General features: G+C 39.8%; 2 protein-coding genes and 2 non-coding genes across 5 annotated transcripts; 1 reads left to right on the top strand and 3 right to left on the bottom strand.

Moving 5' to 3' along the window:
• Positions 1-19,651: 19,651 nt before the first annotated feature.
• trnac-gca (transfer RNA cysteine (anticodon GCA)) lies at positions 19,652-19,723 on the bottom strand. Its single transcript has one exon. It is a non-coding gene; the product is annotated as a tRNA-Cys (tRNA).
• Positions 19,724-22,114: 2,391 nt separating this feature from the next.
• On the bottom strand, positions 22,115-22,186 carry trnac-gca (transfer RNA cysteine (anticodon GCA)). The gene has a single exon. It is a non-coding gene; the product is annotated as a tRNA-Cys (tRNA).
• Positions 22,187-37,310: 15,124 nt separating this feature from the next.
• gjc1 (gap junction protein gamma 1) lies at positions 37,311-38,771 on the top strand. 2 transcript variants are annotated; one of them, XM_008303791.1, is made up of 3 exons: positions 37,311-38,157; positions 38,263-38,570; positions 38,652-38,771. In XM_008303791.1, exons 1-3 carry the CDS (start codon positions 37,311-37,313, stop codon positions 38,769-38,771), a joined length of 1,275 nt encoding a protein of 424 aa, XP_008302013.1. The 2 variants fall into 2 exon arrangements, with proteins under 2 accessions (XP_008302013.1, XP_008302012.1); XM_008303790.1 differs by having other exon boundaries at positions 37,311-38,771.
• A 6,840-nt stretch (positions 38,772-45,611) lies between these two features.
• On the bottom strand, positions 45,612-61,112 carry LOC103373795 (alpha-2,8-sialyltransferase 8F-like). The gene is made up of 7 exons (XM_008303789.1): positions 60,784-61,112; positions 58,038-58,112; positions 57,848-57,922; positions 56,098-56,242; positions 52,494-52,606; positions 51,140-51,232; positions 45,612-47,317 (listed from the first exon to the last, which is right to left on the bottom strand). The coding sequence occupies exons 1-7, from the start codon at positions 60,882-60,884 to the stop codon at positions 46,840-46,842; spliced, it is 1,080 nt and encodes a 359-aa protein (XP_008302011.1). The 5' UTR covers positions 60,885-61,112; the 3' UTR covers positions 45,612-46,839.
• Positions 61,113-64,816: the final 3,704 nt, after the last annotated feature.

The raw sequence follows: 64,816 nt of genomic DNA, 5'->3' as shown, positions 1-64,816 counted from the left end.
ACTAACTCATCCTTTGTAATGTTTGGCTGTAAAATTATACTGAGAGCGACAAACTCTACATTCAGAGTCAGGATGGACGGTTGGTGAAATATTCCAGGTCAGCGACCGGGGTTAAGGTTTGGCACCAAAACTATGTGGCTAGGTTTTAGAAAATGTCATAGTTTGGATTAAAATAACAACCTTTTTACAACATATCTGAAACTTTCCCTCCATTTTCTTGGTTACCATGGTGACAAGTCTAATAGATGATTGGTCGACTGAAAAGGAGCGACAGTGAAGCAGCAAAATACATGGCGAAGATGAGCTGATTAGAGCTGTTATAAGCAAACATAATCTGGCAGAATATACGTTTCTCTCAAAGCGTATTTGAGAATGCAGTTCAGTTGTAAAGGGACAGAATGTTGTGGAGGCTCGGTTGCAGACCAGGTGAGCTCGATCGCAGAGAACAAAAGCACAACACCTACAGACACCATGGCAGCCGTTGTGACGTTTGTTTGATTTTGGGATCATGGGAAATTCTTTTATAAAACTATAAAGAATTTTGAGGCCAAAAAAGACCAAAAGGATGGAGGAAGTCAGGAGCTGCCCTGCTAGGAGCCTCCAGGCCTATAATAACAGCAGAAGTGCACAAACTAACCCAACAAACAAAAACCACAAAGATTAGACGGCCACAGATCCTCAAAGGAAACAAAAAAGAAAAAGAAAGAAAAAGCAACAGAAAACCGTCAGGCTGCAGAAGAGCTGCTTCATCTGAGAGGATTCCTCCTTCAGCCTCCATTAAACAGACTTAAACCTCCAGTTGCTGCCAACAGAAGCACCTGAGAGCTCAGAGGGAGAGAAGAGCAGCATGTAGCAGTGTTTTTGAATGTGAACAGGTCACACAGGGTTGTGCTTTATGCAGGTTTTTATGGTGCACTAAATATTAAATCATTAGAATTTTATGTCTCTTCTTAAAGAGATAATGATGCACTTATAGACAGGTGACACATTTAAGGAAAGACCAGCATGAAGTAGGTAAAGTCTTAGTACGGGTCAGTGCTCCTTTGGCTCTATTATAACTGATATTCACTGATGTTTCCTCATTTGTTGCTTAGATGATGGTGGATGATGGGAGCTCTGTCATCAGGATGAAAATGTTTCATCGTATTTATCTTTTTAAAACAAATTTCTAGTTATGACAGCTTCTAATGATGAACTGTATTGAGCTGTTGAAGTTTTTCCTCCACAATCAGAATTATATTTAACTACCAGCCTGAACTGTCTGAAATTGTCCAAGTATGTAAAGATAGAGGAGAGGTCTTGAAATCCTGAACTCAGATGAAGAAAAATGATTTGATTTCTAAGTTATCTCAACTTAAATTTAGCTTGAAATCAACTAATGCAGAAATTTGGGTTTAAATGATGCAAACTATTAAGTTGATGCAACATTATTATGTCAACCCAGCTGGTCAGAAATAATGTTTGTAGCTTAAAAGCTTTATCTAAAACAGTTTTTTTTTTGTTTCATCTTGCACTCATGCATCAAAGTAAGTGGTGAAAATGGGTCCCTTGGCCTACTTCTTAGAGTGTTGGATAAACGTGATCTCTCAGAACAAGTTTGTGCTGATTTGCAGGGGTTCCATTTTTTTTTTTTTATTTGACTATCTTCAGTTGAATCATTTTGTCCCTTAAACACAAAATAACTTCTTTCGAGGCTCACAAATTTCTCCACGGATGCACATTTTGCTCTAACAAAGAATCAGTTTGTGTTGATATCAGTGATTCAGCCAACACAAAATTCCATTCTTATAATTGGAGGACTCTGTATTCTGTGCTAAGTGCTAACGTGCTGATGTGTCGCAGCTTAATGGCTACCATTTGTTAGATTAGAGCATTAGAATGCTAACAACTGTTAATTAGCACTAAACACAAAGTGCCCCTGATGGGATTGTCATTAGTTTTGCGCCTATGTAGTAATAAACCAAAGTATTATACAGATTGGAATTTTAACCAGATAATGGTGGGAGGTACAAAGTGATCAACAAAGTTATTATAATTCCTCCTGAGGGGGGGGATAAATAGCTGCAGGAAATTTAGAGCTAGAAAGTTGTAGAGATATTTCAGACCGGGTCCATAGGTGTAGATATCAGTATTATCAGTATATAATCTATTTAAATCTGCTACAAAATATCTAATTATTTTACATTTATTTGATGTTACAGTACATGACATGTCCCAGAAATATTTAGAATTTTTATGAACATGAGAGAAACAGAGAACTTTTATTTAAAAAGGAAAAGCCTATAATATTACTTATAGATGCAACAATGCATCGAGCTCTGGTCTTTTCTCTTCATCACTGCTAAAGGGAAGAGGAGGTCTAATATTTGGACTTTTTTTTCTTCAAAAGTCTCAAAAACAAGTAACTTGCAATTTCGACTGCCGTACCTTGTGTGTAGATTTAAACTTTGCAGCATATTTAGTTCTTCCAGAGGCTTTTTGATGAATATTTGAATCAATTATGACCCTACTGTGCTTCATCCTTTAGCTTCAGTGACATAAAAATCATCCTGAGCATGTTTTGAATCTGCAGAAAGGTTCAAACATGACCAGAAATGTGTTGCTGAAACACATCTTAGCTGTTAAAGTCTGGGGGTTTATATATGAATTGATGTGAAAATATGCCACATGCATGTTTAAAAAGGCAATTTCCCACCAAAAAAAAAAAGATGCAAAAAAAGTTAAATATGTGTGTTGACTCAGCAGGGATGATATTTATGCAAAGTTGATGTACAGGATTCATCTGGTGCCTGAATTTAGTGCTAATCTTGACATAAATAGACATTTCTACCATAAAGTGATGCTTAAAAGTGCATAAACATTCACCAGAATGCAAGAAATGGACTGTCTAATGGTAAAATGATTTCCTTTAATGTCTCTCTCATGTTCATATAAAAACTCTCGCCCCAAACTTACACCGGCAGCGTGACTAAAATGACTTCCGCCCACCGTTGCTCATTTACCTCTTGACTCTCACCTATTAATCTGCTCTTTATAGCGCCCGACTTTCACTGTGCAGCGACTCTCTGCAAAGCATTTTCATGAATTAAAATTGAACTCTGTTTCAACTCTGTCTCCGGGTATTGTCGCCTGATAAACCTTGGCCCCTCCCGCGGTCGGGGATCCGTCCCTCAGCTCCTCCGTGCAGCTATCGTGTCCGTCACATGGAAGTGGATGATGGATGCTGTGCACGAACGCGGACGTATTATATGAAACTGTAATAGCCTGGGAGATCCTTGTCCTCTGCCACTCATGTTCCAGCCGTGGCAACATATAAACATGAATGATGTCCTCTGCGGGATTGTCAGAAGAAACCAGGGTCAGGGTCGGCGTCCGAGAACACATTTGTATGTTTTGCGGCGTTCCACACCCGGAGGGATCCTTGAGCAAGAAGTTTAACCCTGAACAGAGTGAATTCACACCCTCAAGGCAACGAACAGACTGCACTGAGAAAAATAAAGGTTGCTAACTGGAACCAAAATGCGTCTTTGCAGTGATGCTACAGAAAAAACTTTTTTAGTTTCACAAAAAACCTTGTAGCACGAGGTTAAGGTCTTCAAACAGTTCTTTAAAGGACGTCCAAAAAGACCTCAAGAACCTTAAGAAATGGTTCCTTAAAGCTAGTGATGCATGATATTAAAATTTCTGGCCGATACCAATATTCGATATTAAGATTTTTGATATCGCCGATTACCGATATTACATCATCGGACCGATACCGATATATCGAAAAAAACACTAATATCGGCTGATACTGATCTGGTCGCTGATATATCGGGCGTCCCTTCTTAAAGTCATATAAATGGTTCTTAAAGGAGCTATTTACACGATAGTTCTTTGTGGACCCACCTGGTTCTGTTTCAATAACAGTACTTGATAGATGTTTAAGTATTTTTTAATCTTTAAAAGAAAATGTTTGCAGCATTTTGGGGTCTTGAATTATGATGCATTTAATATTTTGCGCTCTTCAGACAGAACAACATGTTACAAGATGCAAACTTGGGATTTGGGAACCTGTGATGGACATTTCTTACTGTTTTCTGATGTTTTATCGATAATGAAAATAAACATTAGCTGCAATTTGATGCTACCACCTGCCACCAAACCGCATAACTCTGACAAAACTGAAGACTCTTTATTACTTTAAAGAACCTCATAAAGTAGGTGAAGAATTATCACCAGATAAAAAGGAAGTTCTTCAGTTGGTGCCGTCGCTTTGAAGAACCAAACCTTCGGAAGAATCTTTTTGTTTCTCTCTGAGAGTATTGCTTAAAAGAGAGAAAAAGGGAAAAGTCAAAGTTTCAAGGCTACAAAAGTAGTTCTTCACAGATTTGACTACAGTGAAAGGCTTCAGAATGCATCATTTTAGCATAGAGTAGGAAAGGTTCCAATCGGTTCACACTTTAAAATAGTAAAAAGTCCATTTTCAGCTTCTTTTAAATAATCTTACATGTTCTATGCAGATGCACTTATCTACAAATCCATTAATAATTCTCTACTAATTGAGTTATTCATGTCATCTGATAATTATTACTATTATTTTTTTTAAATTTTCGTAAGAATTGCAGAAAAGCAAAGTCTTGTGCAGCCTCACTTCACACTCTGAAATATTATGTTTGGGCTCAACATAACGTATGAACACAACAGTTTGTATCAGTAATGAAATTATGTCCAACCAACAAACTACATGGAGTTAGAGAAATTAGCAGTTCCTCTGCAAGCTGACAAAAATGAAGTCGTTCCAATGAGTTTTTCTGCGTTGTTGTTTGTGTGGTCGTACTGAATTTCCATAATTACGAAGAACGTTTTGTCGGTTGGCAAAATTAGAAAAGTTGAGTTGCTCCAGTGTTACACAGGAAGAAGACGGGACTAGTCAGTTTCATTAAGTTAGCTCAACTTAAATTTTAGTTTTAAATTACCTCAAGCAGAAATTTGAATTTAAAAAAAAAAAAATTATCTCAATGCAACCCATCCTAACAATGTTTTCAACTGTAAATCAGCAAAATAAAATATTTAATTTCACAGTCATGCATTTAATTAAGCGATGAGAACAGGTCCTTTGAATTCATTACATAGTTAAAGAGGTAACACATGAGAATTATGTGAAAGACGGAGGTTCAGTCTGCAGATCAGACATCACAGGTGGGCAAAGAAATCAGCGTTAATGTTAACAAGCAGTTCATGTCATCAGCTTAACCCGAATAAAACCGTGAGGAGAATATTAAGTGTTTATCTGAGCATCGCATGTGTGCATGTGTCTACGTGCACGCTCGCTGATGCCAACAGGAGTCCTGAACGCTCAGACATCCCTCCTCCTCCTCCTCCTCCTCCTCCTCCTCCACACAGACTCAGCCAAAACCTTCCTCTCAGCGTTCAGTCACTGCGATGGCAAGGATGTCTCTACTTATCTGGGGTAAACAAATTCAACAGCGGCTGGCAGTGGCATTTGGCCTCCGTGTGCTCTTCTTCCTGGCAGCCTTGTTGTGTGTGTGCAAAAGCTGCTACAAACCGGAGGATCCTGAAGTTGACGGTCGCTCCTCTAAAATGTCTGACTTTAAACAGCCTGGTGCCGCAGGGCCCCAAAGCCACATTTCATTACACAATGCTAATTAATTTCTGCAGCGAGTCATGCGCGCTCCTAACTGATTGACTCATTGTCACACCCTAAATAGATGTCCACGACTCGTGACGCTCTAAGTGCCAATTTCACGCCAGCTACAGGGGTGGAAGTAAAGCTATTAGCTAGTTTAAAGCAGAATGTCAGGTGTTAAGAAGGAAACAGCTGTTAATCAGTCACTCATTAGTGTTGTTGCTTTGTATTACATCCTGCGGGACCTGTTTGTGATTTATGTTCTATTAATATTGAAATTCTGACTTGCAGGAGGGGAGGGATGAAAGCAGTTGGCAGGTGTTGGGTCGGCTTTGGCCCCAAACAATGAGCTTCAATCCGGGCTTCGGCACAAGAGCAGCCTAATGCTCTTATGTCCTCCTTCATCTCTGTCCCGCTTTACCTCCCGTTTGTCTTTGGCATCCCCCAGCGAGCATCTCTCCTCAAATGTCGGCGTAGCCTCAGCCGTAAATCAGCGCTCTAATCAGCTCCCGTACACCTCAGCTGCCAGGAGAAGCGCAAGAAATCAATCTCATCAATAAGTGAAGAAACTGCGAGGGGCTTCTTTGTCTTGCAACTGACCCTCGCGCCGGAGTCAGTAAATCTTTTTCGCTCTGTGGAGGGTTTACGTCTGCCTCCCACTGCTTGTTAGAGGCTTGTTTCACATCAGTTGCTGCAGCTCTGAGATGGTGCTTCTGCCTGCACTCCATCCTCGCAAACAGAGAGCATGTGAAGGTTTTAAAGTCACAGCTAATTGGCATTAAACTGCATCATTTCGGCCTCATTAGACAACCGTGATTAGTTCCAGAAAAACCTAAAGCCAGATTGTCTGCGGCGAGAACTTAACACTAAACACACATTAATTACTGCTCCTTTTATACTTTTTTTTTTTTCTGAGCTCGGCTAAAGGCTCTGTTAACCCTTCTTTTTGGAGCTGTCCTCGGTTTGCAGTGCCAGAGCCAGTGGCAAAAATATAATCCTTTTCAGACGTGGGATATGTAACACTGCAGCTTCATCAGTCTCATTCAGACTTAGGTCACTTTAAATATCCCTCATAGCTTCATTCAGATGTACGCAAGACTGATTTGTCAGACACCTGGGCAGCACATTAGGTGATATATAATGCATAATAATACACGTAGAAACCAAAAACCAAATTACTACCAGTCTGGTTTATTGATCATTTCATAACAACTCTGTCCTTTAAGCGATAATAATCTAGCTACTGCTTTACCGACAGTGAAAAAGACCAAAACATCCTGGTAACAATACTATCCTGTAGCTAAACTGCATTCTCAATTGTGTTTTGTGGGGAATTTTTATTTATCCATTTATTTATTCAACCTTTATTTACACCTAGGAGTACAAAGCAGTATGAAGGCCTCATTTAAAACGTAGCCGAGTGGAACAAAATAACACATTTAGGCATATAAATAATAAACTTAGGTAGCGATAAAATAACAAAATACATGATTAAGTGTCTAACGTTGTAACTTTTATAGAAAAGTGAGCAGGGTGTTCTTCAGTTGTTGTTTAATAGGAGACATATTTTGCTTCATGGCCCTCTGCTTTTTAAATTTTTTTTTATTTGTAAGGTGTTCGATTGTATTTAATGACAGCACTGAAAAACTTTGTTTAGAGACGGAGGACTCACTGCATTAGGAGAAACCACTACATTTCCTGTTAGTACACAGTCAGAAATTGAGGGTTAAAGCGTAAAACTGAAAAAAAATGGACACATTTCTACTCTTGTTCTAGGCCTGTTACAGTAACACAGTTTACCTGCACAAAACCAGCTGAATTAAACGACAACAAATGTCACTCTTTCCACCTTTGTGTTTATCTCTAAATATTCGACTGACTGCATTTTATTTACCATTAACTCCACGGATTTACCTGCAAAGTCAAACAGCACCAGCCTTGGCCCATTTTGGGTTTATGAAAGGAAAAGGAGAGCCCAATAACTTGTAGGAGACAATTTGCAGCAAAAAGTTGATGGTCAAAGGTGGTGATACCATCAATCTTAAAGTAAGCTGAACAGAAAAAGATGATTGGTTGTATGACCGTTAATCATATCCTACACTAGAACTTCTTTCATTTTGTCTTTTAGAGAAGTTACGGGGTATTTTTTTATGTCTGAGATGTCACAAAAAGAGAAAATGGGCAACAGCATGCAGCAAATGTTCCTAAACAGAATTTAAGATGTTGTGTTAGCATGTCGAACCCATAAGCCACCAGGCCACCTTCACTTCAGCTTTAAGATAATAAAGTTAGATCTCCAGTTAAACACTCTGAGCCCTGCAGTTTTTGTCAAGCATCAATCTCTGGGGCTGGAATAAAATTAACGCAGAGCTGCCAAAAAGTGCAGTTCCACAAATGTCCACTTGAGGTTGCCTCCAAAAGTGGGTCAATCCCCACAGACCTCCGTGTTAAGATGTCTTAACTTTACAGCAGAATTAAACGTGTTTACAGCCTGGTATAAACATGGTTTTAGTCTCTACGGCTACTTTCCCAGTTTTTATATAATCCACCTGTTTAAATTGTACTAAGGCTGAAATTTAGTAAAAAATATAAAGGCAGGACATCAGCTCCACTTCTGCTCCACCTCTTTCCCCATTTTCATTACAGTCAACGCTCTTTGTTTGGCAGCCGTTGTCGCCTCTGTGTTTGCTTCCAAATGGCTGCCATGGACACTCATAACACAGCTATGCACGTAAACACCGGCGCGAAGCTCAACCTTCCAGTCGGACACAACGTAGAAGTGGCTCTTGACTTATGTGTATACAGTTTCAGGGGGCATCTGGAGTTGAAACTGGAAGGTGTTGAGCTGCTGAAGGCTTTTCTCTACACTACATTTAAATCTGTCTGAAGCCAGTGTTTGAAATTTGGCTTCAGCAGAGTGAAAAAAGAAATGTGCAGCTGTAGTGAAGCAGGTGGCAGAAGTGAAGAGGGGACTTCTGGATCTGCTAAAGCTCTAAACTACACCATCTTCCACACTGATGTATTCACGTTTTATTAAACAATCCTTAATCCTGAGCAAATTATTTACCCACTAGCAAAGACAACATCATTTATACAATGTGAGGGTGTTCTCTAGTAGCCATACATACAGAAGAAGCAACAGAGACTAGAGGAAGATTTCTATACACCAATGCAGGTATTCGCTAAAATCGAAATTAATTCAAGGTGTGGTCTTCTTCCTGAATTTAAATATTTCACATATCAGTAACAAGGTGGGTTGTAAGTTTGCCCCTGAGGCTGGTGTGTCTGCCCCGAGCATGAATCTTTTTAACTCCCAGCCAAAAGCCACGTTTCAAGCTAAGTCTCAAGTGATTTTGAAGCAAGCTTTATAAATATGCATGTAGATATATAAAGCAAATCAGACTTGTTTCCATTAAGTGCTTTGAAGCAAAGACACTGGGCTCCATAGTGTCGTCAGAATGTAGCGTTATACATAAAAAACCTTAAAGAAGAAGAAGACATAAGCAAAGCTTTGGCCATCTACGATGCAAAAATGGAGGGAAGTCTTGAGGAATTGTTTTCAACCAAGCAAGTTGTAAATATTTTATGATTTCAGCTGGTATTGACCATGTTTAACGCTGTCTGGAGTCTCTAGCGGCAGATACAACAGATCAGTCATGTGCGGTAAATGTCTGCAAANCAAGTGGTCACAAGATAAACCCGAGGACATGACTGACTGATTAACTTTCTGTATTTTCTTCTGCGTTTCTCCCGGACTTCTAGAAATGTTTGCCGCAGTCAAAATATACTTACATGAAACATGGACAGAAATAAAATCCCTCTTTGCTTGACCTGGTTCTGACCCGGATCACTGTTTCCCAACCTCGGAGGTCCTCCTAGAGATAAATCTGAGGCGACGCGACTGGACATATCTCTGCTGCACAAACTTATGTTTCTCTTCTTGTTCTTGATGTTTCCGCGATTTTCTGTGACAGTCAAATCCCCCCGCAAGTTTGAAAAAAAACTGAACAATCTGAGACATAAAATGACCTAAAGTAGTTTTATTTTAAGGAGTCGCAAATGAAAAAGAACAAGAACCACAGGCTTATTAGAGTCTGAGCCACTGAGTCATTCACAAAAGGTCGTAAGGTTTTTATTTTGAATAAGCAATGCAGTTCTAAATGTTTTTTTTAAACACTCCTTTCATTACAGACTGCGAATAGTTCCCTGTCAATATTTATTTAAGTTGCAGATTAAATGTTTTTTTAATGTTTTCCAGGTTGAGCTGTTTACTGGAAAAGCATTCCTAATGAGTTGAAGAGTTCACAAAAAGTTTTTACAGCACAGAAACCCCATAACTGTTCTTATTACATGCTTATTAAGTGTTAATAAGTGATGTATTAACCATTAATAAAGTATGAATTACAAATTAAACCTTAAATACAAGAAAATGGCACCGTCGTTTCTCAGCTTTCTGGTAGCTTTGTGCTAGTGGACCAAAAAGGTACTGAATCTTTTTCTTTCTGTTATTTCGAGAGTATCAGTTGTGCAAAAAAAATAAAAAATAGAAAAAGCAGCTTCTCTGGGTGTTGTGTGATTGTACACTGAATAGAATGGGACTGTTGGTAAGAGAAAACAAGCAAACTAGAAGACATTACTTTGAGTTTTAGGACATTGTGACAGACGTGTTTTTGCCATTTTTGGTCAATCAACAAAATATCTAATGGGTTTTAGACTGACAGAGAAAATAATTCTTATTTCCATTTTTTTCTTTCTACTATTTGCTCCAAACATCCATTTTCTAGCCTCTCAGTTGTGAAAAATGAATTGCTAACTGATTGCAATAGCCATTTTTCACTGTTTTCTGAGATTTAACACATGATTAATTGACAAAGTAACTCACAGATTACAGATTGATCGCAAAAAATAATCATTATTTGCAGCCAGAAAATACACAATGTGAGCAAGATCAAATCTGGAGTCTGATATTAAAACAGCTATTGCTGCCAGGAGGTTTGGTTGGGTTGTGTAGGCGGCTACACGCCTACTGGCATCATGTTGTGTACTGTGTACGTGACCTCCAACCCTTCATGGAATCAGCCTTCATGCACATCCGCTGGTATTCAGTGTATGTGATGTGTAAAGAGTCGGTCCCTATGGTTCCCGATGGACGACGACGACGAGGAGCAGAAAGTGGAGGTTTTGGAGGACGGGGGAGGGGATGGTGAGGTTAGTGGAAGGGTGAGGCTGTGCTGGGATTTGTGGGGGCGGGTAGCGATGGGCCCACGGGGGAGTTAGGTGGGGGGATGGTGAGGAACGACGAGGGGTGGGGGGGGGACAGTGGTGAGTTACAGTTTTTTTTATAATACCTCCGTGGTGCCAGCTCCATTTTCTGCCCTCGGTGCCATGCAGGATGTGAATGGGATATGTTGCATGAGAAGCTTTGTCTCTGCTGAAACAGGCCACTCCATTCATGCACTCTCTGATTTTTGCCTGATTAAGCCATGTGAGGCTGCCTTTGTTTGCTTCTGCGCACATGCATGGCTGTTTTGCTTCTATAGTGTGAGAATTGATTGCTTCGCTTGCAGGGTTTTCCTCTGTAACATATGTGTGCAGGTCAGCATCTGTAAACCTTTTTTTTTTCTTTTTTCTAAATACATACATATATTCTTTGCTGCAGTTTTCTTTGCAAATTTCATTAAAGAATTTCTCGCCCTCTGGTCAGGAATTCTCGGTTTGTGTTACCCTCCAAAAAAAAAAAATCAGTGCAATCCTTATCCTAAAACTAATGACCCGGAAGCATCATTTTTGTGTGTGTGCATTTTCTGTTGAATCGCAGCATCAGCGGTATCCTCTGAGTCATGTCTCATCACCATTCTCCTCTTTGTATCTATCAGTCTTTCAGACAGCAGAATGGCCCCTACAGTGTAGACTGAGGCTGAAAGCTGCAGCTGCTGCACACACTGAGCAGAGGCAGGGGACAGCACTCCCCCCTGCGCCTCACCCACTCATATATATATACACAGAGATACAGAGAGAGAGAGAGGGGGGGGAGATAGAGCTGCTCCTCCCTGTTTGTCTGATGTTTTGCTTTGCTTTAATAGCAAGACTGATGCCATTTAAATCTTTCGCTTCGATTCACTCGATGCAAATCCAGCTGCATAAGTGGGTTAAGTCCTGTTACTGACACATAGGCGAGGACAGTGGGCCCATACAGCCGAGCTCAGCCTCATTTGTACCGATGTCAGATTCTCCAACGTTAACCGAATGTGAGAGAGCTGCCGAAAAACGCAGCTAGGCGAAGATTTTGCTGGAATTTGCATTTTATTTCTTTTTTAAATAATAATTTGAAATTAGCATTTCAAAAATGCACCCATTTCTTTTTTTTTTTGCGCTTGCAGAATTTCAATGAACGCTTCTGAATACCGGCTGGCTTGTGTGCAGTTATTGATAGTGAATATTATGTTGTGCATGCAGTGACTCTGTTGTAGTTTTTAAATCCTCAAAAAAAAATTATAATCACTTGATGCCTTGTCAGAGATTCAACAGCACATGAAGAGTCAAGACGTTTTCATGACTGTGCTCCAAGATCCAAGATGGTGACTGTATGTCTGACAGGAACTCAAGCTGATGAGTGTCATTTGTGTTAGTTTGACTTTATCATAGAAGTAATCCACTTATTTATTACTTATTTGAAATATCAGCGTTGACCAATGTTGCAAATCCTGTTAAAACTACACCTCTGGCTTTAAAAAAGCTTTTGTTCTATAGTGGAGCATGTGTTGGTTCATTTCTATATTTCTTTATTCCTGAACTTCATTTTCTTCTTTAGTGCATCATATTTTGTCAGAGTTGCATTTCAGTTGCAGCCCACTAGGTGTTGGTATTCATGTCTGTTGTTTGTTTGTTTTCTTACCTTTTTTTAATTACGGCCATGTCGCTCCTCTGACATCAATCAAATCAGATCAAGTTTATTTATGTAGCACATTATAAAAACAACCCGAGTTGACCAAAGTGCTGCACAGGTTCCAAAAGAGGCAACAATGAAGATAAGAGCAAGACAGAAAACTGAATAAAATTAATTTCTAATTTCTGAAACAGCCACAATATGGAAAACCTAAAAATTAAGTTAACTTAGTTCACTTTTGACGAGATATACGACACTAAAATGCCCAAATGCTAACATATAAATGCTACACTGGATCATTCTGCGTTGTATTTTATGTGCTTTTTAGTTATTTGTGAGAAACTGTGCACAGAAACATAAATGTAAAGAAAAAAGAAGAGATGCATCGTGCTAAGTTCAGCTACGAGCTAATTTCCACCCTCAGCCCTCATTTATATGTTTACAATGGAACATGTGTACTTGCAAATTATTATTTTTTTGCCATGCCAATGCCACATTAAAGTCTCTAAAATATATATTTGTATTTGAATATGTGCAACTAACCTCAATAATGATGCATACACATTCCAAATTTTCATTTATAGTCAATTTGTATTTGACAAAATAGGTTTCTTCTGGTTGGAAATGACATAAAAAAGCAACAAAAGACAGTAAGATATTGTCTCAATAATGTAAATACTTAAAAATAATGTAGAAATAACTAAAAATGTTCATTGACCTCTGCTGATCACATCATTTCCATCCAGAAGAAACCTATTTTTCAAACAAAGATTCACTTTAAATCAGAATTTGGTATCCTTATGCATCATTTTGGGATTGACTGCATAAATCAGTAACACCATAGCATACTTATGTTTTGTTATTTGACTATTTGTCTTCTCTGATTATCACATTTTGTGTCATGTGAAACCACACACACATGCTACTGTTTCCCATATGCACACCCACAGGGGCAAAAGCATGCTGAATCCAACTTCAGTTCCCATTTCACAGCCTTAACAGATAGTTGAGAATAATTCTGGCTCCAGCTGCGGTATTTATAACGCATTTGGAACGTTATTAAAGGAAGCCTTCCTTTCCGTCATCCCCTCTGCCCAGCTTTTCAGCTCCTGCGGTATTAAAGATCCGCTGAAGTCATCCCTAATCCTGCTGTATGGCCCCTCTGTCGAAGACTCATCAAGGTGAAAGTGCTGCGTGATTTGTTGGATATTATTAGCATGCTAATAGGCTCTTAGAGGAGGGAGGGGGGGCTGTGTATGTGTGTTCATCCAGGTGTGTGATATTTAGCAGCAGCGGTCGCTTTAGGAACAGATCTGTCAGACGAGTGAACACACACTGTAATGAAAGACCGGCCACTTCCCCGGAGAATAATAAGAATAACACACATGTACAGTAGCCTGCAAGAGCACACACACACACACACACACAATCAGTAGCAGAAGCACAAACACACACACACACACACACACACACACACACTTCTGCCCTCCAAACCTGTCACCAATGGCAAAGGTGCACACACAAACACACACACACACAATGCCTGAAGACACAACAAGAAACATCTAATTCTGAGTCACTCTCAGTCTGACTCACACACAGGCACATGCACACACACATGCAAATATACACAAATATACACTGCAGCTTGTTCCCCCAGGAGCACGTTTTGCTTCACCGCTGCCCTTTAACTTGGTTACTGGGACACACTTTTAACTCCAATTCATCATATAGTGCATGTTTTCACTAATTCAACGCACAACACACACAAACATCCCTCATTCAGACCAGCAGACTCCTCCTCCTCCTCCATCCCTTTTTTTTTTTTTAATGAGTCTTTGCAGGTGAGCTGAAGCCCGAGGGGGCGTTAGCCGCGCGCTTCCACGTGCACGTGCGTCCGGGCGTGTATGATTTTGAATGATACGAGTCCGTTCACCTCAGGTTGACTCGTCTCCTCCACGCTAATTACAGATGGGAATCTCATCTGAGGGCTGATGAGTTAAATGAAACATTTTATTGCAAAGTGTGATATAAAAGTGTGACTCAGTGCTGCTGACGTACATGCGATATGAGATACGCGGATCCCAAAGCATATGTGCAGATTTCTACTGATGCCAATTATCTGCGAGTCAAACCTGAACGGTTCCATATCGTTCTGCTTTTCAGCAAATTAATGACGCGTGGATGTGTGGTTCGATTTTTCAGCTTAAAAAAAAGCAGAGATGGTTAATTTAATCTATTTTAGTCCTGCTCTAAATGGGTGGCTTCAGGGTGTGTAGCTTTAAATGCAGCTGAGCAGTTGCGGACCCCCTTCAGGAAGAAGACTCTCTGCATCTGTGATTTACAGCACAGAGCAAAATAGTTCAGCAGGACTCGCGATCGATTTTAACTTTCTCCCTGAGCAATTATTTGATCTCTGAAATCAAAACATAGCTGTTTAAAATTAATGTGTTTGGTGAGTTTGCAGATAGAAAAGTAGTCGTTTAATTGTGCAGAACATTAGCTTGGAATTGATGTTCTATGCTTTCAGTGACTATTTCCTCCTGATTTTGTCAGTAGCAGGCCGTGCATTTTACTCCTAGGCCTTCAGTGGCGTCTTCCCTGAATCAAACCACCTCTTAACGCCGTCATTATGATGCCACGGCTATAGAAACCATCAGTATTATGCAGAATGGCAGCATAACAGGACGTTACATTGCAGACAAGTATCTCATCTAGTGAGAATGAATGCCATCATTCTGACAACGATTAAGCCAGCAGAGGAGACCTTACTGGCCCTGACGGCACATCGCTGGATTTTGTTGTCCGACAACATAAACAGAAAAATATGAAAATAAAAACAGCACTATTGGGAATGCAGTTTATGTGAGCACAGAGCAGGAGGGAAGCTAACAGATGTAAACAGCAGCTCAATTTATGTTGCAATAACGCACAACAGGCAACATGAAAACACAGAAACCCACTCGGTCCTTGTTTATTGGTTTAAATTAAAGCTCCCCCTAGTTCTGAATGTCCGTCAGTGTTACAGTTTTCACAGAGCTCTGACATATGGCCAAAGCCAATGTTAGCTGCACAACATGCTAACCCTAAGGATCTTTCTAGTATTGTGGTGATGTTGCCATCCAAAAATAATAGTAATCTACTGGGTTTGTAGTTCATCAGATGCTTGAAATGCATGAAGACTCTTGTGTTCACTCTTGCAGCGGAACAATTCAATTCAATTCAATTCAGTTATATTTGTATGCGCATATTTACAACAACAAGTCATCTCATAGCATTAAATAGAACATTAAACATAACCTGGTGGACTTAGAGGCATCTGCTCATTCTGACAGAAGTAAATATTTTCATATCTTAACCGCTTACATTTCTCACCTACAAGTTCACAGCAACCACAAAACACAATAGAAATAGATTTTCACCATATGGAACCTTTAATTCATACACTTTTCTTTCGGTTTTGCTGATAAAAAATGTATTTAAGAGAAGATAAACACAAGTGGCAGGATAAGTAATAAGTTGCAGCTATGGCTGTACTATATATAATGTCAAAAAAGGGACACAGAGAGTTTGAAATGGGATTTCTTTGTTTGCAGCCGCTGAGCTATAACCACACGACAGGAACAATCCAAGATAATAAAAAAAATCAGTCTATTGTAAGGTGTGGGGATGCAGGGCTTTCATGATTGCGTTTTGTCGAACCTATAGAGAGCAATTTAAAATGTGAACAGCCTGTAGCAAAGATCAGAAGAGAAACAGCAAGATGAGGATCTATAGAGCACGTGTATTAGAGATCTGTGGTTTAAATTTCCTCTAAAGCCTTTCCACAGAGCTGTAAGCTTCTCTATTGTCTGCTGCCATGTTGGCTTTGACATGCAGCAAAGCCACATGCACAGAATACTGTTTATATAGAGAGGGGGCACACAGAGTGGAGCCGGGGATCTGTACATCTGCAGTTAACTATTCTGCCATTTAGCTACACTCCTGCATATTTGGTACAAACTCTATTTGTCATTCCAGCCCGGTTTGACAATGAGTTCTTCCCACAAAGCCAAACAGACAGCCCGAGTCAAGGAGGCAACCTCCCTCTGAATTGCAAATACTTGAAAATCCCAAATGTGTTTGTTCACTCATGAGGCTCCGAATGTCTTAGCCACATGTTTGTGTACGATAATGAACATGTGCTTGAAGCCTCCATTCGCCCTCTGTTAATTAATTTGCTCCATGCTGCAAGTAAAAATCAACAAGGGTTCACGGTTTTCCAGACTTCTTCCTGCATGAGATACACAAAACTTGCACTGAGCTCACGTGCAAACTGTGTAAAAACAATTCCTCATGAAAAACAAAAAGTAAAGATGTAAACTGATAAACATGATGTCTTTTATGAAATGTCAGTGTTACTGTATATTTAAGCTTGATAAAGACAACGTAAGCAAACTTATTAAAATTGTTTACTAGAAGGCACCAGTGAGCAGATAAGATAGTAAATTGTGGAGGATATGGTTGGTTGGTTGGTTGGTTGGGTTGTTCGTTCATTAGTGTGTTACACGATTTAGAGTGTGCATTCGTTTATGGTACGCTTTCCTTACCTTGATATTAATTTATCCATCCATCCATCCATCCATCCATCCATCCATCCATCCATCCATCCATCCATCCATCCATCCATCCATCCATCCATCATGAGCAAAGACATGCACATAATTATTTGCTGTACTGTGTGCAGGAACAAAGTCACCTCTGTGAGTTACAGTGATGGGAGTATAGCTCAGTGGTAGAGCATGAGACTGCACATCAAGACGTCCCTTGTTTTAATCTGGATGCCACTTGTGTGAACTCTATAGGTCACTGAGTTGTTTATTTGAGAGTGTATCTATAAAGTATGAAGGAAAAATTCTAGATAAAAAAACAAAACAAAATACGTAAAAACTTTTAAATGAAAAACAACAGAAAAATCTTTAAAATATAAAGGAAAAATTCAAGATTCGTTTATTCCCCATAACCATATGGGTTGCACTGATTAAAGAAAGAAAAATGTTACATTTCCATTTATATTTTATAGATTTTTCTGTATTTTATATGCATAAAAATATAAACAAAATGACAAAAAAAAAACTTACTTTGAATTTACGTCTGATGTAAAATAATTATTAATGTAAAGGGACAACTTTCTATTTGTAAAATTGCAGGGGGTTTTAAATGAGAATATTATACATAGTTTTTGCCTGATTTTTCACATTTGACATGTAAATGAGTACTGTTTCTGGGGTTTTACTGGTTATATCAGTCATATTACAAAACAGGGAAAATCTGTAACCATTTTCACTTCTTAATAAACTATTTTTTTCCAGCAGATACCATTTTTTGTTGATTTAAATACAGTAAATCTATGCAGTTTCATAGTCAAACATGATAAAAGAACAAATTAACGTTTATTAAGATAAAGATTTTTTGATTTGGACAATATTTACAGTTTTGATCTGTTTTGTTTTTTATAGATAAGTTGTAAAAAAGACTTATTTTTCTGTTATTTTACTAGTCTACTTTCTGTAATATAACAAAACAGGAAAAACAACAGTAAACTGATCCAATAAAAAAAAGAGAGAAAAAAAACACATAATTTTTTCCCCCCATCCAGCCTGTTAAGTGCATCCTGTTCCAGTTTTCTAGATGGCTATTTGTAGACAGGCTGGAAGTGCCTTGACTGAAACAAGCAGGGCTGATTCCTGACACTGAGATTGAGAATCGCTGGCAGACGACTCAGGACGTTGTGTAACTTTGCAGCCACAGGTGTCAAACTGTGTACGAGTGACTTGTGAAGGTCTGCAGGTTTCCGTTTCCAGCCAGACGACACACAACAACCTCTCCCTTTGCTCTCCTGCTGCTGCACGTATCAGCGCTTTCATGAATATATATTGTCATAAAATTAACAGAAACATGCAGTTTAACCTGCTGTGAGTGTAAACACTCTAGTTAAACAGAATGATCTGCCTTTAATGACATGTTGAACCCTCTCACACTAATATTGTCCCTCTAGTAGTCCAGCTGAGCTTTTCTTTCTCTTGTACTCACACGTTTATTCAGCTTCCATGTTCAGCTCAGGCCTGGGCGATAATGTCATGCTAATGGGGGATCTTTTGACCTGCAGTCAAAGCCTCTTGTTCTTCTTCTAATTGTTCACTTTTGTCCATGAATAATACAAAACTATAAATCCCTTCTGCTGCTGCCTCTGAAGAACTTTATAATGTGTTTATAGTGGAAGCTGCTCGTTTCCGACACGTAAAGAAGAGAAGTCTTCCTATAATTAAAGGCCTGTTCAGCGGAGCGTGAAATGATTTGTGACTACAAAGGCGACTATAGATCCGCTGGTGATAAAAGAGCCTTAAAGGAACATTTCAAGCTTTTTCACCTCCCAGAATGATTGTTATTCTAAGAATATGAAACTGCCAATTAACTCTTGACTTACAGCCTCTGATCACTGAACTGTCGCACACCATCGAATACATTTATTGTGCTCTATAAGTAAACATGTTTAAAGTCAAATGTTTTAAAGCATAATATATAGATAGAGTCACTGAAGACTAATCATTTTATTAAATGTTTAATTTTCCACCTAAAGCTCAAATCGATGATTTTATTTTATTTTTCTTTTCATTTTATTTTCAAATTTTGAGCTTCTCAAGTGCATTTAGTAACTAACCTAACATTGTTTTTATTGTAGATGAATCTGTTGATTATTTTCTAAATTAATCAGTGCATTACTTGGTCAGAAAATGTTGATCAGTGTTTTCCAAAAGCCACGATAACAGATGTCTTAGTTTGTTTTGCTCAAAGATATTCAGTTTGCTGTCATAGAGAAAGAGTTCAACCATGTTTAATAAGCTGAAATGACAAAATTTTGGCTTTTTTTTTTCCTTCTAAAAAATGGCTCACATTGATAAATCAATTATCCAAATAGCTTGCGATTGATTTGATAGTTGACAGCTCATTGATTACTTGTTGAAGCTAAAGTATTTACAAGGACACACACTAACAGCATCAACATGCCAACGTGTGAACCCTCTGTGATGAGTATATATTTGTGGCTGGGATATAAGGTCACATGAAAGTACGTGTTTTGACATAAACATTTCCTCAGGGGGCACCCAGATTTGAACTGGGGACCTCTTGATCTGCAGTCAAATGCTCTACCACTGAGCTATACCCCCCTTGTTCTGTGTTGAGGCATCATTTGACCAGATCACAAAGGCACCTACAACCTGACGTATGACAGCTGAAAAAGGACAAAAGTAGGTCCACCTATAAACTTATTATAATAATATAACTACATTTTTTTCTGCCTGTTGCCACTTTAACACTTGCTGCATCACACGGTTTGCAGTCGCAGCTTCTCCTCTGCTCTGTGACTCTGTTTATAAGGTGCACAGACAGAGTCAAGAGGTTCAGTTACTGTTTGACTGAACTCTAACTGGTGTTTTCACTCATGTGACGCATTTGAAGCAGAAACAAAACGCCGAGATGCGACAGAATCCTGAGGGAGTCAACTCGACAGCAGGGAACTGGAGTTTGGAAAAAAATAAAAAAACTGAGCTCGTTTCTTTGGTTGGATCCAGAAAAGTTTTCCAAATTCAGCTTTTCTTGTTGTAAACTTGTAAATTCCAGCCCTCACATGTTGACGGGGATCAGTCCAAAACATTGCACTGTCATCTTAAAGGATGCACTTCTCCCCATAAAGTCCTCATTTAACGACGTGTCGGGCTTAACGCACATTATTAGCCACTCGTCAGTCTGAGAGAGATTTCTGGAAATGGCCTGAGTGCAGGCATGTTGTGAAAATAATGACAAGAAGCCAACTGACAAATCTGTCACTCAGGCCCCGACTTAAAGTGCTTTGATGTTTACATGGACCATACACTGTAAAATGAGCCAAATTAGTTGGGTTTATGCAGGCGGACTGAAGGATTATGGGAGTTAAGCAGCTCCAATCTCCTCAATCTATCGCTGCTACGACGTGCTCCTATATACACATTTTCCGAAGGCTGCTTGTGTGCGCTCAGAATTAAGTATTTACTGGAACCTCGGTGTTGATGAGTTGCAATGAAACTGTTGCTTCTTCGCGATGTTGTCTGAGAAATGAAAGGCTTTGGTTTCGTCGCAGCATAATGTGACATGATCCTCACATCGCCGAGCTGCACGTGCTGCTACACACAGAGGAATTTGTGTGTGTGACACACATCTCTACGCACTTTTTATCATGTTAATACTGTTGTGTGCAGAGCTGCTGTTTTGCATAATGAGCAGCACAGATGGAGGTACAGATTTATGCACTAAAGCCTGACAAAGTTGTTTGCGGAGAAGGTCAGGGAACGTTGTTATTATGAGGAGAGATGATACAGCATAGCTAGGTTGTGCTGTATAGCAGCAAGAATATGATGGTAGTAAATAGCAGTGTACAGAATACTAACTCACAGTTTAGCAGTGAGCACACGATGAAAGTAGCAAAAACAAACCATCACCACTGCCCAGACTTTATTTAGTCGTTTTCTCCATCTTCTCCGTTTACTTTGTACATTGCATCCACACTGTAAAAACACAAATCAGGTTTTAAAAAAGTAAAAATCTGGCAGCAAAGGTGTAAGAAAACACATTTAAAAAAATGTGGAGTAGTGCGATGTTCAAAAACTGTAAAAATGGTGAAAATAACAGCAAATATCTGCAAAATAATGATATTTTAGTTGCTTTAAATACAGTAAAACTGTGTGATCTGATGGTTACACGCTGTAAAAGAAATGACTGTTTGCAAAAATGCTGATTTTTGATTTATTATGTGCAGTTTCAGCCTTTTTTTTTTTTTAGAAAAATATGTACATTTATTTTTTTACACTGATTTCACTATTTATAGAATACAATTTAACAAAAAAAGGCAAAACATTAAATTTAAAACAGTTTAAAGAACTATTTAGCATGTCTTGTTCCTTAATATACACGTTTTTTTTTTCCAAAACAGATAACAGCACATAGCTGTAAAATTCTGATATTTATTACTGATTTAAATACAACAATAATAGTGTAGTTACAATTCCAATTTGTAAAAATACAAATAAAATGCTTGATGTGGGCATTGTTTAAAGAAACTTGTAAAATACCAGTAGATTGCTTTAAATAAATCACAGTTATAAACCCTTAACAATGTCCATTTTTTATAGTGCAGAAACCATTTTTTCTATCGTTGTAGTTGAAGCTGTTGTAAATAATACTCTTCTGGTTCCCATTAGCGCCTTTTTTCCTGAAAGCAGCACCAGAGAATCTACCTATAAACATATGGTGTTAGGTACTTTTACTTTATGTAGTCACCTGTATAGATTTAGTATTAAATGTGGATTCAGGAGAAAAGTGTGACCTGCAGAGAGCATCAGCTGCTTTAGTGTGAAGTTGGGCAGCATTCAGGAGCATCTGCTGCTAAAAACTGTCAACAATAAGATGCTTTAATGAGTTCACAGAAAAGAATTTGTAGTGAAGCAGCCACCAAACCGGTCAAAGTGCTGATGTGACACAGTTTGTAAAAGCAGCTCTGTGTTTTCACCGTGAGGCTTCATTCAAGGGGGCACCCAGATTTGGACTGGGGACCTCTTGATCTGCAGTCAAATGCTCTACCACTGAGCTATACTCCCTTATGTGGCTTCCATAGCCAGGAGGTATTCCAGTTTGTCTCAGGAGAACATGACCAGTCATTAATTCTACCTCCTCGCTGCACAATGTCGAACACGACATGAAGACACAAACACAGATAGTGTCACACATGATGATTTATTGTGTTTTATTAAGTGCAACACCCACGAGTCAACACACTCGCATCTGATGACTTGGTTTGACAGGCACGTTATCTTTAACAAAATCCAAATGTTACAGCATTTATCAGAGCAGAAGGATGATAAAGGATGATAAAAAAAATGAAAAAATGTTCGAACCCTTTAAATCCCAAAACCTGCTGGTAGGTGTACAAGTGGGCTTTAAAGAAAAAGTCAAAATGGCACCATTTATCTGAGTCAGAAACAATAAAAAACAAAAAGAATGAGAAGAATATTAACTTTCCAACAGTCCTTAAACACATCATCAGGATAAACAACCTAATCTAAGCCTGAAATTGTGACATCACAATCACTTCATTTCACATGTATTTAAAAAATAACTAAAAATAAACAGTTTGCGCTAACAAGATTTTGTAAAAATAAAAAAATTTTGCACTTCTTTCTGCAACTAAAATCCCAGGACTGACTTGGCTGCAACCAACAGTCACATGACAAGAAATCAGAGAAGCTTTCAGGTGAACTGCAGGCAGTGTTTCTACAAAGCAGAGAGGAGACGACAGGAGAGACTTTGAGAAAAAATAAAATAAAACATATTTAATCCTGAACATAAATGCAGCAGTGTCTCACAAACAGAATACAGTGGAGCCAGTTGATGTGCAGAGTAGAGAGACAAAGTTTGTAGAGGCTGTAAAAGTGAAAAGATCTACTTTTTAGGCGTTATAACTGTCTTACTGCACGTTTTCTCTACTTGTAGTCATGGTTGTGTCGTTTCCATAGATGTGCCGGATTGAAAAATGAGCACATACTAAGTAAAAAGAAACATACAGCAACTGCTCGGGTTCAAAAGGTCCATCAGATCTTAAAAACAAACTCCATAAAACTGCTCACATCAAAGGAAATGCAGATGACAAATTATTCAAGGTTATTATAAGAAAAAAAAGAAAATCCCACATTTCACTACTTATCAGCTTAATGTATATGAAAAACTGTGATAGCTGTACATTAAAGAAAACATATTTAGCCCAAGCTGTGGACTTTGAGCGACACGATGTGAACTTAAAGAGGATTTACACGCTGCCATTTCTCAGCACCGCGATCTGTGAAATTCGGTGATAGCAACTGGTCGGCTCAGAGGGCGAGATAAGAAAAGAGGCCGAGATAGCGTGCAGTCCTAATTTGAGCAAACCACCGCTGGTGAGTGGATTTGGACAATATCAAACGAACATCTTTTATTGTCGGTGGCGTCGCATGATTGCGGCTCCATGAGAAGGGAGCGAGTTGGGGGGGGGTGGAGAGAGGCTGGAAGTGATGGAGGATTATGATCGAGTGTCCATATTTCTGCGAGCAGAGGCGATGAAACGTCCACGCGGTTGACGTTAAGCGTTTAGACTGGGGCGGGGTCAGCTGATTACTTGGACGGTTCCCAACTTTTTCCCAACAAAGTTCACGGCATCCTCTCATGACTTTCTGTGTGAAGAGGTCTCGTTAGCTCCTTTTTCTGTAGTTGTACACAAAGATGCAGCACAACTAGCATCCATTGTTTGTTGTACTTTGCCACATTAGGACTGATAGGAAACACTGTTCATGTGATCTGAACGGTACTGTGTGTGTATATAGCTGCAGTGATACAATATCTTTGAATGAAACATGAGCAAATATCTGTTCTAGTGTTTTAAAATCCCATTGGAGGCTCCTGTTGCCTTGAACGTGTGTTTTGGGACCAAACGTCTCAGAACTCCAAGTCCTAATATTCCTATGGAGTTTGACATTTATGCTAAGTGGCTCTGATGTGAACTTTTTTATGCACCTTCCCCGTAGTTCAAACCAGTGATGCATAAATGCAGCAGTTCTGCCCCCAACACAGTGTACACAGGTATAGATGGAGCAGAAGAAGTCCATTAGGAAGCTTATCTGTCACTGACAGCATCTTTCTACTCACACTTTTGGTTCTTTATTGCACGTTTATAGAGTTTCATATGTTTTGTTTTCAGAGTTACTTCTGATTTTTAAGAATGAATGGCCTTTATTTGGAACTAAGGCTGCAACTAGCGCTGATTTTAATCATTAATTAATCTGTTTCTGGGTGTTATTAATTTGTTCCTGTTACGTTTTCCTCACTGTGGGCTCATTTTTCACTGCAATATAAAATCCCGCACCTCTGTGGAAACAACACAACCATGAAGAAGGAGAGAGAACTCAGAAATGTCTTTGTTGCAGTATAACGCAGTTAAATTTTCCCTAAATCATAAAAGTGGAATTACTCAAAAAACAAACAAGCAAAATAAAACTGGTGACTCTACATACTGTAGATATTGTTTACCACAAACATGTTCCATCTGTTTCCACAGTTAATTCCTCTCTGCTGTGTGTAAACACTGCCTGCAGTTCAGCCAAAAACTGCCCACATTTTTATCAGGTGACTGTTGGTTGCAGCTGAGTCACTAATGGCTACTTGATAGTGCAGCGCCAAATGTTTTAATTTTCACAGCATCTTATGAATGCTCAATAAAAGGATTTTAATTAAATATTACGATTTAAAGCTTATGTTTCAACTGAAAGGCACATCACAAATGAGTAGGATGATTGACAAGTTTAAAATCATTTTCTTCTAAAGATGATGCTGATTATCAGGTTTCAACGAGACCAATAAGTACAATTTGGAACTAAGCCTGCAACTAACAGTTACTTTCATTGTTGATTAATCTGTCGACCCTTTTCTCAATTAATCAGTTAGGACTATAAAAAGTCAGAAAATGGAAAAAAAAAAAGTCAATCACTGTTTCCAAAAGTCAAAGATGACCAATGTCTTCATTTGTCCACAACCCAAAGATATTCAGTTTACCATCACAGAGGAGGAAACAAATAAGAAAATATTCACTTTTAAGAAACTGCAATCAGAGAATTTACACTTTCATTTCTGACAAAATGACTCAAACCAAGTCACTGATGATCAAAACAGTCGCCACTATTAAATGAAAGTCCTTGTGTTTGTGAGTGTCTGCGGCTGCAGCTCTGTTAAACTATCCAAAGCATCTCTGCAATGTCTCGCTGCTTGCTGGTTAAGATATACAGTTTACCAACACTAGTATTTGGGTTACGCTAATAGAAGAACTGGTTCCTGTTCTACGTTCCACACTGGACATCAGAAGTAATTATAGCAGTTCAGAATCACAGTGTTATAAGAGCGAGAACTGAGAGGTCAAGAGATGCAAAGTCATTTAAATATGGACGCGACATATTTTCAGTCCCTCCTGGAAGGCATCCGTAGTGTTACGCTCAAACTGTGACAGCAGAGACCTTGAGAGCAAAGTTCAGACTCTGGTTACTTTCTTATTCCTCCAGACATTTACCAGGAACTTCGCTGACTTTCATTGTAAAAGGTCACAAAGGATAAACACTTTAGAAAGCGTCAGCTCAGTGGGAGCAGCTCATACTTGAAGATGCTTTATGATGGAGCTGAAAAACTCCTCAGTGATGTTGTTCTTGTTTGATTTTATATTTTTGTCTTTAGTGAACCAGGAAAAAGGCTCATTGAGATTATTCTTTTTTTTTGTAAGGCCACAGACGTAAAAGAAGTTAAATAAGGTTTACATAAAGATGGATTAAGTGCATTATGATATCAAAAGTATAAGTCACAAGTCAGAGAAGATGAGAAAACAGCCGTAACGTATACTCAGGCATTTTTTATTTTTATTTTTTATGCAAACATGTCCAAGTCTTTCTTGTTTTCCCCTCAACAAAGCACAAAATAATTTACTATTTTAAGAAACGATACGACAAAATTGCAAAAAATAAGAAAATTCTCTATATATTAATATATTGTGGTCTCAAAATGTTGCACATGTAACCATCTGAACCCCAAACACATTCTCTTGCTCCTGTCACATTTTTACTAACTGTTGGCTCATTTTTCGCTGCAATATAAAGTCCTGCACCTCTATGGAAACAGAACAACCATGGCTAGAAGTTGAGGGAACTCAGAAATGCATCATCAAAAAGAACAGAAGTTGAATTTCTTTCTTTATCTAATAAAAAACTGAATAAAAACAAACCCAAAACAAAACCGCACAACTGTTCATCCAAGCGGTCAGAGAGGTTACAAACACTGGAGAAATGGTGACTCTACATACCTGAGATATTTCACTACATGTATTTGAATTTATCGCCGTACTTGTCTTCTATCCGCTCTGTGTAAACACAGAAGCTGAACTGCAGGCTGAGCTGTGAAGTCCCTGAATTTTTATCAGGTGACTGTTAGTTTCTACTGAGTCACTAATGGCTCTGCGTTTACACCGAGGAGTGCACGACGTTTCATTTTTTTGACAGAATTTCGTTACTGCAAACATTTTATTTTTGGCAATTTTTTAAAACAGGTGTAGAATAAATACACTGTAATCCAAAGTCCTGCACCTCTGTGGAAACAGAACAAGCATGACTAGAAGTACAACACAGTTATAACACCATCAACGGTTAAAAAAAGAAAAAAAGTCAAGTTGAATTTCTTTATTTATACCTACAGGTGTTCCCAACACCAAAAGCAACTCGCCACTTTACATACTATGTATTTTACGACTGATATTTTTAATTTGTTGTACAGTGATTTTAATGAAATGTGATTTGAAGCTTAGATTTGATTAGGTTCGGTTTGGTGGATACTGATTGGTAGGCCCATCAAAAAGTCGAAAATGCAGTTATTCTGTCTTTTAAATGGTGTGATTTTTAGAAATATAACATGCTTTTGAAACCCAACGCTGTGTTTTAGTGTTCAGAGGGATCAAATTTCCATTGAAAATGCCCTTTAATAGTGTTAGAAAAGCACGAAAAGCTGACTTCTAGGTCCAACTGTTACCTTTATAAAAACACAGTGTTTTTTTTTTCTGCACATTTTCAAATAAAGCAGAGAAGAAAATCACAGCAACTTACAGTCCTGCACCTGTATGAAAAGAGCACAAATATGACTAGAAGTAGAGAGAAACACGTCTTCTGTGCAGCTTAGAAATCATAAAAAAATGAAAAAGTTTTATGTGTTTATCGATGCCTACAGGTGTTACTCACACTGGAAGAAATAGTGATTCTACATACTATGGATATTTTTCTGCTTACATTTTTCATCAGTTGCCATATTTGTCTCCTCTCTGCTCTGGCAGCTAAAAAGTCCCTTTTTTTTTGCAGCTAAACCACCATTTCTTGTTTTTTATAGAATCTTGCTAATGCTCACAGTTTATGTTTGACAATTTTTGAAAGGAGACACGTAGAATAAAGCAATTTTGACAGAATATCACAATTTTACACAGATATCAGCTCATGTTTTCCAGTGGAGCAGCATGTTTACATGACTAGGAGTGTCAAAAAGTTGAAAATCAAGTGCTTCTTTCTGTTAAATGGTGTCATTTTTTTTGCAAGATAACATTCTTTTGAAACCAGACTGCAAGATTTTGGGGTTCAGAAGGTTAAAGTTTCCGTCTAAGACACCCTTTGCCAGGGCACAAAAACCCAAATTGTGAGTCCGACTCCTACCTTTGCGTGAAATCCTCGTCCTGCTCCACTTTGCTTCCCAGACGTCTGTCAGAATCCCTGAGTTGAGCTTCATTTACCTCCAAAAGCCGCTGATACCTTCCCCTCCCATCCTCTCACTGTCTGTCAGGACCAGACCTCCCCTCCCTTTACCCCTCAGAGGGGTATTAAAAACCCCACCACCACCACCAAACACACCACCCGTCCCCCAACCCCCAGCCGTGACCCAGTTTGGAGGGGATGAGGGGGGTAAGTGAGGACCATTGAGGCAAGATGCTCTGCCTCCCTCATCCCCTCTCGCTTTCAGGAAGAGCTCACACTTGGTTAAGCACAAACACAAGGCGCCGCTCGGGAAGAGAACGGCCTCGGAGCCGTGGGTTTTGTTTGGAGGTTTTATTTTTTTTTTCTGTTGCCGTTTGTTGGTTTCGGGGTCAGGGCTGTTTGATGTCAGCCGGTGTTAGGAGTATGTAAAGACGAGAAAGTGAGAAGTCCAGACAGATGATGGGGGGCCTCAGGTTGGGAGACAAAGGAGACGCTACCTGGCATCTGGGAGAGACGGAGTAGAGTGAGTACGCTGTTTGTGTCATTTCTTATCTCGCTTTTTATTCATTTACACCTCAAACTATAAGAATTTGGCAAATCCTTTGTGCTCGAGAAGCCAAACCTCGACCTGAGTTCTTGAACTCCATCACAGAAACTTCCATCTCTGTGGCTAACAAGGTGCTTTCCGTGCATTTTTTTCCCTCCTGTGTGAAGCTGAACAAAAAGCACAGATGCGCTCGCACAGAGGCTGCTGCTGCCTCAGAGATTCCTGCTGTAACATATGGAACCGGTTTGCCGTTGTGTTCCTTCCCTTCGGACACTATTAATGAGGGAATTTTTAGTTTCCCACGCACTCGAGAGAGAGGCAGACCTCTAGAACCCGCCTCCCCTGGTGCAAACTGCAGAAGAACAGCTCGTTCATCCATCTCCAGATCTTCCACTTCATGATGGACCACCCCGCAGAACCTTCTATTTTTAACCACTCACTAGTGGGATCTTTTCAGTTCCTTTAAGTCTGGAGGCCCCAAATTGGGGTTTTTCGCACTGTCTTACTCAACTTCTTTGGAATTTCTAGTTTGTTTGTGTTTCATGGCTTCGTGCATTGATCCCTCTAGCAAGTAAGTTGAATGTCTGTGTTTGTGCAAATGCAGAGATTAGCCTGTGAAACGAACAGCCTCGATAACCTTTCCGTGGGTGAACTTAGTGCAAAGTCGTGTTTTAATCACTTCAGGGACTCTTTTTAAGCAAAGTTGCAGTCGGAGACAAAAAAACTGACAACCAGAAAATGTTGATAAGAATTCCATTTTTAGCGAGGCAGGATTTTTTTATTTATTTTTTTGATGATTTAAATATCTCTGGCTGCCTAACAAAGGAGCTTATCCAGCCCCTTCAGAATTGGAGAAGAGGAAGCACAATATGAGAAACCCCCCTGTGCTTTTTAAGCCGAGCTTTTGCCAGCGGTCGGTCCTCCGCACGGCGCTGTAGTAGTCCTTATCTCCGCTCATATCGTGACCTTTTTTTTTAATATTTTTTATTTTGTGTGGGGTCTCTTGGCGTCAGAACAGCCCAGATTTAAGCCACAAAGGGAGGTTTATAACGGACAGATGTCTGGTGGGTGAGCCGATTATTTGTGCAGGACAAGGTGGGAGCTCAGGAGGGCATCAGTGAAGCCTGAGGACGCCGCCGGCAGAACAAATGGACGAGTTCACCGTGGCACTGACCCTCAAACAGCCAGAAGAACACTGAGCAGAGGTCTTAATAAGTCCTCGCATGACTTTCTGAGGCTTTTATTATGACTTGTACTCTCTTTAAAGCTGTAGAATTAATATTGGAGCCACAATCGTGTAAAAAAACATATTTTTTTGATTGCAACACCTGAAAAAGAAGCTGGCCGACTACTGACATGCTCATACAATAGACCTCATTGTGCCAGAATCTCTTCCCAATTAATTATAAGCTGAATAGTCCATTTTTTAAAGGAAATAAAAAGGGTTCCTTTTTTTTGCGATAAAGCTTAACAAAGGCGGCATATTAAATCTCTGAACAAAGCAACTTCAAACTGTGCACAGGGATGACTTTTGGTCCAAAACTTCACTGATTACATTCCAGTTGAGGATTTCTGGTAATTTAAAATTAAAAATGTGAGTTCACCGCTTTGGTGGGTTCATGTTTTTGAGGGAATCGGTGCAATTAACCCTTCTCTCTGCCTGGATGTCAGCTTTGAACGTTGACACTAAAGACTGGTGAATAAGTTTAGATGAATATTCTCACTTTGTTTGAGTTCACAGATGTGATTTGGTGACAGAAAACAAACAACCTGCTTGTTTCTGTCAAGGCTGACTGGTTTACTCGTCTTAATTTGAAGTCTAAAACAACAAAAATGACATTAATATTAATTTTCGTCTAAAAACTTAGTTGAAACGACAGCAGCATGATTATGCATGAGGGTTTGGCATCTATTATTTTTGCAGATCCTATTAATTATAGAAACACTAGATTAATAATAATAATAATAATAACAATTTTTAAGCATCAGTGCAAGAAAAAGGAGATAAATAATGTCATACACAACCAGTAAGTAAAAGTGACTGGCGAAACGGATACAGAATAGCACAACTTTAATATTAATAATAGCAATAAGAGGAACAATATTTGTATAGTGCTGAGTTACAAAGTGTTTTACAACAAAAAAAATGTCAAAATAAACAGTGTAAACAGATCAATAAGATCCTAAACATGCAGTAAAAATGCATATATTTAATATGTGTTGGGGCTGAGACCCTGTAGTGGTCATTTTATCTGAGTAATTTGCTTATTACGCATTCAAAACTCATAAAATCTATATAAAATACTACTTGACCTGAGTATAAATGTGCAAAATATGCTAATAAATATGCTGATTTTTCCCCACTGAGATGCTGAAGGGAAAGCCAGACCATGGCAGTCATTAAAAGTTGCGGACAAACCCCAGAAGCTGATCATAATCACATAAAGGAGTAAACTTGAAACGATGAGTGTTTTAAAGGCAGCGGTCCAGCAGCAGATCAGCACGATCAGGAGCCAAATCACAGTTGGCTGAAGGAAGCGCTGATGGCTACTTTTACTGCCTTCAGATCTTTACAATCACTTTAAAAACACTAAGAGAGATCTAATTGATGATTAGCGCGACGGCGAAGCAGGCTGAGGAGATGCTGCTGACATTCTGCAGGAATGAAAGCCTGCGTTTTGCTGATGTACAGGAGCTGCTGCAGATATAAATGTACGCTTGTCTGTAAATTAATATTTAAATTTTAATTATGGAAAATGTTCCACTGTCTCCATCTATAAATAGCAAAAAATAGTTTTACGGAGCAGTTAAATCTGTTTCATGTTTCGCATCTGTCTATAAACGTGCACGTTAGCACGCTTCACTGAGTTAACCGAAGGCTAATAAATCTATTAGCCTTACATACACTCATTAGAGCTTTTTTTTCGCGATGCATTACAGTACATTTAGAATCCAAAATGCCCTTGGCCTGTGCTCATTAATATGCATGTGGCTTAGTGTGTTTGTGTGTTTATACATGGATCTGCATATATCAAACCCCAGGAGAGATATGTTTTATGCAGACATTTAAAAAAAAATCCACTTTATTAATGATTTAATAATTTGTTTTGTTCGTTTTCCTCTCAGGTGATCACAGCAGTGACCTTTGACCTCTGTTTATCGCAGTCAAAGTTTTTGCTGTAGCCTAAATTTAGATTTTTTTTTTCTAATTTTAACCCTCTGCAGCAGTTTTCCTCACTGTGGACTCGTTTTTTTTGTTCTTGTCTTATCCCCACTCTGTGTAAACACAGCCTGCAGTTCAGCCGAATGCTCCTTGAATTTGTTATCACGTGACTGTTTAGTGGAGTTGAGTTACTCGTGACTTCCTAGTTGTGTTGTGAAGTGCAGATTTTGTTAACATTTTTAAGATGATGACTACAAAGGGTTTATTTTTGGCAAAGTTTTAAACGAGGCATGTACAATCAAGCTTAAATTCTGATGGACCAGCGGGGCACGGATGAATAGTTCAAGGGCAGTGGGAAAATTTAAAATCTTCTTTACTCTTTTACAGTGTCTGGCTCAGATGAATGGTGTCACTTTGGCGTTTTTTTTTTTTTTTTAAATAACTTGCCTTTCAAACCCACCAGAGGGTTAAAAGGTTTTTATCTTGTTTTTATTATTCTTGCGATCACTATAATTATCATTATTTATTTCACAATGTTCTTTTTAGCATAACCTCAGCAGTATGTGACTTTGGATCTCATTACACAGATTGGATGTGACAAATACAGACATTAAATCTTGAACTTACATCCTGAACCAAGAAATAACAAGAAAATGTACAAAAAAGCACCTTCAGAAGTGCTTTGGATCTATTTTTCTTTTTGCGTTTGGCTCATCCCACATGAGATTAAAGCATGACATTTTGCGCTTGCACATATAAAAAAACGAAACAAAAACACAACCTTACACATGCATCTGCATATGCAATTCACTTAAATTGTGTCGTGCATATAGCATAAGAAAGAACTGTAACGCTACAAGCTTGCATCTCCAAGTAATTAGTGCGTTAAATGGATCACTTGTCCTGAAAAGAACCCAAGTTTGTGTTTGTGAAGGAAAACACTGAGCTTCAACATGCACAAACTGTGACCCTGCACATCTGTTTTGCAAACTTTACCTGTTGCAGCGTAGAAGTCCCCTGGATGATGCATGCTGGTTACAACACATGTCCCAGTTGTGCAAATCAACGCTCACCCACCTGCAGTCATCCCCCCCCGTGCTCCGGTCGGTCGGGGTTTGTCCCACGATGGGCTCATTCCCCTGGTGTCCCCTCCCCAGCTCGGGGCCCGCCAGCTGGAGCCACACGGTGAGTCACGGCGGTGAATAAGGAGCCTCGGCTAACCCCGCTGCAGCAGAGCCGGGACGCTGTGGTAGCTTTTGGAGGCACGTGCGAGCGTATGTAAACTGTACGTCTGGATGTGAGTCCCTGTGCATCCTGAGGGGAACCCGGCAGTGACGATAACTGTAATCACAAGTGTCGGCTTGAGTCAGAGCGTGACATGTGATGTGGAGAGTTCATCTCTCTTGTTGGACTTTAACCTGCTCTGTTGGGGCTGTGAGAGCTCAGAGAGGCGGATACTTGGGAGTTTGTTGACCTGTGATTACTCAGTCGTGACCTTTTCTGCTAATGGAGCCATTTATCCTGGATGTGATTCCCTCTCAAAGCTCATTAGTCGTCTCCTGCTATATGAGTTTACACCTCAGGGGCTTTTCCCTCCAACTTTTGAACCTAAAGTCTGGCCTAGCTGTTTGATGTTTTCCTGTGTGACATGATTTCCACCAATTTGCTGTTCATTCTTTATATCAAAGTAACAGACAGAACGCCTGCCTGCTGCGTCTGTGCCGAGCTATTCGGGAGGCTGACTCACCGCGGTAGCTTAATGCACAGAGTCAGCTTCTTACCCCTAACTGCCCCACTAGCTCCTGCAGACATAAATTGGATGAGAAGGCAAAATGCCAGGTTATATGTGGCTGAGATAGCAGCAGTATTAAACCCAAGCAGATGCGTGGCTGAAGCTGGAGCGTCTCTCCTGGTCAAGGGGGGAGTCGGACTTATTCTGGCGCACCGGAGAACCTAACAGAGGGGGACAAAGATTCATCAAAGGGCCAGGTTCCTCTATGACTGTCGAATTCACAAAGGCTGTTTTTACAAACTACACAACATGCACGTTGCACAAACACACAGAACATTAATTCCCCAAAGTACCAAACACATGGGAATGGTGCAGCCATAAAAGCATAAAAACTGTGTTTGAATATGTCACATGTTGTAAATAAAAATAATGTAAAATAAATACTATATGACAGAAAAAACATAATGTCTGACATAAGACAAAAAAACAATGGAAGAACAATAATACAAAACAATGAAATTACCCACAAATATGGTCAAATAATGTTGTTTTGCAGTAAAGGTTATTTTTTAAAATAGAATTTTATGTGTAAAAAAAAAATTAATCAAAATGCCTTTGTGAAACTAAGAATTCAGCTTCAAATTGCAATAATCATATCAAGTATAATGTGAGCTCTTCATATCACTTTACATAAAACATTTGCAAAGCCATACTAAGATATACTAATAGTTCTGACTGTAATTACAACAGTATGCAGTTAAATTTAGGTCATATCATGTATTTAATGGGTTTCTACAAGCAAGTTAACTAAACTGAATTTAAATCCACGTGTGAAATGTATTGGTTTACCTTCGAATTTTTTGTTTTAAAAATCTACCTTAATTTTTAAAAAATGTAATTTTACATTGTTTTATAGTTTAAATTCACAATCTATTTTGGAATTTTATTAATATATTTGTGTATTTAAGAAATACAAAAAAATCTGTAAATATATAATTTTGTATATTATTGTTGTTATTGTTGTTATTATTATTTACATCATGCCAAGTCTAATTTGAGTTTTATCAATAAATAAATATCAATACATATTCCTGAATTCTTTATAAATTGTTGTTTTTATGTCAAAGATAATGTGTTTTCTTAAAAATGGAAATTTTATGTTTTGTCACGGTTACAAATTTTACTGAAACATGGAAATTTATGGTATGCTTTTGGCATTTTATTGACATTTTGTGGTTTTCAACAATTAAAAAAAAACCCCAAAACAAAACAAACCCCCCCACTAAAATAGTAATACTAAAATAAAAAGGAAAAACTCAATAAAATGACTGATTTGTACATACACTTTGACAGGTGCTGAATAAAAAGTTTAAAGTTATCAGTCAAACTGCAGTCAGCACATTTAACAGAGCGCCGTTTCATGTGAGGGGAACTTATTTCATATGCAAACATACTTGTAAATGAGTTTGCTCCTCAAGTAAACAAATCTCAGTGGTCCTTGACAATAACACTGAATCCACAACAATATAAATATTGAGTAAAGTATATAGAAGATGCTGCAAATATAGCAGACAAATGAAAAATGCAAGAAACACAAATTATTACATTTGTTGCTCCGGAACATCGAACTAACCTCATCACTGTATTAAATGGAGCAGTTTAACCTTTGCAGCCGCCTGTTTGTCTGTGAATCTGGGTATTATTAGCTAAAGGACAACTGTGCAGCCCAGTGTGAGTTATGTAAAGAAACACAGTGATGTAATGCAGAGAAAAGTCAGACGGAGCTCGGCCAGGGAAGGACGCTGCTCGGCTCAGGCCATGCGCTGCTGCTGCTGCTGCTGCTGCTGCTGCTGCTGCTGCTGCTTACTCATACATGTCGGTCACAGACGCTCGGAAGACTCGGGCCTGTTTGCAGGAATCAGTTTCGAGGCCGCCGTGCGCTCGCGAGCGTGCACGTGAAGCATTCCTGACGTCTTCCTCCCGCGTCCCAGCCGTGTCCTTATATGGTCACACTGATCAATAGTGGACACATGTTTTATCGCAGGGGCCTTTCTCCAAAACACTCCTGCAGACACAAAGCAGAGAGAGAGAGAGAGAGAGAGAGACGCTGGGAGGCTGAATTTCCCTCCGACTCTAAGCTCCCAACCTGCTTGGTAAGGATATCGTCCCTGCAAGCCCTTTAAACCCCAATCTGAGCTCGTATTCATGGCTGGATTTTCCTCTCAGTCAAGCTGACAATAAGCCACGCGCTGTTGCGGCTTCATGAGGGGGAAAGTTGTGTGGAGGTGTCACACTCATCCCCCAAAGCCGCCCTGAGGGACGCCAGTGTTTGGGTTCAGCTCCACTGCCTGAGCTAATGTGGCTCTGCTGTCTGAAATCCCGCTCCAACGGTTTGTGCCCGGCCACCTGCTGATTCTGCTGGTTTGGATGGACTGCCTGCAGCCCAGACCTAACCTACATAAGGCAACATGTCCCTCAATTCCCCCACACATATAGCAATACCCAGCACAATACCTCCCAACCAGAACAAACCAGTGAAGTTAATACAATCCTGAAAACTGCACCTCACACAGAAGAAGGCTCACTAAGAGGATTTATTTCCCCCTAAAAGAGATAGGCTGTTAAATAAAGTGTGTGTGTGTTTGGCGATAGCGAAATTCCCTATTTGGATTATTTCGCCTCCTTCTCAGCGCTGTTTGATGGTATTTTTTAATACCGATATCCTCTTTCCACCCTGTTTGGTCGTCTAATTCCCTAAAAAGCCCCGAACTTGACAGCAAAACCTCGCCGGGCTGAATTTGTGTGTGCACTGGAGCCGCGAGGAGCAACAGATCAAATTAAGGGTGTATTGATTGCCAGAGCTTAAAGAGGAGCATTCATTTTAATTAAGGCATTTATTGTGTCACCCCCTTTCACATCTTGCTGCTGAACTTGCAGGATGAATACAATTTTCTCGAGGATTTTACTGGGGGAACAAAACTGGACAAATCTTGCCAGATCGTTTTTTAAAATGTTTGAGGGTCACGCCGTGAAAACTCAATCAGAGCTCGTGGATGTAGCTTCTGGCTGTGGAATGGAGAAACAACATTGGTGTTTCATATAATAGTGTGGACGAATTACATCGATCAAACAAGTTTTTAGCATTCAGTTCTTCTTGTTCTGTCACTTTGTGAGTCTGAACAACAGCGATGCTGTCTAATCTCGGTATCATGTGATGATCGTGCAGGGGTTATCATGATTTTGATTTCTTGAGTCACATTTTGCAAGTGTTAAGCTACGACAATATCAGAAATGTATTTTGCAACAGACTGAATTGTGTCTAGAAGATGATCCTGGTATCAGATATGGATAAAAATGAAACCTTCCATTTGCAATAGCTTGCTTTGACCAAAAGAGTACCACACATGTTGATATGAGCCTTGAAAGTTTACCCAAAATGCACTCAAGTTTTCTCTGGTGAATTATCAGAAAACGGAAAACACATCCAGGGAACCAATGCTTGTTTCTATGACTCTTTGTTATAGACGTTAAACTGCTGCAGTTTTGCTGATCAAACTATGACATATCCCATAATGTTTGTCTATATCAAAATTCTGTATTTTTATAAATGGTAATTTAAGTTCTTTTACCGTGTTTGACCATAAAATTATACCGCTAACTACTTATTTAAACTATTTTTAAAAAATGTTACAAATATTCTATTCTGTATATTAAAGACTAAGAAATGGTGAAAAACAAACAAACAAACAAACAAAAAACACATTTCTGTTATATTACAGATTTTTCCTGTACAGTTTCAACACATGCCGAGGGGGTCAGGTTGGAACTTTTTCAGATTGGGTTGCTTTTATATGGATCGACCCTTCAGATATTCCAGTAGAGGCCTGTAATGTGAACTGACTCTGTTTTCTGTTGTGTCCTTTTCTTTCTGCAGAGTCTGTGAGCAGGTGAGAGAGGGACACTGTCTGCCCCACTGTCCAGCGACACCATGAGCTGGAGCTTCCTCACGCGGCTGCTGGAGGAGATCCACAACCACTCCACCTTCGTGGGGAAGCTGTGGCTCACCGTGCTCATCGTCTTCCGCATCGTTCTCACCGCCGTCGGGGGAGAGTCCATCTACTACGACGAACAGAGCAAGTTTGTCTGCAACTCGGGCCAGCCGGGCTGCGAGAATGTCTGCTACGACGCCTTTGCCCCTCTGTCCCATGTCCGCTTCTGGGTCTTCCAGATCATTCTAGTGGCAATGCCTTCTCTCATGTATATGGGCTACGCCGTCAACAAGATTGCACGATTAGATGAATCCAAAGGAGGAAGTGGAGCTGCCGCGGTTAGAACAGGAGGAGGAGGAGGCTACACGCATAGAAAACCCAGGAAAATCTGCTTCGGAGCAAGACAGCATCGAGGCATTGAGGAGACTGAGGAGGACCAGGAGGATGATCCGATGATCTACGAGGTGCCAGAGATCGAGCCTCCTAAAAGGCCAAGGGATCCTCTGCAGCCGACACCCAGACCCAAAATCCGCCACGATGGACGTAAGCGTATCCAGGATGAAGGGCTGATGCGGGTTTATGTTCTACAGCTGGTGACCCGTACTATATTAGAAGCAGGATTTCTTGCCGGCCAGTATTTGCTGTACGGTTTCCGTGTGACACCGGTGTTTGTGTGCTCGGGGAAACCTTGTCCCCACAGCGTTGACTGCTTTGTGTCTCGGCCAACTGAGAAAACCATCTTCCTGCGCATCATGTACGGTGTCACCGTCCTTTGCCTCACGCTAAACATTTGGGAGATGCTCCATTTGGGCATCGGCTCCATCTGTGACATTCTTCGGCGCCGCCGCTGCCCACCTCAGGAGGACGAGTACCAGTTGGGCTTGCTGGGCAACAATGGGGGTGTGGAGGGCTCCGTAGGGGGTACAGGGCCGGAGGCCGGCTCTGAGGGAGGAGTTGGTGGAGATGGCGCCGCCGATTATGTCGGCTATCCCTTCTCGTGGAACACTCCGTCAGCTCCGCCCGGCTACAACATCGTGGTGAAACCGGAGCAGATGCCCTACACCGACCTCAGCAATGCCAAGATGGCATGCAAGCAGAACCGGGCGAACATCGCCCAGGAGGAGCAGCAGCAGTTTGGCAGCAACGAGGACAATTTCCCCACCGGAGGGGAGGCCCGAGTGGCTCTGAACAAAGACATGATCCAGCAGGCTCACGAACAGCTGGAGGCGGCCATCCAGGCCTACAGTCAGCAGCACCGGGCCGAGGAGCAGCTCGGGGACAACCAGGACGACAAGCCCCAAAGTAACATTATCCAGGCCCAACCGCAGCCTCAGCCGCAGCCTCAGAAGGAGCGCAAGCATAGATTCAAGCATGGCAAAGGAGGCAGCAGCGGAGGAGGCAGCAGCAGCAACAGCAGCAGCAGCAAATCAGGAGAGGGGAAGCCCTCTGTATGGATTTAATCCCAGAAACAGTGTAATGAACCCATGTATATATATATCAGACTGGATGATGAGCTGTTGCAATCTTTTCTTGGATATTTAAACACCTCTGTGCCTTTAAGAATCCTGCAAGCTGGAGAAAGATGTGTGTTTGTGTAGAAAAAAAAACAAAACATGAAATTGTGATATTGCAGCTGACAATTAGTTTGTCTGGGCTATCACCGTGTAACTTGAACCATTACACCAACACAAACTGCATCTGTCGTTTACATGTCTCCTCGAGTCAGATTATTGACCTCCGTCGTCTTCCTGTTCGTCCTGTCTTAGGGGGATTTCAGCTTCGGAAAATCATAATGAGTTCTCTCGCAAATTAGACAGATCCCAGATATGGCTTAGCAGGCTTTTCGAAGTCATCACAACACCGGGTGCCATGTCGTCCCCGTGTTCCAGAAAAGCTAAAGCGACAACTTCACACTGTTACGACACAATAAAGGAACATCAATAAACGCAATAAAAAAAATGAATCACAAACGCAGCAAAGAGCATCACCTTCCTGAAGGCTGCGTCTTGTCACTCATGATGGTCTGCGTCCTCTTCGGCGTCGTTCACAGTGTTATTTGCTGTGACTTTGTGTTTGTACGTGTTTCCTGTGTTTTCTTTTTCTTTTTTTTTTACACCAGCTGCTGCTCAGGAACTGATGAGTACAGCAGGTGGCGTGTTTATCAAAAACAAAAGAGAAAAAAAGGTGCACCCAGTTTTTATACCTTGTTCCTCAACTTCTCAGTTTCTCTCTGTGGCTTTGAACAAGGCGACTTCACCGTCTGCCTTGTAGTAGACTGCCCCCTGGTGGTATCTTCTGCAGGGGCTTCACTTACAGAGGGCGGGAGGAGTAGATTCCAGTTGCCAAATGCTACCTGCATCCAGCAACACCTTAACCAGCTGTAGTGTGTCACATACGTCTTCCCAGTTCAGTGTTTAGATGCACAAGGCTGCAATATCACCACGTCGTAATGGGAAAAGGTTCAAAGCCATTACTCTAATATAGTGAGACCAAACACTGTTTGTGTGATGCAAGTGTCAGTGCCAAGATTTTCTGCTGGGCTGCTATGAAGCCTGGTTGTTTGTAGCTTTGGAATACTGTGGCCATGCTACTCCAATTGTGCAAATATGCCTACGTGAGACCAACCCTTTTGTAAAAGTCACTTCAGTCATTTGTTTGTTTTTTTTGTATTACGGTGTGTGTATTGCTTTTTTTGTAAAATCTCCAAAATGGAGTCAATTTTTATGTTCGAGCCAGTGTTTTTTTTAATATATATATGAAAAACACTCTGTTTTTAAAGTTTTTTTTTTTGTAAAATAAATGTAAAAAAAAATAGAACAAGATCTTTTAAAAAAAGAATTAGCTGTATGAATATTCATGGTTATTGTGATTTAAATTGCCTTCCAATTGTAAAAAATGTGAAATATGACATAGTATATTTTTATAATATGTCAACTACGGTGACTTAATGACGTGAAGAAAAAAAAAGTTAGTCTTTTCCTTGTATGTTGCAGTGTTAGTATTTAATGTATGTATGTAGCAACCCTCTGGGCTGTATTTTACTAAACAGTGTTACTCTTTTTCCGACATTGTGCTGAGATCTGCTGAACAGCTGCGTGTGGAGACGAACTGGCTGATGGAAAGTGTTGGCGAGACGACGTAAAGTGCCAAATTGTTCAAACCATTCCAAGCTGTGCAGAACTGTAGCCTTCCAAATAAGCTGTGACTGCTTTGTCATTTCACGATGGCATTTGGAAAGCAGAACAAATCCCCAAAAACCGCCACATTCTGTTCCTGATTTAAGAAATCTGTGCAGAAAGATTCGAGTCTCTCTCTGCAAACAGATGAACAAATCATCCCTGATGAATTTGTGGGGCTGTGCGTTGTGACATGGCTTCATTTACATTCCTTTACATATGCACTGTAAAAAACAAAAACAAAAAAAGGGTCAAAAGTATGATAGTATTCTAGCAGCTGGGGGTCAAGAAATGTAGTAAAACAATGTGTAGTAATTTTTAAAAATCCAAAATACATTTTCTAGCCTTAATTTGTATACGGTTAATACATTTTATTTACATTAGATAGATAGATAGATAGATAGATAGATAGATAGATAGATAGATAGATAGATAGATAGATAGATAGATAGATAGATAGATAGATACGAACACAAACAAACGTAACAGAATTAAAAAAAAACTTTTAAGGTAAATAGCAGCCAATAAATTTAATTGAGCAACGTTGCGTGTGAGGGATATCTAATATATATACACATACATTAATTTGCTCCTCAACTAAATAAGTCAGCAAATGAATTTGTGTTAAGCTACAAAACAAACTGAATTTGACTTCAGAAATATATTCATAGGATTAAACTTGGATTTAACAGTTTCATCTATTAAACAACACAGAAATTTTTATTATTTTTGTCTATTAAATGAAAAGGAAGTCACTGTGAAAATACTATTTTTTATTTCTTCAAACATCCCTTTATGTAAAATAAAATCACAATTATGAACAGTGACAGGTTTGTAATGCTATTTTGCCTTAAACACGAATATTCCCAGTCTGCTTTTGGAATTGATGTTTTTCAAAAATACAGAAAAATTGTCTACATTTACTTCTTTTTTCAGTGTATATGTAATGTGCATGAACAGAAAGACTCCCTCTGGTTGATTTGTTCATCACTGGGCTCCACACGTCTGCTGAACGAGCCCGGCCAGATTCAAACAGACATAAATCACCACAAGTGTTTCAGTCTGAGCAGCGATTTACACCAGCTCTTATCCCAGTGAGCTGCTGGTAATTTACTGAGAGTTTCCCAATCACTGCCAGTCAACCCTCATTAAATACTTCCCAGTAAGAAAAGTTTCGCAACTTAAACTACATGAAAAGAAGCAAGTAAAACCGCAGCATAAGTGGATCGCAGGCAGCTGGTGATGCACAGTGCTCCAGCTGGGGCCACAAGAGGGCGACTTCCTCTCTAAATAAGGGAAGAAAAGTGCATTTTGGGGTCATTGCCATGAGGGGACTCGAAAGACCCCATCTGCTCCTGTCTGCATGACTGGCAGCTTGGCCTTACATCTTCAAAACGAAGCTACACTGCTGTTTTTAGTAGAAAGTTTTAGGAATTTGGGCAGCTATCCAGGTCAGAAGAATTAGCCCATGGCACAGTTTTGTGTTTGTCTTTGCCCTGCTTTTCTGTTCTCTATTGAGTGAGTGACAAAGACTGAGAACAAGCAGTTCCGAAAATGGCTTTTACTTTTATTATGCTCCTGTGCGTTTTGTCGCTGTCTTGTGAGAACCACGTCTCCAAAAAAACAGTTAGGTCTTTTTTAAAGTAACACCTAAACGATATGGGTCAAGCCAATGTGCCCTGCAGTCACGTACAAGTCTGTCAGCACATGTTTTGAGGTTTTGCATTTGCATAAGAATAAACAAGGATGTGGTGCTGCAGGTTTGAGCTGCATGTCTGTGCTGGTTTCTAAAATGAACCTTCACTGTTCGTGTAAGGTGCTGCAAATTCTATAAATGCGCTTCAACTCTTTTTGTTTTTGGAACAATTTTCGACACTTTTGCATCACACTTGGAGACGCGACGGAGACAACATGCACACGAGCACATCCGAGGGTGGAGACACACTTAGGAGCTGAAAGCCATTTAATTATCCCTCGTACTCGGCAGCTTAAAGATATACGAGCTAGGTGTGAGGCAACAGCAGGATTAGCGTTAATCGGCACTTAAGGGTGGAGTGATGCTTACGAAGACAATTATTCCTTTGTGATTTATCTCTGTACTGTACATTGACACAGTGGGAGAATTAAAAGTGGTTGTAGCAGATGAAATCTTTTTTGTGGGTCTATTCATCAGGGATTCCACAATGTCCATCCTCAGCATCTGTCTGTCCGTTTAGAGGAAGGAATAGTGAGGCCATGTTGTTCTCCCTACATATTTCTTATAGTTGCCCGTGTGGGATGTGACAATAAAACCAGTGGTATTACCAGTGCAAACTCTGATTCATACATGCATTTGTGTGTTTGTGTGTTTTTCTATGCCTTTTTGTAAAATGTACATTTCTTTGAGTGCCATTCTGGTATCCCCTGGCAAAGATTTTTTTCATATTCTTTGATGAATACATTTGCATGTGAAAAAGGGCCTATTTTCCTACAAAAAATAAATCAAAAATGCATATTGAATGAAGATGTCTCAGCATCTTTTGTTTTTTGCGTCCGCAGCGGAGGGAGAAAAAAAAAAAAGAAAGAAAAAAGAGAAGAAGCATCAGGAAATAAAAGGCCTTTTGAAACACAAAGTATTGTCCTGTTCTTGTTGTCAGCGTGAGATGGGTGTTTGATTTTGATCAGCGAAGAGCAGGAGGTCTCTGCAGTCCTATCAGGAGAATTACAGTCGCTCGGGCTGATGTTGTGTCACTGGCAGGAACAAACAGGAGACGAAGAGATGTCAGTTCAGTTTGTGTCAGCCGTGTCATGTTGTTTGTCACTTTGGCAGTTGAACTACATCTTGTGAAGAGGGAACATCCGAGTCTATGAGGCTTTAGATTACATTAATGCGGCGTGAGGTCAATGCTTGCTCCAAATAGCCACTCACTTCAAAACCTGAATCATCCTTGATAACACAATCACCTCTTCAGCTCTGAAAGCATTCGAAATAAAAGAAACACGTGTCCTCAATTTCTTTTTTTTCTTCCCACTGAGTCTATCTTCATCAGCGAGTTCACAGCCAAACTGCCTGGAGAATAGACAACAAAAATGGAAATGGAAAGTATGTTTTTGTAATCGTCTGAAATAAAAAAAACGCTCCCCGGAGAGACAAGCCAGTGGGAACGGGCGAAGTGCTGCAGCTGGATGTACAATGAGGTCAAAGCCGCTATGACTGGAATCCCAGGAGCGATGTCTGGGATGGCAACTTGTGGCAGCGGGCTGTTTTCTCAAAAAGAAGCAAACATTTCATCCCATTAATGGCCTAATTGGCCGGATGCATTGACCCCGCACTTTAGAGACAATGTGCACATGCAGGTCACTGCAAAACAAAGGAATCTCTGTACATCTTGAAGAGGAGCAGGGGGAAAAAAGGCTGCCCTAGTACTTTCTGATTATTTTTTCTACAGAGTCTGTGAATGCATCATCCAGATGTTTGTGTATCTGGTCCACATCGTAACTGTGACATGGCCTGCAGTGAGACAAGTAGTGAAGTGGAAAGTGCAGTAATGTACATCAGAAGCGAGGACATGCTGTACAATGTCGCTTAAAATGTCAAGTGATTCAAAATTGTGTCACCTCTCAATGATGGTATTATTTTTAGGTGGAACTGTGGAGAATTTCCTTTTATTGACAATTCAGTACAAATACTTTCAAAATAGCATATTGAAAATTCAGGCCCCAAAGTTGAAACTCAATGCAACAAAAATGAATACACCTGTGATCCCTGAAACTTCAGCTATTTCAAATGTGATTTTTTTTAATACATCAACATGGTTATAAAATGACCCGTGGACAACAGAACTTTTTCAGTTTCTGACCTACGGATTCTATCTGTCTGCATGTTTTCATCGTGGCTCCATATCGAAAACTGAACTGATCTGATTGTGACTCTTCACAAAGATGAAAAAGTACACAGCAAGATCAACTAAAATCAGCTGAAACACAGTTAAAGCCTGAATCAGGAGGTACAGAAGGAGCCAAAGTACCACAAATCAGAGCTGCAGTGGTCGTCCTCCTAAGTTGATGCCACAGACATTGAACTACTTTTACAATCTAGCTCTGAAGAAAAGGCAAGCAAATGCTTTAGACTTGGCAAAGGGTTTATCAGTGGAAATCCGAGTGTCAGTGACAGCTCAGACAGTGCAAAAAACACTGCATAAATTCTTCTATAGACAACATCTAAGAAACTGAGCCTTGCTTGCTGTTCTGAAGAAACCCACAAGATCAAACTGATGAACATTCTTTGGTCAGAAGAAACCAATATAAATATATTTGGCACAGATTGACATGTTTGGTGTAAACATGGTCAGGACTACCACAGTGGATGCATAGTCCTGACAGTGGAGCACAGAGGTGGGAGTCAGTGATTGAAAAATGTCTTGGGAGATGACATTTATAGATGCACCATGAATGTCTGTGGACATAGCAAAAACAGTGGCTGACAAGATGACTCCCAGGCTGCAGAAGAGGAATATTTCAGCATGAGAAGCATAAAATCACACAGGAGTTTCTGTGGAAGAAAATAGTGGAAACAATGACCTGGATGAGTATGTTGCCCGACTTTAGTTGCATTGAGTTCCTGATGTGGGCCCTGAATTTTCAAAATAGTAAATGTAATGCAATCTGATGCAATTTTTAATCATTTGGCATTCAGAGATGCACTCACTGCTGTTGTGTACTGTGAAGTCTGTTGTTATGAAAGCTGTATGGAATATGATAAAGGATGAGGTCTAATAATGAACGGAAATATTATTGTGACTCATACACTGAAAACAGTGCCATATGGCTTACATTTGGTTAAAAAATGCTATATGGAAGAGAATCAAGAGAAAAATGCATACACAAAGACGAAACTATGCAAATAAATCATCGGCTCACACAGTGTTCCAGTCAGGAAATGAACACCGAGCACAAACTGTGCCTTAAACTGGCCAACTGTGCTGCTTGTAAGAAAAAAAAAAAGTTGAATTCTAATGACAAACGTTGGCAGATTTTGGTTACTTAATGGCTCAAAGACAATAAATCGTGCAAACTGAGATGTCTGGGAAAAAGCTTTTGCTGCCCTGTCAGACAAATGAATTCCACTGAAGCCACAGATACAAATAACCGTTTCACATAAATATTTATTCACCGTATCTTCATTTTTCCTTCTCACCTTGTGCTTTTCAAGAAAATAAAACAAAAAGAAAAACCCCAAAACAAAATCTCAAACATTCACATGATTCTACAGTTGGCTCACCAAGAGTTGTCAAGTTTGGTCATCTACAGCTTGTACATTATTTATTTCTGCATCACAAAATTCACTATTAAGACTCTAATGTTGTCAGCATGACTCCCATTTACACAAGACCCACCCAGGTCTTGTGTAAAATAAAAAAAAAGCGCTATAATTTTCCCCCAAAGTGCACAATCTCCTTACATTAGAGTCAGTTAAATCTGCATTCATGTAACATAAGCTTATCAAGAACTTGTTTCCAGACTAACATTGTACCAACATGTGTATTTTACCACTTTGTGGCAGTACAGTACCTTCCCCTGTGCGGTCACTGTGGCGACAAGGCGAAGCACATAGTAACACAAGCTCACCATAACAACCTTTGTGAGCAGAGGCCCCCTGGATGCTTTTACTTGTTTTTTAATTCCACTTTCTTTCTGTGGCGTCTCTGTTAAATCCTTGGCTCCACAGTCCATGGCGGTTTGTATTTGAGGCTACTTGGACATGACGCTTTAACGAAAATCTGCATCACAGCCAGCAGCCTCAGTGAATACAACAGTACAGAGATCAGCATCCACAACCAGCACATTGGCGCGATTTAAGTGAGTACCAAACATTTACCCTCTGCAGAATATTTCCTCAAAGTGGTTAAATGTGTTTCATGGGTTTTAACATTCACTGTGCTGGTGTTTTCGTTAGACAGACAATCTTCATGGAAAGGAGGTATTTGATTTCCTTCAAAATACATTCAGTTTAATCCAAAAGCTATCATTAGTAAGTGTTGACATAAGGCACTACGATGTAGAGCCTAACAAAGGCCTCACAAAGGCATCCCAGTAAAATCTAAATAATTCCCTCCAGACTCCAGCTGGAACATTTGTGGTAATAAATAGAGTTGTAGATCCACTGCAAGACTGCAGACAGTCTTCTAATTGTTGCATTTAGGTTTCAGTGCAAACGTTTTGACTGCTGATGAGTAACCAGGTGAACAAACTCGATCCATTCCATCAGTTGAAATAAATCGAGTTCATTCATTTGAAACGTCTGAGTGACTGGCTTCATCCTGAGGCTAAAAAGAAGGCACTTTATTGCTGTGGTGTTGTTTGTTCCTGGGAACTACTTTCCACCTGGTTGGCAGTCTCCCAGGTGAAGCCTAAGAATGCCTTGACTGTGCAGCCGCAGCAGGAGCTCAAATTCAGCTGGCATGGCGTGGTATTTGCTTTTAGATTGTCTGTTGTCGTAGTAGTGGTTGGTCAGGGCATGGAGGCCATACGGGTGGGTGCTGAAGGGCCAGAACCCGTACAGATGAACGTTGTTGCAGAGCTCCAGCGCCAGGCTGGCCATCATGATGCCAGTGCTCAGCCGCACTGCTCTCACGCCCTGAGAGCGCCAGAACAGGGCCAAACTCTCGAGATACTCTGGGTTGAAGAAGGCGGGTCGAGTGGGGATCTGAAAATCCTCGATGGTGTACACGGCCCGCAGAGACACAGGAGTGTTGTGGCCAAAGGAAAAGGCGGGAAGAAGCAGCAGGGAGTTTCCATAGCTGTGCAGACTCTCCACAAATGGACGGCGGCGGCCCATCAGAGCCCCGTACCTGTAAATAAAGAGCTGATGTGAAGAAACAAAACTAAAGGAATCTCACAGGTTATTCCATCCCAAATCATCAGAGGCCCTCTGCTCAACCACTTTTGATTTGCTTGAACCTTTTTTTTTAAATCACAAACTATGGATAGTTAAAATGGTATCAGTGAAATTTTACACTGATATGTCAAATACAGTTATGAACAAAAATGTGGATACACTTGTAAATGCCATGTATATCATGGTAGTCTTGAGTTTCCAATGACACCTATAACTTGAAATTTTCTGTGATGGAACCACTGAAACACATGCATCTTTGTCACAGAAAACAATCATGCATCTGAGGTCTTGCATAGATTTATTGTAGGTCTTTTTGGTGATATAGGAAGCTGTGCTAATCAAATTTTCTAGGTGACATGGCCTCTTAAGTTCTTGTGAGTAATCATGATGTCTTCTTCAGACTCAACAACGTCATGACTGCAGTCTCTACATGTAATGCCTTTACAGATTCCACAGGTCCAGATGCTCGTGACTCCATTCTTCTTGCAGCTGCACCGCCGGTTGCTGCAAGAAGAATGACAATTACAGCTCGTGAACTTCAGTAGCTCCTCAGGAGCCATAGGGTCTAGTGTTAGAACTGGCTCATACCCATACCCACACCTAATGTCCATCCATAGTCACTGGGGTTCAGAGGTATGCTCCGTAGAAGGAGCCAGCATTCTTGGATCTTTCGGACGTCATAAGAGCCATTTGATGTTGTTAAGAAGAATCTCTCTATGAAAGACAGAAGGGCTAGCTTCGCCTTCACAGGGTGTGATACGGTTTCTGTGATTGCTGGCCATGGGAACACACCTCTGTTTGACAGGTAATCATGATAATACTGCTATTACTTTGACAAATAATAATAATTATCATCATCATCATTATGATTGTCATCATAGTAAAAATAATGATAATAATAATAATAATAATAATAATAATAATTGTATTTATGTTTCACATTATACTGGCTGGTACTGTGATTTTCCAGTACATTTATCATGGACCAGATACTACATTGGGTGAAATTTGGTACAACATGTTCTCAAGGAAGGCGGTGGTGGGTGTGATCAAACCAGAGACTCAACCTCTAACAGAGGGTGCAGCTGCACAGCATTCACTCTGTGCCTACCTGCAGACGAGGACTGGATCCTCCTACAGAGCATGTCTCTGAACCCCAGTGACTATGGATGGACATTAGGCGTGCATGGGTATGAGCCAGTTCTAACACTAGACCCCATGGCTCCTGAGGAGCTACTGAAGTTGACGAGCTGTAATTGTCATTCTTCTTGCAGCAACCGGCAGTGCAGCTGCAAGAAGAATGGGCTCACGAGCATCTGGACCTGTGGAGTCTGTAAAAGCATTACATGTAGAAACTGCAGTCATGATGTTGTTGAGTCTGAAGAAGACATAGACAATGACTCTTGAAGCGTCTGACATTGTGAATGAGAAATAACTGAGTTTCATATATGTGAAATAAAAGCTACTGTGAATGTAAATGTAAAAGTGATTGTGGCTTTTTTCAACAATGAAGTGTCCATAGTGAAACATAAATGCTAACTATCAACTCAGAATCATGAAAAAAAAAACTGATTTGACCCCTCATAAGTAACTTAAGGCTGATTTTTTTTTTATTGATTTTTCAACCATCATTTATCGGTACGCTAACTTGAGCAGGTTTTTTCAGGGTTTCCCACAGGAGTTGAACTTCAACATTTTAAAGCATGTTATTACACATCTTTACAAACACATTGGTGATGAAACTGTCTGGTAACGATTTAGTTGGCAGATATAAATGTGTTTCCCTTCCGAAAGAGCCGTTTGATGTGGTTAAGAAGAATCTCTCACAGTTTCTGCAATTGCCGGCCATGGGAAAACAACTCTGCTTGACAGGTAATAATAATAACACTGCCATTACTTCGACAAATAATCATCATCATCATCATCATCATCATCATCATCATAATTAGAATCTTTATAAAAGTATTTAAAATAATAATAATAAAAATTGTTTTTCTGTTTCAAATTTGGTACAGCATGTTCTCAAGGAAGGCGGCAGCAGGAGTGATCAAACCAGAAGATCTACCTCTATCACAGGGTGCAGCTGCACAGCATTCACTCTGTGCCTACCTGCAGACCCAGGACTGGATCCTCCTACAGAGCAGGTCTCTGAAGCCCAGTGACTATGGATGGACATTAGGTGTGCATGGGTATGAGCCAGTTCTGAGCTCTTCAACAATGGAGTGTTTGTGGTGAAATATAAATGCTAACAATCAACTCAGAATCATGAAAAAAAAACCTAATTTGACCCCTCAGAATTTGCTTTTTAAAAATCGATTTTTCAACAATCATTTATAGGTACGCTAACTTGAGCAGGTTATTTCAGGGTTCCCCACAGGAGTTGAACTTCAACATTTTAAAACATGTTGTTCCACATCTCTACAAACATGCTGGTGACGAAATTGTTTGGCAACAGTTTAGTTGGCAAATATTCATATGTTGCTCTTACTAAGTGGAAGAGTCTGTGAAGCTCAACTTAGACCTCAAAAAGCAAATCATTGACTTCAACAAGTCAGGAAAGTCACTTAGAGCCATGCCAAAGCACCTACAAATCCTAAAATCATATGTGCAAATAACTGTTTGTAGTATAGAGTTCATGGTACAGTTGTGTCAACGCCACGATCAGGAAGAAAATACCCTGATAAAAAATGTATCAGGATGGTCAAGAGTCGACCAAGAATCACCAGTGAGCAGGTTTCCAATGAGTAAGAAGCTGCTACAGTCAGTCCTCTTTTACGTCAACGTGTGCTGAGAGGCTGCTGTGTAAGAAGGAAGCGCTTCCTGTAGAAGCAACACCTTAAAGCTCAACTGAAGTTTGTTGCTGATCACATGTACAAAGAAAAGACCTTCTGAGGAAAAGTTCTGCAATTTGGAAAAAAAAAAAGAACTTTTTGGCCACAATGATCACAAATATGTTTGGAGCAGAGAAGGTGAGGCCTTAAAAACCAAGAACACCAAACCTACCACCAAACATGGTGGTGGCAGCATTATGCTCTGGGGCTGTTCAGCTGCCAGTGGTGCTTTAAGCAGAGTAAATGAAGAATAAGGATTACCTCCACATTTTTAGAAAAACCTAAAATCATCAGCCAGAAGGTTGGGTCTTGGAGGTAGTTGGGTTCCAACAAGACAGTTACCCCAAACATGCATCAAAAATGTTAAAGGTCTCCCCAAGGTTCTGACTTAAACCCATTAAGAAACTCTGGACGGTGGACAAGTGTATGGAGTCTTTTGCTCACAACTGTACTTTCCAAGATATATATATTTTAATTGCCTGTTGACCCATTTTCCGCATGTTATTGTAATTTCTCATAGTGTCATTGATTCAGCTATACTGGTCAGCTGGATTAAATAATCTCTAATTATGGGTTTAAATATGAAAAAAACAAATAAAGTTGAAGCATCACCAAAAGTCCCAGTTTGGAACACAAATTGAAAACACTGATAATGCAGAAGTCAACCAGTGATGTATGAGAGCCATATGTGGTTGCACCTCAAAATGATACAAACTATATAGAATTTCTATTTTACTTTTTAAAATTTCAATGCACAAGAAACATACTAAAAGTTGGTGAATGGGCAGTTTTTATAGATTAAGCTAAACTTTAAAAACATATATTTATAAATAGCCATAGTTTGTTCTACACAAATTTCAGAGATGGTCGAGCAGTTCTGAACATTTAGAGATTTGTAATGGAATGGCGTTTATGTATTTCGGTGGACAAAGATTCATTCTCACTTCTCGTAGAGGATGCTCGGGTTTGCCGTCACAAGGTCAGTTTTGATGCCAACATGTTTCTCGTATCCGTTTGCCAAAGGGGGGAGGTTGCACCTAAACAAACAGTGAAGAACAAATATATCTATTTAAACAACAGGATTTGCACCAAAGTGCTGTCGAATTCTAAACAGCAACTCGTACGACATAAACACATTGACTCAAAGATAAATGTTCGATTACGAGCAGCTATTGCACAAGAATTGGTGTTTACATCTTGAAACATTTGAGACTATCTGGTTCCTCAGTGCTCTAACTGGGGTATGAGGATGTAAGAGTTCTTCTAAATAGGGAAGTGAGAACACACTTAAAACCTGAAAAACAAACAATGAAATCTTAAAATAAATCCTGAAATAGGCAGAAAGCCAGTGGAGGGAGGTCCCTTTCTTTTCCTGAATAGTCCCACAACATTGAACAACATTACCTACATGTTCTAATCATGTTTTAAGAGCAAACATTTTACCCTAATGTTCAAAGAAGGTTTTAAAGACATGCGTAGTTTCAAAAAATGTTCATATGAGGTTAAAAGATTTTGTGTGTGTATATCTATGCATATGCACCATGATAACAAAAGAACGTTCTCAACGCAACATTCAAAAGGTGTTTGGAGATGCTATTAATTTGATGTATGCAATATATGAGGGTATTTTGCAGGCGTTGTTGTTGAGAACACACAGTGTTACATCTCAGTGCAACAGAGTGTATTTAAAGAACTTCATCCTACCTCTAAGAGGAACATTTTGGGGACTAAAAGAAAATTGCTCCTGAACTCCTCCTAGAACTTTGCAGAACTTTTGTCAGAACATTTTTGGAACATTCTAGCTGGAGAACAGCTGCAAATGAACCATGCCAAAGAGCCGACTGCTCTCCACCCACATGTTTAAAATGACGTTCATCCAGTAATAAAGGCATGAATACTTTTTTCAGTCTTTAGCAGCCAGATCGGCCTTAATCTTGGCCTAAAATTGTAACTGAAAAGAGCTGTTTTTGACCACTAAGCTGACCAACATAACAATCTCTGTCTTATTTTTATTTGTATTAAGAAAGTCCATCCAGGATTTGACATCTTCAAAGCAGTCCAGCAAGTTTTTTTTTTTGATAGATAAACTTGTATAACATCTGCAAAACAGTGAAAAAGAATTTTGTGTTTCTTAAATGTATATCAGCAACAAGATAGGGCCTACGATGGAGCCTTGTGAGACACCACAAGTAAGAGGGGCTGCAGTGGACCAGTGATTTGGATTAACAAATCAGAGTGGCAGGTATATGGACTGTCCATGTTAATTATTCAGTCCTCTGCGCTGGACGTCTCTCTCACCTGATGACAAACTGAGCCGAGTCGATCATTTTTCCACAGCTGCTGTTGGTCAGGATCCCACCGTTTCCAACGACGGCACAAGTGTCCCATGTTTTATTTGAGAAAGGATGCTCCTGGAATCAACGACAACAACAAAAGGCATTATGAAACAGCAAAATCGTTTTTTTTGTGAAAGACTTATGTAAAGAGAAGGGAGATAGGTCTCTTTCGCAAGTGTTTGCTCTTCACTCCATCTGTGGATTCCAATCATTTGCCAAAAGATCAGGGTTTGTTTCTGGTTGAGTTGCATCAGAGTTTTGGATCCTCCCTAATTCGCTGTATGTAACTGCTCGGTGCCGTACAGACACATCGTTCACATATGTGAGGCCAGTTTTTAGTGGTTCTTATCTATGTATTATCATCAATGTATTTTATTTTACAAACAAAGATGACCTTGAAATGAATTACAAAAAAAAGTTGTGATTTATTGTTGTTATGGTTATTAAAAAAACAGCACCCCAAGAAGACAAAATAACAAGGTTGCATCTCTTATCCACATTTGACAGAGCTTTTGAAAAACAACAGACGTGATCAGCCTGTTTTGTTTCAATCTAGAAAAGCAGACTTTGGAGCCTGTCGAACTGAACTTTAATGAAAGCACTGGTGAAATGAGATTCCTAAAATGAGATTTAACCTCTTTGCCTCATTCATCCAAAACATTTGATTCGATCAGACTCAGTGCAGGTCTTTCCGGACAGAATAGGGCAGACAAAATGGCTCAAAAAGCTCTTATACTCAGTGGCAGACTGTTAGAGGAATATAAAAGAGCCATAGAGGAAGGGGGTATAACTCAGTGGTTTAACTGCAGATCAAGAATCCACAGTTCAAATCTGGGTGCCCCCTGGTAACAGAAAAGGAAAAGATGGTGTGATTTTTGTGATTATGATGCATATAACCGAAAAGTGAACACATCATAATGATAAATTGGATTAATCTTTGAAGCGACATTAAAACAGTTGAATATTTCTTTAAATACTTCGACCCTCTGGCCTTTTTCCAAAACTGACAATCCAACAATCAGACCAACTTTAAGACTAAAAAATAACCGTTGGGCTAAACAGAAATCTCTTTTTTCAGTAATAACAACCTGTAATGATATGTTCAACAAGCTGTAATGAGTTTGAGGAATTAGAAAAGCTATTTTCAACCTGTCTTAAATCGTCCAGGCATGTTGTGGATTCTTTCAGCTTAAAATGACATTTTGTCCCTTTTAAACTGCTCTTCCAAGTTCAGTTCCTTTAGCATTGAGCGTTCGGTACAAAAGGTCCAATGAAAAAATCATGTTGACATTTGGATTTAAGTTAAATTTGAAAACTTCAAATTGACTTTTCTTCAATATAAATTGCAGTAATGCTCATTTTAGAGGAGTCAAATGATTTAAGTACATCTAGCTTAGGCCAGTAGCATTTATATTATTTGGATAACTGTGATTCAATTGAATCAATTCATGGAAAATCTGTTTTTAACGGAAGATGAGGAGGTGACTTGAAAGCCTGAACTTAGGGTTGAGAGAAATGAAGTTATCAAGCTAATTTCATTAAGTTGTCCAAACTTGAATTTAGCTTTAAATCAACTTCCGTGGAAATTCAAATTGGACACAGTTTTAAGTTGATAATTATGATGTCGACCCAACACAAAGCTGAACAACTAATCTGAATCAGTAAATGTGACTCAGTGCAGGTGTACATTGCGGTTTCAGACAGTCTCTCCTAAAAGCATTACGGTGACACTTCTGCCAACACATCAACGACTCATCAACAGACAAAAGACTTCCTGTGGAAACACAAACTCAACACTGACAGGATGCTATGGTATCACATATTAAACTGTTGCTTGAATCTGACTGCATTTGTTGATATGATGACCTAAATTCATGAACACTGGGCAACAACCACAACGAATCTATTAGTGCATCGTTGTAGTTTCAGGAGCTTGACTTCTGATCAGTTTCGACAGCCATATATTTCAAAAAATGGTGCAGCTGATTCAACCTTTTATCTATTCCTGGTGAGAAAATGCACTTCAACATAAACTGCAGGCCGTACAGCATGTTATTTTGCATCTGTTTTGGATTTTCCGGCTCTTTTATTTGTTCATAAAGCGTTGCATCAGTTGGTAACTGTGTGCATTTCAGAACTTCTCTTGCAGTTTTCTACCTCTCAGCCTCTTCAAACCTCTGTGGGATCTTAGCTGATACGTGATTGAGGTTGGTGGTAAAAGACACCATGTCTTTGCAGTGGCAGCTCCAAAGCTTTCTCTTTCTCTGTCCTCTTTCAATCGAATCTCACGACACACTTGCTTTCAGTGGCATTTGGCTGCTCTTCATAGTCCTAATAGTTTAGTTCTTTCTGTCTATATTTATTTAAGACATTGACTTTACATGTTGTTGTCCCCCTTTTTTTTTTTTTTTTTAATATTTTGACCTTATTTCGGTCAACCGCCAACCTTGCAGTTGGAGGACAACCCGCTCTACCACCTAAGCTCTCCTCACCTGTTTCCTATCTTCCCTCACTACCTCTTGTACTTTACCCTGTGTGTCGCACCGTTGCCAGTTCTTTGTACTTCACTGTCCTCGTCCCAGCGCTTCATAGTCAAGTCCGTTTTGTGTACGACCTCGTTTTCTGCCTTCGACCTTGCCTTGTTGCCTCTCGTCTTTGGATACCTCTGCCTTACTGACGCATCACCTGTGTACTGAATCCTGCCTGATAATACACCTACTTTTCTGCCTTAATCTGATTGTGCTGTGCAACTGTGTCCACCTGTTCTGTGTTCTGTGAGTTCTCCTGACTACAGGGAACTTAAAGCCAAACCATAATATCAATTAATTTGCAATATTACTTTTTCAGTAGTTGGTACAATGTCGCTTCTCAGTGTCCAGATGGGTTGAATTATGTAAATATTTGGCTGAAAACAAAATAGAAACCATTTCCTGGAATGAATTTATATATGAGGAAAACCCAACAACAGTGAAGCCACTGTTGTTGGGTTTAGTTATGTTATTGTTGGCTACAAACAAGATAGAAACCATTTCCTTGAACTCTTTCCAGTGAAGTCACTGTTGGCTCATATTCACAGTTGTCTTTATGATGAGGTTCCCTGCATTTATTCATGTTGAATATTCAAATGGCTGCAATTATCCTGATGTGCAATGCAACAAGCTCTTATTAGTGGTTGAAACAAACATTACATTTCTGCTCTTACAGCAGTAAAAATTATGCCCTCAAAGGTTTATCATGGCAAACATACATTATATGAAACAAAGCATTCAGTCAGAGGGGGTGCAGCTCAGTGGAAGAGCATTTGCAGATCAAGAGGTCCCCAGTTCAAATGACGTACTCACATTTTAGCTTTAGTGTATACAGTTCAGCAGTGCAGTGTGATGCCAGTTTACCAAAAATAAACCACGCTGCAGCGTCGTGTTTTTATCAAAGAGCTGGCATGTGACTAAACACATGACTCATGCCAGAACACGCACGAGCAAAGCTGTGAAATAATCACATGTCAGGAACATTCAAGACGTCAAACAAGCAGCAGATCCTGTGTTCATGAATGACAAATAACATACCTTGATAAAGGTGCTGAAGATCTCTGGAGTCACCTGCAGAGTTCTCTTCTTCTCCCCGTCGTAAACAAGCTTGGATCCCACTGGAGTGTTGGTCTGGGTAATTATGGCCTTGTTGAATCCATTGCACTTATTGCTCAGCTGAGATCTGTTGAACCACAAGGACTTTGTTGACACTGACTGAGCAGCAAGATTAGATGTCGAGCACAATGACTGGCTATTTGCAAAATGTAAAACATGAACACTGTAAAAAAAGAAACAAAAGAAGTATTTTACCATTATTCTATACATTTTCACTGCTTTGTTCAATTACGATAAGAAATAATAAAAAAATAATCAGAGTAATAATTTAGCTGTCAATTATTAAAAAGCAGGATAAAACTGTAAATAACGTCTAAAAATTTGTATTTCCAAACAGAAATTTGTGCTTTTACAGTGCTTGACTTTAAATCATATATATATATATTTAACATGTATTTGCAATTACTGTAAAGAATAATATTTTTGATTTAAGATTGAAAAATGTTAAACTGTCATTTTATTTTCATAAGTAATTTCTTTTTTTTTTCTTTTTTTTAAAACAATGTTATTACTTGAAAAAAAAATGCATACTAAAGATTAAAATATAGTAAACATTTTTTAAATTGTCTCAACCTTTAGGCCCTGTTTCTTACTATATTTAACTCTGCTAAAAATATAGAATTGTTTCACAGGTACTTGCTGTTATTTTGCAGGGTTTTGTTTTCACAGTTTTGAAACGCTACAGTCTTCCATCCCTCATTATTTCCAGCAGTTTTTACACTTTTTGAATGGTTCTGTATTTTACTTTTTTTTCTGGCCCCTTTGCTGCTAAATTCTATTTTTTTATCTGGATTTTTTTTTTATATATTTTTTTGTGTGCAGGTTAACATATTATTGTAGGTTGCAAATTGGAGTGATTTCATGTTTATGTCAAGATTTTGTTCTGTAAAACGGCTGCAGTGAGTGGAAACAGTCTTCCAGGAGAAGAGTTTCTGTTTTACAATAACTCACACGAACCTGAGACGTCTTATTTATAGAGCTTTCAGTTCCTCTGCCTTAATCTGAGTTTCTATTTCTACTTCTCCGTCCATGTCTGCACTGTTCTTCCCAGTTTCTACGTAAAAGGAAACACATTTAGTGTTTTTTTTTTTTTACTTTTGAAACTGTTTAAGTTCATTTTCATGCATCAGTTTCTGCTATTTTGAACAAATCCAAGTGAGGTTTTGGGAAATAACATTGTCATGGGTACAAATGTTCATTGCTGTTACATAAATATTGATATTTTTTGGTATGCAGGTCACTGTGGACTTTGTACTTCAGAGATTTTTTTTAAAAAACATTTTTGCAAACTGTATATTTTCTATACTGTAAATATTTGCACATTCCATACTACATGCATTTTTACAACCTCGCTCTGAGTCTTTAGAGCTTTTTAGGACTTCTGTGCACAGTTTATGTGTAAGGTTGCATTAGAGTTTCTGACTGTGCTTTTACCTGCTGCAGTATGTATCTATTTGCACATCTGGCATCTGTGTTTTCATGGGATTAACTGAAAAGGGTCTTTTGTATAGATATAAATATAGAGGATGCAGAACATCTGTGCATGCATGCAGTTGTTTGCTGTACTGGCAATCTGTTTATGTTTTTTTGGTTGTACTTTCTATTTTTTTTTTGTTCCCGAAAAACTCAGGATAAAACTGTCAAAAATAAGGCTTTGAGGGGATGTCTTTACCTGAATTTTTGGTAATTGTCCTCCTGCCTCTTCCAGGCTTGAGAGTGACGCACCATTACTTTGTCGATGACCTCTCTGTCACACACAAACCGGTCAGGTGAGTAATCCCAGTAGTTCTGACATGATTTGATGTGATGATAGCATAAACAGACAAGTTGTATAACTAGAAACTGTGACAGCGTTTGCTCACCTGCAGCCTTTGCAAAGATCAGGGGGCTGAGGGGCATTTTTCTTCTGAGGAGGCGGTCGTTGAGGATCCACATTACTGAGACAAAAACAGGACACACTAGTGAAATGCAAATAAACTAGACAACGTCTGAGCTTCTAGCCTTCATTTGTCTTTGCTTGATTGCTGTTGTTCTGTTGTTGACATCATAATAAGGAGCTTAATTTATTATTTGGTCAGCAGCTTCTATGCTGTATAAGAAAATCTTCCATAACAAAATACTGTAGATTTTTTTATGTCTAGTAATATTGATGTAAATGTGTAACTGTGAATAACCATAAAATGTAATTTTTAAAAAGATTTTATTTTGCAATGAAAAGACTTAAAGTAAATGTGTACATTTATTCTAATTGTAATATTCTAATATATTCAAAAAAAAATTAAAGATATGAAACTATTAAATTCAAGTTTTGTTTGTTAAATGTTAAATATCTATAATATAACAGAAGTTTTTGAAATAAAAATATTTAATGAATATGTTTTCATCAGTGTATAATTTCTGTAAAAAATAATCACCTTTGAAACTATTTTTTAATATATATATCATTGTATGCTAAATTCTATATTGCCATTATATATTACATTTTTTTTTACTTGTAAATATTGTTCATTAAAAATTCCCGGGGTTTTCCCTTAAAGGGGAAATTTTTTTTTTTTTTTGCCAATTTTTGTTTTTTTTTTAAATGGTTTTTTTTAAAAAAACATTTTTATAGGTTTTTGGTTCCCTAGCTGCCAAAATATTACTATTGTTATATTTATTTATTTTTTAACAGCGTATATTTCTATAAAGTGAATCTGAGCAGTAAATGTTCACATGCCAACCACAGCTGTGTGGTTCAGTGTGAAGGTTTGCATGAATGAACTGTAACAACGACTGACGAAAAGTTTGTGCAAACTTCTGTTTTCATTGATGTTCTACTGACAGACTGCAGCTTCATGCACCATAAATGAACAACCAGTGTGCAAACTCATGTGCAGAGACCTTTGCTACTGAGCTGTATTTGAGCAGCAGGCGTCTCTTGATGTGCCTGCGGTGTGAGTTTCTAATGCAGTGGTTATCTTCCGCTTCCTGTTTTTAAGTTTCCAGACCGGACTGAAAAATTCTGATCCAACATTGTCATGTACAAACCTGCTTGATCACTTATCTTCTTTTGATGTGATCTTGTTGTGGAAAAACAAACCCAAAAGTATTTCCAGCTCGTGCATATATCATTTATTTGAAATGGCTGTTGGTGTGGTTGAGAAGCTTCTCCTGTTTCAGTTTCAGTGACATTTGATGAGCTTCTGCTTTAGCAGGTTCCCGCTATATACAGACATGTAGTGACAGACATTCTGCATCTAACGTCATAACAACCATTTCTTTTGGATAAAGTGGGAACTTCAAGTTGATTTCCTTTCAACTCAAGTTGCAGCAATGCAAATTGTTAATTTGAGAAGAATTAAATGATTTAAGTAGATCTAACTTAAACCAGTGGCATAAACACAACTTCTTAACCTAAACTTAATTCAGCTGTGTTTTGCTTCTGAAAACAACCTATTAGGCAGAGGTCCTTCTTCTAGAAGCCCTAAATGTGCCTCCAAGAACCATCAAAACAACATATTACATACAAATAAAAGAGTTAAATTAATACTACAACTGCAGTAATACCACAGAAAGCTGCACTCAAAAGATACGGTTCTTTAGGGAACCATTCAAGATACAGAGTGTCACAAAAGTGACAGCACTCCTCACCTTTCTGCAAGTATTTTATTATATCTTTTCATGGGACAACACTGAAGAAATGACACTTTGCTACCATGTAAAATAGTCAGTGCACAGCTTGTACAACAGTTTGTCATTGTAGTTTGTAAAGAAAAACAAACAAAAAAACCCCTGTAATTTACTGTCCCCTCAAAATGAATTAATACACAGTCATTAATGCCGAAACCGCTGGCAGCAAAAGGTGTCAACATTTTGTGTGGCCTCCACTTTGAGGCATCCTCAGACAAAAGGTGGAGGAGTTCCAGGTCTCTAACATCCACCAGCTCCGTGATGTTGTCACAGAGGAGTGGAAGAGGATTCCAGTGGACTCCATGAACCAGAGGGTTCAGGGCAGTGCTGGGAAATAATGGGAGCCGCACCAAATGACGTTTTTGGGCCCAATTTGGACATTTTCACTTGGGGGTGTACTCACTTTTGTGACATACTGTACTTCTTACTTTTTAAGCAATTTTTAAGCAAATATCAGATTTTGCTTTCTGGACTGTTGGTCAGACGGAACAACGTATGGCATTCAGACAAATGAAGGACATAACCAGAGACTAGAACCTCAACTTTAACCACCACAAAACAGTTACTTTAGATACCACAAATGTTGCTGCTACAACTTGTAGAGATTATGCGGACCAGCATGGCTCCATACAGGACTTCATTATTGTTTCAGTAATTTCAAAGCATTTCTGAGTCAACAGAACATTGAACAGTTTGGGTTCTTTAGTGTTGGTCAGACAGAACAGCATGTTACAGGATGCCAGCTTGACGTTATAAACTAAATGACTGATTCAGAAACTAGTTGCAGCTCCGATTATATGCTTTTACCTGCCACCGAACTAACTCTTTAAGCGCCACAAAAAGTACGTAAAGAACTTTTGTGAAGAACTGGTAAAGAACCAGAGAGCATTCAGAAGAACCTTTTGGGATTCCTGTGTGCTCTGTAGGTGTAACACTTACGTGTTGTCGAACATGAACCAGACGAGCGAGGTGAGCAGACTCCCCAGGCAGAAGAGGGTGACCATCAGAGAGAAGAGTGACTTCAGGAGCTGTCCCCTCATACCTCACCCCTCCTGCGAACCTCACCCGTGAGCCTCCTTCACCTTCAGTCTCTCCCGGCCTCTGTCCTGCTCTCCCTTTAACACTCACCCCGCTGTCACCCTGCCCTGCCTTCTCAGACTTCCTCCCCCTTTCCTACTCAGACACGGTGTTAATCTTTTGCCTCTCGTCTTTCTTTCTTCAGTTTTCTTTAACCTCGCTTCTCCCCCCCTTTCCTCCTCCTCCTCCTCCTCCTCCTCCTCCTCTGTCTCTCCCTCTTCCTGTCTGACTGCTCTGGCTCAGTATCTCTCAAGTCTCCTCAGTCATTCTTCTGTTTTCTGCCTCTTGTTCAGGCAAGTCCTCACCCCCTCTGCGCGCCTTCCCTTCCTCGCTCTCGTTGTGCTCAGGTCAGCTGTGCTGATATTCGGTTGCTCCACATCCCACTTTAATCCTCGCCATGTCTCTCAGGTCTCACCCATCTCCTTTCTCTCAGTCCTACTTTACGGCGGTAGTCCCACGGCCGGAGCTCTTTCTGTTCTCCGCCCCCATCCCAGAGCCCCAGCCTTCCCCCTCTCTGCTTTCCCCTCCCTCCCCCCGGCAGCCGTCCTCTGCCCACCACCCCCACTAAAGCCCCTCTCTCTCCCCCTGTTGCACAGAAACGAGGCAGTAATATGAGTGCCTGGTACTGAATTAGCCTCTCTTGACTTGTGTGTGTCAGAAAACACGTTCACGAGGGGGGCTGAGGTTTCCTCGTCCAATCCGAGCGACTCCTAATAACAACCCAGATTCTCACCTACATGCACACACAAGCTTCTTTTATTCCAGCGTCAAACTTTGCCAGCTGTATCCTCCAACAAAGTGGGGAAAAACTGGATGAACAGGGCTGCTGCTTTCTTCTACAGCTGGCAGAAAAAAGAGTGGCAGGAAGCTCACACTCGCTCTCGTTTTTTTTTTTTTCAGCTGAAAAAAGTCTTAGAGGTGAAGCTGAAAGGAGGACTATGGGAAATTTGTCGAGCATATGGGATGCATTTCACAATAAACACCCACAAGTGGATGGCCACACCCGGCTCTCCTGTATTTATCCCTCCTGATTCCTGTTCTCAGTGGAAAAAACGCCACGCTGTGCAATAAAGCCTGCTAACAGCACGCTGTAAGCTGAGCTGTGCAGCAGCAACCTCGCAACTCCATGCAGAGAAAATCCAAAACAAAAGAGTGCTTACAAAGTTTTCTTTTTTTGGCAGGCGTCAGCGTTCGCAGGGTTGTTTGAGGTTGCTTTGCCGTGACCGGACAGAAGAATGGGGAGTGATCAGTGAAGAGGGTCGTGCGGATAATATAATCAGGCTAATTGTAGCAAATAAAGCTGCTAAGGAAAGTAAAAGCTACACTTAACCTTCTTCTTACCTCAAAAACCACATTAATGCAACGGTTCCTGCAATGATGAGCACATCTGGTGACTCTGGAGACTCCAGACTTGTATGCTAAACTAAATGTACCGTTTACAACATCAGGGCTAAATACAAATCAGCCACGATGTTAAAAAAAAAAAAAAGGACCCCTTGTGCCACAAAAACAGTGCTGACCTGTCGTGACCTGGACTGGCTAAGGAATCCTGCAGCAGCAGATCCGTTAAGCCTTGTAAACTACAAGGTGGGACCTTCATGGATCAGAGCTGTTTTCCCACTACATCCGACACATGTTCGTTCTGGGGAGCTCTTTGTTGTGTTCCTCAAGCTGTTTCTGAACAATGTTTGCAGTGTGCTAGCAAGCATTTCTCATCTGGGAATACTGCGGCAAAGAAAAGGTATACGTGCTCTGCAGGAATGTTTAGGTGGCTGTTTGCTCATTTTTATTTATCCAGTGCCACTGCACAACGTCAGTCTTCTTGAGGCCCCTCACATACTCAGGCAAGGATTTGACAATCTGATATCGCAGATATAAATCCAACAGCTCCCTTAGAGCAAGCAGTAGGACGGAAAAAAAAAATTGACAGGAAGAAACCTTTGGCAGAGCCAGGATCAGGGAGGGCTGTTATCTGCCTTGACCAATTGGATTGAGGGCTAAGCTAAGCTAAGCTAAGCTAACTTAAGATAAGTTCAAATAAGCAAAAGCACTCTACTGATTATTCTTTTATTTCGTCATTCCCACAGTGGGGAAATGAGCATTTTAACAGCAGCAAGCATTTAAGAAATTAGAGTAAACAAAAAATATACATGATTACGAGTTGGGATTGTCCAAATTTCTCTGGATCAGAATATTGCACATATCAGTAGCGTTGCACAGATTTGTCCAAAGGAGGAAAAATATTGATATTGCACAGATATAGAGATTGTAAATATAATATCATAAAAATGTCTTGTTTTATTGTCTCGTGCTCCAGTTGTGAAGCTCTTCAACCCATTGTAGGTGTTTTCGGTGGTGGATGGAGGTCGACTGTAACAGATTATTGATATGTGGAACCTTAGTTTGTACAGCAGCCTGTGTTAATGCATCAGATATTGTAAAAACTGTCCACTGTTGCATCTTTACAGTAACATGTACAAACAAGGGGCCGAAGTTGGCTGATAATAAGACCTTTGTCTTTCTGTCTGTCTTGTGCTGATGTCACATGCCATGACTTTGTGGAGGAAGTACTTCTACTCTCAGCCCCCCCCCTCCTCCGTCATTGTCTACCACCCTGAAGCTTTCAGGCTTCCTGTCAAGTGCAGCTGTGGTCAACACTCACTGAGCAACATACAGAACCCCTCAGACAACCTTTAGTGCACGTAGGCCAGTGCAGACGTTCGAATACCCTGCAGAAACCTGCTCAGAATCCCCCCCTTGGTGGCAGATTAATCACAAGAAGTTCATCATCCATCATTTGTGAAAACTCTTTGCACAGACCGAGGGCTTCCTGCAGACACAAGAGCTGCACGATGCTGAGAAATCTATCTGTTACAAGATTATGAATGTCATCTTGAAAAATTACTTCTTTGGCTTTAATGCGGTTAAATAGCTAATGGGGTCCTTGGATAGGAATGGTTTTGTCTGTAATGAGCTAATGACCGACGTGTGTGGGAGGCAGCTGGGCAGCCTGTAATGAAAGGAAACCAGATGCTTGGTCTGGATATCTGAGAGAAGCAAGGTGTTTGCTGCTCTTCTGTGATAATTATTCCGGTGGAGCTTCCACGCTGGAGAAAAGCAGCTTTCCTACATTTCTTTCCACATTCCTGCCAGTGTCTCATGATGCATGAAAGGTTATTCGTATGTGTGTTTTGAGCTCGAGGCCTGGCTCCCAGGGGGGAGTTTGTTATCTCTCCTCAGATCAGGATGTAGCCAGGACGGGTGGTTCAGCGAAGAAGAGTGACTTGTCTTTTGTTTCCAGACAGAGATTCGTTCAGCTCTGGAGAAGATGTGTGCAGAGAGAGACGGATACATTTCTATTCATTCACAATATGCACAGAAGATTAAAACTACTGACAGGTGAAGTGAATAACTTTGATTATTTCGTTACAGTCGTGGATGTCAGTGCGGGGGATGTATTAGGCAGCAAGTGAACAGTCAGTTTAATTTTCCACTTCAGTTTCATTCATATCGTGCCAAATCACAAGAGAGAAACCTGAACATTTTCCAATTAAACAAGCACTTGATGATGAAAAATTCCTCTTTAACAATAAGAAACCTCAAGATGAACCAGGCTCAGAGTTGGCGGCCGGCTTTGTTGGGTGTTCCTGGTATGCAGCGGTTACCAGCAGTGGTTCAAGTAAGAAGAAACGCTGACCCAGCAACAGAGTCATGGAGGCCTCAAGACAAATAGATACATGTGGAGATCGAAGGCCAGGCCATGCACTGTAAAATATAGAACATTTTTTTTTACAGATTTTTTTTTTTTTAACAATCCACTGTTGTTTAACTGATTTTCTCTGTTTTGTTAAATTAGAGATATTTAAAGATAAAGTTAAAAAAAAAGAAAAAAAAG

Source organism: Stegastes partitus, unplaced genomic scaffold (assembly GCF_000690725.1).
Source record: "Stegastes partitus isolate 25-593 unplaced genomic scaffold, Stegastes_partitus-1.0.2 Scaffold2069, whole genome shotgun sequence".
NCBI classification, from domain to species: domain Eukaryota; kingdom Metazoa; phylum Chordata; class Actinopteri; family Pomacentridae; genus Stegastes; species Stegastes partitus.
The sequence above is the reverse complement of the archived record's forward strand: the minus strand, read 5'-3'. Positions and strand labels throughout refer to the sequence as shown.

Bases quoted from the DNA above. Each gene is read 5' to 3' on its own strand.
- gjc1 (XM_008303790.1), top strand. From the start codon at position 37,311: ATGAGCTGGAGCTTCCTCACGCGGCTGCTGGAGGAGATCCACAACCAC.
- LOC103373795 (XM_008303789.1), bottom strand. From the start codon at position 60,884: ATGAGGGGACAGCTCCTGAAGTCACTCTTCTCTCTGATGGTCACCCTC. The intron at 58,113-60,783 runs GTAAGTGTTACA...TTTTTGTCTCAG, and splicing joins TGGTTCATGTTCGACAACAC to TAATGTGGATCCTCAACGAC. The intron at 52,607-56,097 runs GTATGTTATTTG...CGTTGATTCCAG, and splicing joins TCTTCAGCACCTTTATCAAG to GAGCATCCTTTCTCAAATAA.